At 35.9% G+C, this 72,089-nt stretch overlaps 1 protein-coding gene across 1 annotated transcript; it reads left to right on the plus strand.

Annotated features, from left to right (window-relative positions):
• The first annotated feature begins 37,350 nt into the window (after positions 1-37,350).
• LOC131156770 (bZIP transcription factor 53) lies at positions 37,351-38,721 on the plus strand. The gene has a single exon (XM_058110706.1). It carries the CDS (start codon positions 38,081-38,083, stop codon positions 38,507-38,509), a length of 429 nt encoding a protein of 142 aa, XP_057966689.1. The 5' UTR covers positions 37,351-38,080; the 3' UTR covers positions 38,510-38,721.
• Positions 38,722-72,089: the final 33,368 nt, after the last annotated feature.

Here is a 72,089-nt window from a genome sequence, read left to right on the forward strand (position 1 = left end):
TTTTTGGCTTACCACCAGACTGAAAGATTGAGTTTACTGTAGATATGTTGTCGGGGTCAGCACTGGTATCTAAAGCACCATATTGTATGACCCCAGTTGAATTAAACGAATTAAAAAATTAGTTACAGGATTTACTGGACAAAGGATTTATCAGACCCAGTGTGTTGCCCTAGGGTGCACCAGTTCTATTTGTGAAGAAGAAAGAAGGGACCATGAGGTTGTGTATCGATTATAGGGAGTTAAACAAACTAACAGTCAAGAATAAATATCCTCTCCCTAGGATTAATGATTTGTTTGATCAGCTCTAGGGGACCCAAGTTTATTCAAAAATTGACGTGCGGTCGGATTATCATCAGGTGAAAGTTAGAGTGGAAGATATTTCAAAAACAGCATTCCAAACCAAATATAGGCATTACGAGTTCTTGGTGATGCCATTTGGGTTCACTAACGCACCAGCAGTATTTATGGATTTAATGAATCAGGTGTTCCATCAGTATTTGGACCAGTTTGTGATTGTATTCATTGATGATATACTGGTCTACTCGAGAAGTTTTGATGAGCATGAGCATCATTTGAGGCTAGTGTTGCAGATATTGAGAGAAAGAAAATTGTATGCAAAATTCAAGAAATATGAGTTCTGGTTAAGGCAGGTTACTTTCCTCAACAATGTGATCTCTAAGGCAGGTATATAAGTTGATCTGAGTAAAATAAAGACAGTGGTGAGTTGGGAAAGGCCGGGAGGTGTCCAAGAGGTCGGGAGTTTTTTGGGATTGGAAGGCTATTACTAACTCTTCGTAGATGGTTTCTCCAGGTTATCGGGTCCATTAATACGACTTACAAGAAAAAATATGAAGTTTAATTGGACCAGTGATTGTGAGTAGAGCTTTCAGGAGTTAAAGTGGTGGTTGGTTTCAGCACTGGTTCTGGCTATTCCATCAGGAGGGGATGAATTTGTAATATACAGTGATACATCTTTAAAGGGTCTTGGATTTGTTTCAATGCAGCATGGTAGAGTCATTGACTATGCATCTAGACAGCTTAAAAAATATGAAAAGAACTATCCTATGCATGACTTAGAATTAGCTGCAGTGGTTTATGCTTTAAAGATCTAGAGGCATTATCTATATGGTGGGAAGTGCGAAATTTTCACAGATCACAAAAGCTTGAAATATTTCTTTACCTAGAAAGAACTGAATATGAGGCAAAGAAAGTGGTTGGAACTCATTAAATACTATGACTGCAATATTAGTTACCACCTAGGGAAAGCGAATGTGGTAGCAGATGCTCTAAGCAGGAATCAGTGGGACCAGCACTGGCAGTTGTGGAGGTCCAGCATCTGATCTTAATGGATCTGGAGAGACTTCGCATAGAATTGATAAAGGTTAATCCTCAGGTATTTATTGCCAGTTTAGTTGTGCAGCCTACACTATATGAAAAGATTAAAGCCGCTTAGGATGATGACACAAAATTAGTAGAGGTAATGGCTAAAGTGCGGGATGGTCAAGGAGAGGAGTTTAGTATCTTTGATGATGGAGCTCTAAGGTTTCGCACCAGATTGTGTGTACCTGCGGATGATGATATTAGAAGAACGATGTTTGAAGAAGCTCACATATCACTATATACTATCCATCCTGGCAGTAGTAAAATGTACAAGGATTTGCGAGAGTATTTCTGGTGGAGTGGATTAAAAAGGGAAATTGTTGAATTTGTACAGCAGTGTTTGACGTGCCAGCAGGTTAAGGCTAAGCACCAAAGACCAGCAAGGCAGTTGAAGCCACTGTTCATCCCAGAGTGGAAATGGGATCACGTCTCTATGGATTTCATTACTGGGTTACCACCAGTGTCACAGAGATTGAATGCAATTTGGGTGATTGTTGATCGTCTAACGAAGACCACCCATTTCATCCCTATTAAAGTCAGTTATTCCATGGACAGGTTGGCATAAATATATGTTCAGGAAATAGTTCGCGTCCATGGTGTACCGGTATCTATAGACTCAGACCGAGATCCTCAGTTTACCTCACGATTTTAGAAAAGCTTTCAGGAAGCTATGGGTACACAACTAGCATTCAAAACTACTTTTCACCCCTAGATGGATGGTCAGACTGAGAAGATGATCCAAACATTGGAAGATATGCTTCGTGCGTGCGTGCTAGATTTTGGGGGTAATTGGACCTAGTTTATGTCGTTGGTTGAATTTTCTTACAATAACAACTATCAAGCTAGTATCGGCATGGCACCATACGAGGCATTGTATGGTAGGAGATGTCGCTCTCCTTTTTTCTGGGGTGAAGTAGGCGAAAGGCGAGTTTTGGATCCAAAGATGGTACAGCAAGCGTATGATAAAGTTTGACTAATTAAAGAAAGAATCAGCATAGCTCAAAGTTGGCAAAAAAGCTACGCAGACACTCGTCGTTGGGAGTTAGAATTTGACGTGGGAGATCAAGTATTCCTAAGGGTAACTTCTCTGAGAGGGGTTATGAGGTTTGGAAATAAGGGCAAGTTGAGCCCTAGGTATATTGGCCTTTTTGAGATACTAGACAGAGTGGGGTCAGTTGCCTATAGGCTAGCTTTGCCGCCAGCTCTGTCTAGAATACATGACGTATTTCATGTTATTATGTTAAAGAAATACGTCCCAGACCCATCCCACATAATTAGCTATGCAGAGATAGAGCTTAAAGATTCACTAGCCTATGCGGAAGCACTAATACAGATCTTAGACCAGAAAACACAGGAACTGCGCACTAAGGAAATTCAGCTAGTGAAAGTTTTTTGGAGAAACCATGCTGTAAAAGAAGCTTCATAGGAGTTTGAAGATGAAATTAAACAGAAATACCCGCATTTGTTTAGTGGGATATAGTAGTAGTTTGTAAATTTTGAGAATAATAGTTTTACATTGTTTAGTATAGGATAATGAATCTATAGTTGAATTTTCTTTAGACTATAGGATAGGTAGTATTTTGGTTTTGGGGGAATTTTCTTTTATAGTTGTAATCTCCCAAAACTTTGAATGTAACCACGGTATTCCTCCGCCATAAGTGATGGTAAGTTATAAAATAAGTAGACAATTTTCTTCAGAGAATAGTGAATGGTACAAATATTAAATTTTGAGGACAAAATTTTAAAAGGAGGGGAGAATGTAGAGACCCGGATAATTTTCATAATTTAATAATAGGAGAAGGAGAGAAAATGAATTAAAATTGAAAAATTAAACAGAGTCTCGTCGACGAACACATGGGATTCATCGACGAGAATATATGAGGGTCTCGTTGACGAGGACGTGTCTCGTCAACGAGAAGATACCAAGAGGGGGGGTTAATAGCAGTATGAAATTCATTGACAATGGGTTCATGTTCATCGACAAACTTTCTTCAGGGACTCATCGACGAATTTGGGGTTATAAATAGCTAAAACCCAGATTTTCTACAGAATTTGGTGCAGGAACTCACCCTTTCTCTCTCTAAATGACCTTCTTCCCTTCTCTCTTCGATCCTGGATCCATTTCTCGCTGGATCAACAATCTGAGGCCACCACGACGCTCTTAGGAAAGTTCTCTGTAAATTTCCTGGAGTGGATCGTTGATGGAAGTGATTTGAACTCCATCCCAATTTCAGGGTAAGGCATTTTATTCAATATTTATCTTTCCCATAGTTATATAAAATGTTGTATATGGAGAAATAATGATATTTTATTTTGAGAGATGTTGTTTTCAGGGTGTTGAGTGGGGAATTCTGCGAGTGTAGGACCAGACACAATAGGGGGTTTTTTCAGAAATCAAGTAAGGGAAATATGTTATACTAGGAGTTTTAGCAAAGTTATCAGAAATTCTATGTATATTTATATATATACCAGTTTATTATCCAATTTTATAGAATATGAGTTTTAATATTTGTGTCACCTAAGTAGATATTTACCTGATATAGAAATTATATAATTCTTTCCAGCATATCATGATTTATAGTATGTACAGATATAGACAAATATAAACAGATATTTATCAGACAAGTATTACAAATTTTATTCAAATCAGTATATTATAGTAATTACAGAATGACATGTTTCCTAATGCCATAACACTTAGATTATACAAATTATATACTCAGATTATATAGTCAAATTATACAGACAGATTATACAGTCAGATATACAGTTATAGCAATCAGATGCTACAATTATGTTATTTAGATATTTCAAAATTTCCAGTACAGAATTATAGTGTTATGGTTATTTTGGAAACATGATGAAAATAGTAAGATAATTGTAGCAGTATATATATACAGTATCAGATCCCTAAGAAAATATTACAAACAGATACAATTATCAGAGCACGATACTGTTGTTATTTACAAAATAGAGTGCAACCACATATCTCAGATAGTATGTGGGTACCGTCAACCGCGCCCAGAGTGATTGCAATCTCCCCACTTCACTGGGTTGAGGGGGCCCGATTTGACGAGGTAGCAGTCCAGTTCCGTACTTAGGAGAGGATGCAGTTTGGCCAGACTGAGGAAGGGTAGAGTATAATGACTTACCTAGTAGGCCAACCAGAGTTATGTCCCACCTACGGGCAGCACAACCCTATCATGAGGGGTCAAATTATAACATACAGACGTTCTGGGAAAAGCACAGTTATGTATATGTATACAGTTTTACAGCATTTGATAAATATAGTATGATATTATAAGTATGAAAAGTAGAAAATTCGGATGATACAGTTATATTTTAAACTGTGATAAATGTAAGATATATTTTTACTGATTTACCAGCTTATATAGTTTTCGATGTTATTATAATAGTTATGCAACTTGGTCGCCACACACTAGTAATAGCATATTTCCACTTACTGAGTATCGACTCATCCCATTACTTTAATATTTTTCTGGTGAACCAGCTAAGCGAGCAGATCAGGTGAGCAGATAGAGTGACTGTGACGCCCCGACCCGCCAAGTGGGGCCCGAGTGCCACGTGTTCCAACCACCTGTATCTGATACCATAATTAACATACATGCAGCGGCACATGAATAAATAACCTCAAATAAATACCAAAGTTCTATATAACAACCAAAAATCAACACTATAACATCCAAATATCTGTATCCACAACCAGCATTTAAAACGTAATTCCGTACAAATATATCTATACATATATTAGTATCTCACAATACCCCAAAAAGAAACTATCACAAACAGTCCCAACCTAGGCCTTCAAACCCGGTCTCCAGAAGAACCTGAAAAATTGTTAATCCACTAGGGTGAGACACTTCTCAGTAAGGGTGGAATAAATTATAACAGTGTGTGACAAATGAGTTTTAATATTTATAACTCAAAATAAACTGCTTCTTATATAACATCAATAACAACTGAGAAAATGTACCATTAATAACATTCCCGACATCCAATATCACACACACATTCAATATGCACAAGTACATAATTTTTATGCAAGCGAAAGTCCACAAGGATAGGGAAGATTACCTGCCCATACAAGTAGCTTCCCTCTGCTCTGGTACTAAAAACTACCTATCAGAGCACTCACCTTACTCAGTAAGCCCTTAGGTGAAGTATTACCTCGCCGCTAGTCCACAGATAATTATTATTTTAAAGGTGAAGGTTTCCAAGGATCAGGATGTCTACCCGCCCATACAAGTAGCATCTCTTTGCACTGATACCAAGAAACTACCTAACAGAGCACTCGCCTTTCTCAGCAAGCCCCCGGTGGTATGTTTACCTCGCCGCATGCACACACATGCATTCACAATATGCTATACCATTATTTTTATGCTATAATTAAATTCACATGCACACAACACATCCACACAGGAATCATGCATCTCATACTTCATCTTCCAAACCGCACAGGGTACATAACATGGCCCACATAGGCGCCATTATCCACACAGGATATAACGTGGCCCACACAGGCACCACTACCCACACAGGGTATATAACATGGCCCACACAGGCGCCATTATTCACCAGTATCCAATCCCCATGACCTACCCGTCATACATCAGTAGAACAAGCTCCTCGACCTGCCAATGTCCTACCCCATATAAATAACGATATGACGAGCTCCTCGACCTGCCAACGTCACATCATCATTTATATATAGGCAATATAACAACCTCCTCATGCCAACGTTATATTGAGATGCATACGAATAACCACACAGTTAGTTCACACAAACGCATTAAATCATTTCCACACAGGAATCAAACATAACAACTCATTCATCTTACCATAATCATTTCAAACACCCCCACATGCAAACCCAAATACCACAGTAATTCATATCCAATTTATTAGGAAAATTACTCCCATGTCACACGAATTTAATATCATAAACAATTATCCCAAATATAACCGTAAACCAAATAATCATTTTTTTTTCCAGTAATCAAACTATTCTGAAAATCATATAAATAAATAATAAATTTCGTATGCTTGTAAATAATTGGTTCACTTTAATAAAATACTGATATAATTTTATTCCCCCTTACCTGATTCCCTGAATTACGCTTGCAGGGCTCCCAAACTTATACCCGCGACGCTCACCCGAACCCTGATTCAATCAAATCAACCCCAATAAAATATTATTTTAACATTTCCTAATTTATAATAATTAAATGATAATTAATTTCTAAATAACACATTTATCCTAATTTTGGACTATTTCTACAATAACCCCACGAGAATTTCACTCCGCTAGACTTGTAGAGAATCATCCCTACATTCTCGTGGTGGTGTCCGATCGCCCATTTGGCTTAAAATTTAGGAAAATTTGAGATAAGAATGAGAATTTGGCTTACCCCACGAGATATTCCCACGTTACTCCTACGACAAATCCACTTCGGTAGATATGTCGGTGGCGAAGAATGGAGTTCGGTGATATCTTCGGATTTCCAATTGGGCGAGAATCGGCCGTAAAATCGTAGAAGAAAGAGGAGTGGAGAGTGAGAGAATATATTTAATTTTTTTCTTTCTCTTTCTTTCTTTCCTTTCTTATCTGTTCTGTGCGCGTGAATTTTTTTTTTTTTCTCCTCTTTCCTTCTGTTTTGTTCCAGCAAGAAAACTTACACACTAAGTTTTCGTTTTTTTTTTTTTTTTCTTTTCTCTTTTTTTTTTTTTTTCTTCTTTCCTTTATCCTTTCTTTCTCCTTTATCCATTCTTTAATATATATATATATACTTATATATACTTACTTATATATACTTTTATATATATATACTTACATATATACTTTTATATATATATATATATATATATATATCCAAAATCCTTAAATTTATTAATTTAATTAATTTTCTTAATAATAATTAATTAATAATAATAATAAATTTTTTTTTAATTAATAATTTTTTTATTTTATTTTTTTATTTTTTTATTTTTTTGGGTCGTTACATTCTCCCATCCTTAAAAGAATTTCGTCCTCGAAATTCGCTAATCAATCCTTTTTACAAAATTCTAAAATTACCTAATCATCATTATACCACAAATTCAATATACTCCACAATTCCAAGTAAGCTTATGAATCTAAAATCAAATCAATCTTTAATATAAAATCATACCTGCTCCTGCACCACGAGCAATATCCCTATCAGCCGGAACCATGGTATAAACACGCGCTGGACCACCACGAGGCAGTGGCTCATTCCTCTGGTGCTGATCAGGAGCGGGTGCGCTGTTCGGCAGTCCTCGACAATCTCGGGCCATGTGGCCATATTTGCCGCACCGATAACACTTAATGTTCCTGGCTAAGCACTCTCCCCAATGCCTCAACTTACAACGAGCACAATAGGGAGGTGATGAATCACTCAGACGTCCCTGATTACCTTTATCAGATCTTTGTCCCCCAACATATTTGTCCCTCTTCCACGAGCCCTGTCTAGCATCATCAGAAAAACTGGGAGGCATAGGCCTCTTCCTCTGCTCTGTCATCTCTGCACTCCTCTGCAGACTCAATTCTGCCACGGTGGCTCTATCCACCAGTTCTGAAAAGTTTTGTACCTTCAAAACTGCCACTTGCTCGTGAATTCTCGGTTTCAATCCCCTCTCAAACCATCTCGCCTTCTGGAACTCATCTGGAACCATAAAAGGTGCAAAACGAGAGAGCTCCATGAACTTCGCAGCGTATTGCTGCACAGTAAGTTGCCCCTGATTCAGGTGAAAGAATTCCTCTGCCTTCGCAGCCCTGGTGGTGGCAGGGAAATATCGATCATAGAAAAGTTCCCTAAATCGACTCCAAGTCATATTTGTGGGTACTGCCCGCTGTTCCTCTAATAGTTTTACTGCTTGCCACCAGCGCTCGGCCTCCCCTATTAACTTAAAGGTAGCGAAGAGAACCTTCTGTGCCTCAGTGCAAGATAACACAGCCAACATTTTCTCCATCTCTTGCACCCAGCTCTCTGCTACGAGTGGGTCAACACTGCCCGCAAATGCAGAAGGTTTCAAGCGAGTAAATTGGTCAATCGAACAACCTTGGTTCACAGGTGGGCAGTTCTGTCCTTCAGAGTCTCGCCTAATTTCTTCCCGAACCTGCCGAGCTAAACCCCGCAGTAGAGTGGAGGTATCGATCTCTTGCACACTAGTGGCTCCTACATCATTCTCCTCTCTAGCATCAACGTCCTTTCCCCTGGAATCCATCCTGTAGACAGGATAGAAGCGAATTTAGAACCTTCATATCGCATTAGATACAGTTATAGAACAACGAATCAATTTGACATTTAAATCCAAAATTAAAACATCAAACAACCAGCTTATCCCCAAATCAACCTAACTCTCAAGTTCTGATTTGAGTTCCAGTCTCTCTGCTTAGAAACATCACCGTCAATGGATTTACCATGGTTTTCTGAAACTGGCCGGATTCAGAAACACACAGAAGTCCATCAAGGGATTTCTGCCTCTAAGCTACGAAACAAAACTCAAAATCTCCTATCAACATCCTAATCTACCCATTCCTATTCTTATCCTTATTCGTACCTATACTTTGGTATTAATCAATCTTAAAGTCTGCAGAATCTATAACCTAATGCTCTGATACCACAATGTGACGCCCCGACCCGTCAAGTGGGGCCCGAGTGCCACGTGTTCCAATCACCTGTATCTGATACCATAATTAACATACATGCAGCGGCACATGAATAAATAACCTCAAATAAATACCAAAGTTCTATATAACAACCAAAAATCAACACTATAACATCCAAATATCTGTATCCACAACCAGCATTTAAAACGTTATTCCGTACAAATATATCTATACATATATTAGTATCTCACAATACCCCAAAAAGAAACTATCACAAACAGTCCCAGCCTAGGCCTTCAAACCCGGTCTCCAGAAGAACCTGAAAAATTGTTAATCCACTAGGGTGAGACACTTCTCAGTAAGGGTGGAATAAATTATAACAGTGTGTGACAAATGAGTTTTAATATTTATAACTCAAAATAAACTGCTTCTTATATAACATCAATAACAACTGAGAAAATGTACCATTAATAACATTCCCGACATCCAATATCACACACACATTCAATATGCACAAGTACATAATTTTTATGCAAGCGGAAGTCCACAAGGATAGGGAAGATTACCTGCCCATACAAGTAGCTTCCCTCTGCTCTGGTACTAAAAACTACCTATCAGAGCACTCACCTTACTCAGTAAGCCCTTAGGTGAAGTATTACCTCGCCGCTAGTCCACAGATAATTATTATTTTAAAGGCGAAGGTTTCCAAGGATCAGGATGTCTACCCGCCCATACAAGTAGCATCTCTTTGCACTGATACCAAGAAACTACCTAACAGAGCACTCGCCTTTCTCAGCAAGCCCCCGGTGGTATGTTTACCTCGCCGCATGCACACACATGCATTCACAATATGCTATACCATTATTTTTATGCTATAATTAAATTCACATGCACACAACACATCCACACAGGAATCATGCATCTCATACTTCATCTTCCAATGTCCTCAGTACGTGGCCCACACAGAGCAACTGCGTACATGTCAGTACGTGGCCCACACAGGCACCTACGTACTTCTTATCTACACATGGCCCACACAGGTACCACTAACCGCACAGGGTACATAACATGGCCCACACAGGCGCCATTATCCACACAGGATATAACGTGGCCCACACAGGCACCACTACCCACACAGGGTATATAACATGGCCCACACAGGCGCCATTATTCACCAGTATCCAATCCCCATGACCTACCCGTCATACATCAGTAGAACAAGCTCCTCGACCTGCCAATGTCCTACCCCATATAAATAACGATATGACGAGCTCCTCGACCTGCCAATGTCACATCATCATTTATATATAGGCAATATAACAACCTCCACATGCCAACATTATATTGAGATGCATACGAATAACCACACAGTTAGTTCACACAAACGCATTAAATCATTTCCACACAGGAATCAAACATAACAACTCATTCATCTTACCATAATCATTTCAAACACCCCCACATACAAACCCAAATACCACATTAATTCATATCCAATTTATTAGGAAAATTACTCCCATGTCACACGAATTTAATATCATAAACAATTATCCCAAATATAACCGTAAACCAAATAATCATTTTTTTTTCCAGTAATCAAACTATTCTGAAAATCATATAAATAAATAATAAATTTCGTATGCTTGTAAATAATTGGTTCACTTTAATAAAATACTGATATAATTTTATTCCCCCTTACCTAATTCCCTAAATTACGCTTGCGGCCCTGACCCGCCAGTCTCTCAGGAGCTCCTGAAAAATTAATTAAGTTTGGGGGTGAGACACTTCTCAGTAAGGGAAAATAAACTAAATACAGCTGTGTGGCAACATGAATATTTAATGCATTTGTACGTATACAGTACATTTCATAATTCTATAAACATAATCATATCGTACTGGGTCAACATATATTTTCACATCTGTTAACAAATCATATCATACATAAAATCATCTGTTATAACTGTAGTACTGAAAACAAACCCAGGATGACTAGCTAGCTGGTGTCATGTATTACCCCCCATGACGGATTGTGCAGCCCGAAGGCGGGACCCGACAATGGCTGGCCGACCACTGCCGAATCAAATATGTCTGTAAGTACGATGAGCCCGCCACACCCTGGTCCAAACTGCCAGGTGGACGTCCACACTCTACTGAAAGCCACATCGACTATCCATCTCCTATCCCCTCGTGGGATGGTAGCACTAATAAGGCCTCGTGCCAAAATGAACCCATAGCTACGGTACCGAGCTCCTGGTCTGAATTAAACTAACATCCTGGTTGTGAAAACATATAATACATGATCATACGTAACATCATTACGGCCTCGTGCCGAAAACATAGATACGGCCTCGCGCCGAAATCATACATATGGCCTCGCACCAAAATCATAGTAAATATGGCCTCGTGCCAAAAACATAGATACGGTCTCGTGCCGATAACATAAATATATGGCCTCGCGCCAAAATCGTTTCAGGTATATATATACTGAAAATACAACATTTATCACATAATCGTCAAAACCATCACAACATAACTCATATTTTCATAATACCTGAAATCGTGCTTTGTTCGTAAAATCTTTCACATCATAATACATTTCACACAAAATAATATTCATGCCACACATATGCTATTAAAAGTCATACTTCATATTCTAAAATCGTATATTACTTACATCTCATACATACATATACATTTTAATCATCATAGCAGTATTTTCTCAATCGTACATTTTATTCGTAATACACAATATAACATATGCTTTTCTAAAAATAAATTTAGAAATAATCAATAATAATTTGTATGAAAAATTATTGCTTTAGTTTATTCTCTTACCTGACTATTGAGAAATTCCTTATGACCCAAAATTTCACGCCCTTGGCGCCCGAAATTTAATTCCTGCAATTTACATTTTCCCCAGATTAATTAATTTATTTCTCCAAAATAATACTCATCTAGCCTTCCCTAGGCTCCAAATACCTCAAATTAATATTTAAACTATTATTTAAGATCCCTACTTAATTTTTCAAATTTTGCCTGCGGGTCCCAAAATTATACCCGCGGCGCTCACCCGAACCCTAAATTTCAGAAATCTTACTTCAGTCTCAGATGCTTAATATTTTAACATTTTTAAATTAATGCTAATTAATTAAAAATAAGCCCCTTAATAATCGCCGCATCCCAAATTTGGAGTTTTGGCCCGACACCCCCACGAGAATTCCGTCCCACTAGACTTGTAAAGAATCATCCCTAGATTCTCGTGGTGGTGTCCGTTCGTCAATTGGGCTTATATTTTGCAAGAAATTAAAGAAAAATGGGGAAATGGCTTACCCCAGGGAATATGCCTACGCCGCTTGCTACCACCGATCCTCGCTCCGGTAGAAATGATGGGCAGCAACGAATGGAGTCTAGTGGTATTTTCGAATTTCAATCAGGCCGAAATCCTTCACGAAATCGAGGGAAGGGAGTGAGGGAGGAGCGAAACGTTGAGGATGGAGAGACGAGAGAGATTGCAGAGTAGTTATTAAGAGAAAAGGAAAAGAAAAGAACAGAAAAAGAAGGAGAAGATATAATTGCAGAGGGGGGGGGGGGCGTGACTTCAATTAGGAATCCCACCTGAAGGCTTCTTGAAGCTTCAGGTGTTTTCTGTTTTAACAATTATTATATATATTATATTACATATAATAATAATAATAATATATTTAGATTACTATTAATAATAATATAGTTATAGAATAAATAAAAATACAATGTTAATTCATTTTTTTCTTTTTTCTTTTTTTAAATTCGTTTAATTTAATTAATTAATTAATACTATATTTTTTAATTAATTTAATTTTTTTATTTGTTAATTTTTTATTTTTTTTTTTTATTTTTGGAATCAATCCAGTCCTAAATTTTATATCTCTATTTTTGCGGGTTTTTACATTCTCTCACTCTTATAAAGTTTCGGTCCTCGAAGTTGTGTCATTTCCATATTTTCCTTCCTTAGCGCGAAACACTTCGACAATTTTTATTGATTACACCTTCACTTATGGCGAGGAGGAAGGTAAAGGAATACCGTGGTTACAGCGAGGGCTCGAGAGATTACAAAATATTCAAACATTCTCTCTTAAAAACCATTCACGTTTCCCCCCCCTCCCCCCCCAAACTAAAACTCTATGATATCTCACGTACACTTACAAATAAAAAACTTACAATACTTATTTCATTCACTTGACTGGCTCAGCTCTACACTCCACCGAATAGTAGCGGATATCTTGGCGCATTTGATCTCTTAATCCAAGGGCCTCCCATGGCATGGTTGCGCCATAGAACTTGTACCAATGGAATTTTTGTGCGTGAGTTCCTTTAGCTCTTCCCACGGCAAGAATCTTGCCGACTGTAGTACTTCCTCCAAAGCTAACTTAAAAGTATGGAACCCACTACTCCAGTGCTTATATCTAATCACATGGGATGGGTCTGGGACGTAATTTCTCAAAACATAGAAATACGTGAGAATACGTCATGGATCCTAAGCTAGGACAGGTGGTTAATGCAAACGATAGCAATTAGAGACCATCTCTCTCAAGCAATCTCGAATGGTTCCGGAGTATACTAGGGCTCGCAGCTTCCCTTCTCCCTGAACCTCATAACAACCTTTAAGCGGGGTGACCTTCAGGAAACACGTGATCTCCTAGGTCAACATCCATTCTGCCGGACGGTATCAGCATAACTCTTCTGCCGGCTCTGCGGTTGTCCTGATACTATGTCTCTAACAGTCATGAGCTTTATCCTGGAGTCCTGCTGTATGTCAGCTCTGGGCCCCATACCTGTCTCTACTCCACCTCATTCCCAGTTACACGGGGGGGTAATCGGGCATCCTCCTGCCCCATAAAGGAGCCTCATACACTGGTGGCGTTACACAAATAGCTGGACCACACTGGTAGAACTTGTGTGTAGTATAAAGCAAAACCAACCAGATGGCAAATACTGCCAATCCACACGATCACTCCATGAAGCCAGCACACATGCTCGCAGCATATCCTCCCAAACTCTGTATTCCTCTCTGTCTGTCAATCTGTTCTGAGGATTGAAAAGCTTGTGTGCTGCACGACAAACTGAGAAACCCATTGGCCCCTTGCAGACTTATTCCAAAAACGAGATGTGTAATCGTGGGTCTTTAATATGAAAAACTATGGACCACTGTGGACGCCGTGGAGGAGTCTAACTATCTACTGGATGTATAAACTCAGGCCGATTTGTCCATGGAGTAGTGCTAAATCTGATCGGCAAAAAAGGGGCAGTCTCTTAAATCGATCCCACCCACTACCCAAATAGCGTCCTGGTTGCCATGCAACGCTTGGCGGGTAGATCCTGAGACAAATCCATGCTTATATCTCCATTCCAATCAGGATGTGGAGTGGACTTGTGGTGCAAACGTATCCCACGGTCTCTGAAATGCTCAGCCTTCACTGCTAGGATCAAGTCAAACATTGGACCCACCAAAAACACTGAGCTATCTCCCTATCTCATGTGCTCCACCAGAAGGACTCTCGGAGACTCCCATGTACCATTTAGTGCTACCCGGATGTACAGTATATAGGGTCGATGTGCTTCCTCCAGAATGGACTTTCTTGATATCAGGATCGGCCGGAAAAACACATAACCGAGTATGGAAACCTCAGGGCTCCATCGTCTGAAAATGCTGAACTCTGATTCGGAACATCCTTGATATGAACATTTCCCAATAAGCTCTACTAGTTCTGCCCCATCATTTACTCTGAGCTGCTTTAATCCTCTCCCTTGTAGAGTCGGACCTGCCAAACAAGTCAGCACTGAAATGCATGGTGATAAACTCTACCACGCGTCCAACCGCAGCCTACTCCAGATCCATCTGAATCGGATGCTGAATCTCCACTGCACTACAGATTGCTTCATTGATTTGCTCAAAGCATCAGAACCACATTAGCCTTTCCCGGGGTGGTAGCTAACCAGTGCGAAGTCGTAATCCACTTTATTAGCTTAAACCATCTCCTCTGCCTCATATTCAATTCCTTCTCGAGTGAAAAATACTTTAAATTCTTATGGTCAGAAATATCTCAAACTACCTCCATATAGACTAGTTGCTCCAAATCGTCAGCGCGTAAACACACAACGCCGCCAAACTCCAGATGCGTCAGGGTGAGGTAGTTCTTCTCATATTCTTTTTCAAATGTCGTGAGGCATAAGGCTATCAATTCCCTGCGTGCATCAACACGATCCAAGCCCCTTATTGGGACGCAATCGCTTTGTTGTTGTAAATACGAAACCCCCTTCTCCTGGAAGCGAAGCGTCAAACAGGCGCAGTGATGAGTCGCTGCTTCAACTCTTGGAAACTCTGCTCACATTCATCAGACCACTCAAACTTTGCTCCTTTCCTGGTCAATCTGGTCAACGGGCCTGACAATCGAGAAAAGCCCTCAACAAACCTGCGGTAGTGCCCAGCCAATCCCAGGAAACTCCTGATCTCATGCACGTTCTTTGGTTGTACCCAATCAACTACCGCCTCAATTTTACTCGGATCAACATAAATACCACCCTTGGATATAACGTGTCCAAGGAAGGTAACCTGTTCCAGCCAAAACTCACACTTCTTGAGCTTCGCATATAGCTTCTTCTCTCACAATACCTGCAACACTATACTCAGATGCTCCTCATGCTCCTCTGGACTCTTCGAATACACCAATATATCATCAATAAATACTACCACAAACCGATCCAAGTACTGGTGAAAAACCCTGTTCATAAGATCCATAAACACCGCAGGAGCATTCGTCAACCCAAACGGCATAACTAGAAATTCATAGTGACCATACCGTGTTCTAAATGCCGTCTTCAGAACATCTTCGGCCCTGACTTTCACCTGATGATACCCGGAGCGTAAATCTATCTTCGAAAAGATTTGTGTCCCCTGTAACTGATCAAACAAATCATCAATACGCGGGAGCGGGTATTTATTCTTGATAGTTACTTTATTGATTTCTCGATAGTCGATGCATAATCTCATCGAGCCATCCTTCTTCCTCACAAACAAAACTAGTGCTCCCCAGGGTGACATACTGGGCCGAATGAACCCCTTATCTAACAACTCCTACAACTGCTCTTTCAATTCTTTCAGCTCTGCCAGTGCCATTCTATACGGCGCCTTCGAAATCGGTGCTGTCCCCGGAACCAGATCAATAACGAACTCTACCCCACGATCAGGAGGTAGTCCCGGCAAATCCTCTAGAAATACATCAGGAAAATCTCTCACCACTGGGATATCCTCCACCCTCAGTTCCCTTTCTGATACAGCCTTCACATAGGCTAAATATCCCTGACAACCTTCTGATAGCAATCTACACGCCTGAATAGCAGATAATAACTGAGGTGGGGTGCGCACACGTGATCCCACAAATCTGTACTCCTGTCCCTCTGGAGGTCTAAACACTACCACTCTCTGATGGCAATCAATGCTAGCATAGTGGGCAGCTAGCCAATCCATGCCCAAGATTACCTCAAACCCATGCATGTCTAAAATCACCAGATTAGCTAACAAATACCTCCCTAGAATATCCACTGGACAGTCCCTGAGTACCTTCCTACATACCCTTATGGTCCCAGTTGGCGTAGCAACAGACAAACTAATTTCTAACTGCTGAGGCTCAAACCCACACAATTTAACATAATCCCAGGCGATAAATGAATGCGTCACCACAGAATCAAACAAAACAGTAGCTTTAAATGACAGTATTGAAACAGTACCTGTCACCACATCTCCTGCCGCCTCAGCATCGCCCGGTGTCAAAGCAAAAACTCTGGCTGGGGCCGTATTCCTCTGCTGGCCTCCTCGTGGTGCCTGGTAACCTCCTCGTGCAGATCTAGGAACAGTACCAATCTGTGTCGGACACTCCCTCATCATATGTCCTGGCTCCCCGCACCTGTAGCAGACACCTCGCCCAGCACGACACTCTCCCAGGTGTCTCTTCCGCAAGATGGGCAAACAGGAGATGGCTGTGCACCCTGGAAACCGCGATTCCCTGTCCTCTGTCTCCGGTCCCTATAATAGCCACCTTTCTTCCACGCGGCACGGTTGGCTCCCTGCTGGAAATCAGAAGGTATGGATCTCTTCTTCTACCTCTGCTCCTCAGCCTCCAATCGCTCACCAATCTCTGCTATAGTGGCTCGGTTGACCAACTCGGTGAAGTCCTGCAACTTCAATATTGATACCTGCTTGTAAATTTCTCTCCTCAAGCCTCTTTCAAACTGTCGTACCTTCTTCGTCTCATCTGGAATAATGTATGGGGCGAAGCGAGATAGCTCGATGAACCTCGCCGCGTACTGCTGTACTGACAGCTGTCCCTGCTTCAGATTCAGGAACTCCGTAATCTTAGCCTCCCTGGAAGAGGCTGGAAAATACCTGTTGAAGAATATCTCTCTAAATCGCTCCCAAGTCATCTCTACAGGTATAGTCCTCTGCTGCTCTAATACTCTCATCGCTGACCACCACCTCTCGGCCTCTCCAGTCAGTCTGTAGGTGGCAAACAGCACCTTCTGCTCCTCTGAACACTGCAGTACTGCAAATATTTTCCCCATCTCCTGTACCCAATTCTCAACAACTGCGGGGTCCGTTCCTCCTGAGAAAGCTAGAGGATTCATCTTTATGAACTTCTCAATCGTACAACCGTGGCTTACAGACGGACCACCCTGTTCTCTCGAACTCCTGGCAATTTCTGCTGCTGTGCTACGCTGCGTAAGACTGCATCTGAATCACTACCCGCAGCGCCTGAGGGTCCAGCACCCTCACTCCCACTGGCGTGGGCACTATTTCCACCGTGGTCCATCCTGAAAGAAGAAATAACTTAACTCAAAACCTCATTTTTTATACATATCACTCAGCTCATATGGTATATTTTCCTAATTAACTCGTCACTCTTGATCTTAATTCAAGGTTCAATCCTGAAATCTAGATACCCAACCCGACGATAGTTTACAATGAATTTCCTGAAATCATCACCCCAGGAAAATCATACAAACCACCACGGAAGTCCTGCATCTAGACTACAAAACCAAACCTCAAGTTCCCTTATCCTATACTCTGGTATTAATACTGCTGCACTCTAGAGTCTACAGAACCTAGTATCCTAGGCTCTGATACCAAATGTAACGTCCCTCAATTTCTTAACATAAAATATCACATAATAAATAAAAATGGTCAACCTGAACCCGTGGGTAGCGGGGACACCTGTCAAACACAGCGGAAAACCTAGCAGCAATAAACATAAAATCTCAAACATCCAATCATAAAACATAATACCAGAGCATTCTATACATCCTCACAAACATCCAAATATCTCTAGGGTCAAACACAAAATAACTCTAACACTATTACAAAATCTTACCCTTCTCACAGGGTAATCTCACTAGCTCAACGGCGGCCCTGACCCGCCAGTCTCTCAGGAGCTCCTGAAAAATTAATTAAGTTTGGGGGTGAGACACTTCTCAGTAAGGGAAAATAAACTAAATACAGCTGTGTGGCAACATGAATATTTAATGCATTTGTACGTATACAGTACATTTCATAATTCTATAAACATAATCATATCGTACTGGGTCAACATATATTTTCACATCTGTTAACAAATCATATCATACATAAAATCATCTGTTATAACTGTAGTACTGAAAACAAACCCAGGATGACTAGCTAGCTGGTGTCATGTATTACCCCCCATGACGGATTGTGCAGCCCGAAGGCGGGACCCGACAATGGCTGGCCGACCACTGCCGAATCAAATATGTCTGTAAGTACGATGAGCCCGCCACACCCTGGTCCAAACTGCCAGGTGGACGTCCACACTCTACTGAAAGCCACATCGACTATCCATCTCCTATCCCCTCGTGGGATGGTAGCACTAATAAGGCCTCGTGCCAAAATGAACCCATAGCTACGGTACCGAGCTCCTGGTCTGAATTAAACTAACATCCTGGTTGTGAAAACATATAATACATGATCATACGTAACATCATTACGGCCTCGTGCCGAAAACATAGATACGGCCTCGCGCCGAAATCATACATATGGCCTCGCACCAAAATCGTTTCAGGTATATATATACTGAAAATACAACATTTATCACATAATCGTCAAAACCATCACAACATAACTCATATTTTCATAATACCTGAAATCATGCTTTGTTCGTAAAATCTTTCACATCATAATACATTTCACACAAAATAATATTCATGCCACACATATGCTATTAAAAGTCATACTTCATATTCTAAAATCGTGAATTACTTACATCTCATACATACATATACATTTTAATCATCATAGCAGTATTTTCCCAATCGTACATTTTATTCGTAATACACAATATAACATATGCTTTTCTAAAAATAAATTTAGAAATAATCAATAATAATTTGTATGAAAAATTACTGCTTTAATTTATTCCCTTACCTGACTATTGAGAAATTCCTTATGACCCAAAATTTCACGCCCTTGGCGCCCGAAATTTAATTCCTGCAATTTACAATTTTCCCAGATTAATTAATTTATTTCTCCAAAATAATACTCATCTAGCCTTCCCTAGGCTCCAAATACCTCAAATTAATATTTAAACTATTATTTAAGATCCCTATTTAATTTTTCAAATTTTGCCTGCGGGTCCCAAAATTATACCCGCGGCGCTCACCCGAACCCTAAATTTCAGAAATCTTACTTCAGTCTCAGATGCTTAATATTTTAACATTTTTAAATTAATGCTAATTAATTAAAAATAAGCCCCTTAATAATCGCCGCATACCAAATTTGGAGTTTTGGCCCGACACCCCCACGAGAATTCCGTCCCACTAGACTTGTAGAGAATCATCCCTAGATTCTCGTGGTGGTGTCCGTTCGTCAATTGGGCTTATATTTTGCAAGAAATTAAAGAAAAATGGGGAAATGGCTTACCCCAGGGAATATGCCTACGCCGCTGCTACCACCGATCCGCTCCGGTAGAAATGACGGCAGCAACAAATGGAGTCTAGTGGTATTTTCGGATTTTCAATTGGACGAAAATCCGTCACGAAATCGAGGAGTGAGGGAGAGAGAACGTGAGGAGAGAGAGAGAGATTGCAGAGAGTTAAAAGAAAAGAAAAGAAAAGAACAGAAAAGAAGAAGGAGAAGATAATGCAGAGGGGGGGGGCGTGAATTCAAATAGGAATCCACCTGAAGCTTCAAAGAAGCTTCAGGTGGTTTAACAATATATATATATATATATATATATATATATATATTAATATAATAATAATAATAATATATTTAATTAATATTAATAATAATATATTTTATAAATAAAATAAAAATAAAATTTAATTAATTTTTTTTTTCTTTTTCTTTTTAAATTCGTTTAATTAATTAATTAATTAATTAATTAATATATATTTTTTAATTAATTTAATTTTTTTTAATTTTTTTTATTTTTTATTATTTTTTTATTTTATTTTATTTTATTTTATTTTATTATTTTTTTTTTGGAAATCAATCTACTAATTTTTTTATATCTCTATTTTTGGGGTTTTTACAGGAACTCCCCAGGGTGATACGCTCGGTCTAATGAACCCTTTATCAAGAAGTTCCTACAATTGCTCTTTCAGCTCCTTTAGTTCTGCTGGAACCATTATGTACGGCGCCTTAGAGATCGATGCCATCCCTGGTGCTAACTCGGTAGTAAACTCCACTTCACGATTTGGAGGAAATCCTAGCAAGTCCTTGGGAAACACATCTGGGAACTCCCGGATCACTGGAATATCCTCCAGCTTCAGGCCCTCCTTTGGTACAACTTTCACACATGCCAGCTACCCTTGGCAGCCGTCCAGGAATAACCTTCTCGCCTGTATCGCTGAGAGGATCTGTGGTGCAGAGCTGTAATGACCTGCCTATTTTACCATAAATTATTTTTTTTCATATAACATAATAATTCTGATAAAACATGATCAACTTGGACCCATGGATACTAGGGATAAACTAGTCATGTAACTCTGATTCCTAAGCAACAGGAAACGTAATTACGAACATGTCATCCAACCAATCACAATACTTGTAGAGACTCGATGAATTATACTAATTAAATAAATGGAGGAGAAGAGGAAAGGAAATTGAATTTGGAATTCAGTAGGGGTCTCGTTGATGAACGCAGCATGTTCGTTGACGAACACGCTTTATGGGATCGTCGATGGGGACATGTGTCTCATCAATGAGAAGTTACCGAGGGGCCATTTTTAGTTCTAAATTTCGCCGATGAGGATTAAGCATTAGTCTACGAACTTACTTTATATCCTCGTCAACGAAGTTACATGACTTGTCAACGAAGGCAGGAGTATAACTAGCCCTAAACTCAAATTCAGCGCAGAATTTTCAACCAAAATAGATTCTCTCTCTCTCTCTCCTGTTCATCTCCTCTCCCTTCTCTCTAAGATTTTGGGTCCATTCTTCGCCGGATTGACGATCCGAAGACACCACGGTACTCCTGAGGAAGTTCTCTTCAAGTATGCTAGAGTAGATCGTTGGTGGGGTTAATTTGGACTCCATCCCGAACTCAGGGTATGGCTTTTTATTTAGTATTTGATTTTCCTACTGTTGTAAAAAAATGTAGTACTCAAAAAAATACTGAAGTTTTGTTCGAGGCAATGTGGTTTTCAGGGTATTGAACGGGGGAACCCTACAGGTGTAAGACTAGTAATTTTAGGGGCTTTTTAGTCATCAAGTAAAGGAGTAAACTAAAGCAGACATTTTTCATGAAAATTATTATTATGCAATAGCATCTTAATTTTTAGAAAGCATGTATTATACATGAGTATATTTGAGAAAATGTATATTTGGAAAATACTGCTATTACACTAGAATGTATATTTTTGGTATGAAATGTCAGGAAATATGATTTCAAAACAGAATTCATGATTTTATTCAGTTTGTGTGGCATGAATATTATTTTACGCATTTTGTATTATATTAAGTCAATTTTACAAAAAAAGCATATTTCAGTTATTTTCAGGAATAACATAATAAAACAGGAAATTATAATTTCAGAATATATGATAAATAGTACATATGCTTAGTTTAGTATTTATGAAATGTTCAGCGCAAGGCCGTGATTGATAGTTGGCGCAAGGCTGCAATTATGTATGTTATTCGGCGCAATGCCGCAGTTATGTATAAATCCGGTGCAAGGCCATGATTATGTATGTTATTATAGAATTCAGAAAAATGTTATCAATCTATTTATGCTAAAGCAATATATTATCATGTACTATGTTATCAGAACCTGGATGATAGTTCAGATCAGTTTCAGGAGCACAGTGTCGTAGCTATACAGTTCGGTTCAATTCAGACTTGTGCTAACCGCCCGTTCCAGTAGAGGAGGTGGGAGATGGATAGTCGATGTGGCTTTAAGTGTAGAGTTTTAAACGTCCACCTAGCAGTCCAGACTAGGGTGTGGCGGGCCCATCGTAATTACAAACATTTTTGACTCGATAGTGATCGGCCAGCCATTGTCGGGTCCAACCTTCGGGCTACACAACCCGTCATAAGGGGTAATACATGACATCAGCTAGCTATTCATCCTGGGTAAATTTCAGAACTACTAGTTATATCAGATGTTTTTATGAACAGTAAGATACCATATGATTCAGTATAATTATGAAATTGTATGTTTAATCAGTTATTATATTATTAGTGTTTTCAAGCATGCAATATGTACTATATATTCATTATAGCATGTAAATATTCATGTTATCACAAAACTGTATTTAGTTTATTTATTTTACTGAGAGGTGTCTCACCCTATTTTAAACTATTTTAGGGAACCCGGAAAGACAGGCAGACCAAACCCTTCGAAATTAGGAATAGCGTCCCAAAAGGGGGGTGAATTGGCTTTTAAAATTTTCTTTTAATTCCTTTTTAGAATTCTTAAACTTATTTTATTTCTTTTAACCAATTTATGACTTATTGGTTTAATTTGTTAAGCACTCAAGAACTTAGTTTCTTTATTTAATCCTTAACCATACAAACATCCAATCATTCAACCAAACCAATCAACTATAATTAGAAAGTAAACAAACAAGCCAATACAAAGCACTTATGTAATATAAAAACTCAAAATGATTGTTTGTTTATATTACCCAAATTTGAACCAAGCCCTGTAGTGAATGAGAATTTATGCTTGCTGATGTAAAGCCCTGTATAGAAGAATCCAATCACTCTTTCCAAATATTTAGAACTCAAATAAACTCTTGGTAAATTTATCTTTGGGATGTTAACCAAGTAACGTACTCCCATATGATTTTGACAAAATATAGTGTAACCAACGTACTCCCTTTCGATTTCAGCAACCTAAATCAAAATTAAACCTTAAGTTTATTTTATTTCCAAATATACGTAGTTTATATAATTTTCAAATTTAAACCATCCACACAATTTAAATATGCATTGAAAATAAAGAATAGGGAAAGAGAGAGTGAGACGGGGATTTTTACGAGGTTCGACTTATACCCAGCCTACGTCCTCGCCCTTGGCAAACCACCAAAGGATTCACTAAACATGTTCCATTGACGGGTGGAACAAAACCTTTACAAGCGATACCCCACGCTCAAACACTCCTTCACTAGGCTAGAACCTGCCTCTCCAAACAATGTTCCCTCGTTCGGTTACTCCTTTAGGCTAGAGCCCGCCCCTCTAAGTAATGTCCCCTTGCTTAGCCAACGATCCAAACAATCCTTGGAACATCAAAGAACTACAAGAAAACAAGATATAATATGCATACAAGTATACTCGCTCAAAGAGCAAGTTAGTACAATTTCAGCACTATATACTTGAATGTAAAATATCAATATAAAATATAATGAAATTCAAGTGTAGAATTCACCAATATCCTTCTTCAGTATTTCTATGTGTACTACGCTTTCTACAACTGTCAAAAATCCAAATATTGAGTAGAAAGTCTTACCCTGGATTTGGGATGATTTCGAACTCAGCCCCACTGACGATCCGCTCCGACAGATTTGTAGAGAACTTTCCCACGAGCGTCGTGGTGGCTTCAAATCCTCGAACCGGCAGAAATTCGGCCCGAAATCAAATAGAGAAGGAGGAGAAACCGAAGGATGAGAGAGAGAAAGTTTCTACGCAGGAAAATGCACTGAAAATCACGTTTAACCTTATTTATACTACGAAATTCATCAACGAGCCACGCCACCTCGTTGACGAATCCTATAGAAAGTTCATCGATGAACTTCAACCCTCGTCGACGAATTTCAGGTTTCCACAAATCCTCTCTTGGTATCTTCTTGTCGACGAATCATATCCTCGTCCATGAGCTCCTCTTATACCCTCGTCGACAAGTCCCCTATGTTTGTCGACGAGGAGCTAAAAAATTCCTTAGGATTATCCCATCCAAAATGTAATATCATCGACTGCTTCCTTCTGTTCTTGTTTCCATTTCCCTTTCTTTTTATTATTTAAATACCATTATTCTTCGGTTCGTCACAAATTGGCTAGCAACTAACTTTTCCGATATAGATTGTCGTTCAAGAGAAGTGATATTCAAACCTCCAAGAAGACCAGAATTCAAGTTTATAGGATCGCGAGTGCAATCCCTACCTCAGTTAGTTTTATCTATTTAGGCAAGGAGACTGCTCCTGAGTGGTTGTCAGGGACTCGTGGTGTAACACCCCAACGTGGGTTTGCCATGGAGCACTGCGTTTCTCCTCCTCTAGACCAAACAATAGGGGGTGGGCCTTATTAACTAATGATTGGCCCCACAAACCAACACGTGTTCTTTTTAGTATGTTTTGTCCTCACTCACACACTTCCTGAGAAAACTTTCCAGATGGTCACCCATCCCAAGATTGCTCCAAGCCAAGCACACTTAACTATGGTGTTTTTATGGGAAAGCTCCTGAAAAGAAAGGTGCACCTTGTTGATATGAGTAGTAACATCTAATCCTTTTAAATCTTTCATCCATGGGGTATCACATTCCCCCCCACTTATAGAACACAACATCCTCGTTGCGAACCCACATTTCCAAACCCAGGCGATGTGAATCTCATCACACTTCCGACTGGGTGTTGGCTCTGATACCATTTGTAACGCCCCGAACCCTTAAATCCGAGTCTGACGCGTTATACCTGTAAAATCCCTGATAATCCATAATTAACATATACGCAGCGGAAAATATAAATATAATCTCCCAATTATAATACCAGAGTTTTCTAAAATCTATCTATAATCCATAATAAATTATCAATCACCTGCATTTCCATAAATACGTAACTTCCCAAACAATTCAGTATTTTCACAGTCATTCCTTACTTAATAGCCCTAAAATATAAAGGGATAAAACATAAATATTTACATTCCCCAAAATTAACATAGAAATATACCATTTTCTTTTTCTATTTCCCAATAATGCTATAAAAACTTCTAGCTCTCAAAGCTCGATCTCGAGGAAATCCTAAAAAAGAAATACATTTATATTCGGGTGAGACACATCTCAGTAAGGGAAGAAACAATATATTAAAGCAGTGTGTGGCCAACATGAGTTTATAATCAACATAATATTTAACATTTGCAAATTCTTAACATAATTTCCAAAATCATTTTCTGATCTTATTCAAACACATGCAAATGTTTAACCTATGAGATTACCTGAGGATAGGGGTGATTACCCACCCATACAAGTAGCACTCCTCTGCTCTGATACATTTGACAATCCAAAGGTCACAACTAAAGCATACCAGGACACTCACCTTACTCAGTAAGCCCTCAAGTGATAAATTGATCTCGTACTCACACAGTTCATACAAAAGTTTACCGACAAAGGCCCTAAGGATAGGGAAATCTACCCGCCCATACAAGCAGGTTCCCTCTACCCTAGTACGTTATGCGGCTACTACCACATCTGTAGCTACTAGTGTACTCACCGTACTCAGCAAGCCCTCAGGCGAAAGGTACGCCTTGCCCAATCGTAACATGTTCTACGTACATACATACTTCTAATATCATAATATATCATTCTTTTCTGTCATTATACATTCATGCATATTCATTCCTGTTCATAACTTAACTTTGCATTTTGTTTCACTTTAAGTGACTCTTTTCCATTTGTATCATTCACGTTTCACATTTCATTTCATTGCTTTGTCATTCTTTGTCATTTAATTTCATAACATTTTCATTTCATTCCTCTGTACTACAACTGCTCTTTAGCCATCATTTGTTAGTCCACATAGAAATGCGCTAGAATCTACTAACACAGCTCCTTTTAGCTGTCATCAGTTAGTCCACATAGAAATGAGCTAAATTTACTAACCCGGCTTTCAGCTGTTGTACCTTTACATGGTTATATTTAACATACACAGGCAACATTATCCATATCATATTTTATTCACAATGTCTTACTTACTTAGCCTGCATCTCATACATTTAACATATAATTTGCACAAATTCTCATGCCACACAATTTAGCAGTAAAATTTATACATATTTCTCATAAAATAAGTCAACCAACATTTAACATTTATATGCTCAAAATACATTTTATTTCTTATTTAATTCATCAAAAAATTCTTTCCACTTTCATTCATTCATTTTCACATATACATATCTAATAAACAGTCCTAAAATCGAAAAAAATACAATTTAAATAGTTGGCATTTTACCCATATCGAAACATATACACGTACATATAACACAATTTATTTTTCCATTAAATTCATAAAATTCGAATTTAATATATATTTTTCCCCTTACCTGGTTTCTTGAACTACCCCAACAGGGACTCCGAAAAATACCTGTGGCGCTCACCCGGACCTTGAATAAAAAATCCTAATTCCATTAAATTATTCATGAATAAAATATTATTTAAATATTTCCTATGGCCATAATGATTACGCATGAAAATTGCGTAATTTGGCATCTTAACCTGGGCTTTACGGTTTATATTTTTAATTAAATGTCCAAAATTGTCCAATATTTTAATAAAGTGTCAAAATCATCATTCTTGAACTTTATTGCACTATTTATGAAGTTTTGGTAATTTTTTGTTGTAGGAAAAATCTCGGAAACCAAAACCAACACCTGTTCGTATTTTATGCATAACTTTTTCGTCTGAGCTCTGATCGAGACGATTCAATTTTTTGGAGAAATAGAAAAGGATTATCTACAACTTTTGTGTTTTGATTTTTGTGAGAAAAGGGCTCCAAAAGAGTCAGATTTGTGATGAACAGAGAACGAAAAAAAATGAAAAAATATAATAATTCAAGTCCTTTCAAACGGGCCGGGTCAGATTCATCTTGGCTGGATCTAGGTCTAAGGCTTCCCCCCTTATCCTTTAAATTCCCTTCTCTTCCTCCCCCTGCACAGGCAACCCAAGGGCTCCCCATTCTCTCCTTCTCTTCCTCTTCTTCTTCTTCTTCTTCTTCTTCTTCTTCTTCTTCTTCTTCTTCTTCTTCTTCTTCTTCTTCTTTTTGCTATCTCTCTTCCCTCAACTTCTCTCCTTTCTCGCTTTCTCCTTCTCTGGTTTTTGTTTTTCTCTTATCACTCTCTCTTCCTCTCTATCCCAGTTACCTTCCCCTCTCTCCATTGAACTCTCCTCTGTTTTCTTGCAGCACGACACCAACCAACCGAGCCTCTTTTCCTCCCCCCTTACTCTATTTCTCTGCAGCCCGTAAGCCCTCTCCAGCAGCTCCTCCACTCTCGGCCAAGCACTTCTCCAGTAGCTCAGCCATAGCCGTCTCAGCCAGAACAGCAACTTCGTCCCAACTCCAGCAACAGACCCAAGCATCACAGCCTTCTCCGCCGGACTTCCTTGTTGCTGCCATACCAACACAGCCTGAGGCCTCTCCACCTTGCAGTCTCAACCACAGTACCAACCCCTGCCACTACTGCAACTTCCAGAAGTTCTACTCTGCTCTCTCTCTCTCTCTCTCTCTCTCTCTCTCTCTCTCTCTCTCTCTCTCTCTCTCTCTCTCTCATCTTCTCTTTATCATTACTTATTATTAATTAACTAGTGAAATTTTGGATTTTGAACATTAGTTAGGGTGTTTTATTATTGTTGAACTTTGATTGTTTATTTAATATTCTCTTAGTTGAATTTTGCCATAGATTTAATTAATATTTGAATTATTTAATTAGTTTGGTAAAGTTTTAATTATTTAATTTTTATCGTGTTTTGTCTTCATCGTTAATAGTTTAATTTTTGTTCGAAGTTTTATCTAGTTAAAGGTTTGGTTTTTATTGTGTGCGTGCGTGTTTGATTAAGTTTCCATTGCGTGTTTTAATTCCGTGTCCAAAGTTGCCATCTTTAATTAGTGCGTGCTCCAATGTTTCCTTGAGTAGGTTAGGGTTTCCATTTTTGCTCTTTAAATTGAAGCATGCTAGTTTTAGGACTTTAATTTAAGTTTTTGTTTAAGTCTCCAAAATTCTAAAAAACCTCGAATCTGAACTGAGTTCAGTACATTTTTATTTTCGATTGAGAGAACGTGAAATTGAGATTAAAACGCATTCCCTGAGGAGACGATCAAGCCCTTGGGCTTAATATTACACCACGTAACTCCTATACTTGGGATAACTTTCGAGCTGCTCATTTTTCGAGTAAGTCACATAATTCCTAAATAAATAATAATACCCTTAAATTTAGCCAAATTCCCAAATCCCACTCTCGCTTTGGAGTAGGGCCTAGAAAACTCCAATTGAAAAATTACCTACGCCAAAATGACGACATCGACGACTAGGATCCGGTGGTGGTGCCCGATCGTCGATTTAACCGCATATTAATAGCGAAATTGGGAAAATAGGAAAAAATTACCTTTTCCCAGGAGCAGTGCTTAAGCCGTTCCCATGAAAAATCTGCTCTAGTAGAAATGTCGGCAACGGAACCAGGATTCCAACGACACCTTCCGTTTTCCGATCCGTCGCAAACTCATCAAGAAATTGAGAGAAGAAGAGACGGAGATGGAGCGGAGCGCGCTGCACATAGGAAGCAAAAGGAAATTTGCAGAGAAGGGGGGGCATGAATCAGACTTTGAAATCCTTCTTCTTCTTCTTCTTCTTTCTTCTTTCTTCTTCTTTCTTCTTCTTCTTTCTTCTTTTAACTTTACTTTATCTATATATTATTCTAATTAGTTTTCTTTTTAAATCTAATGTAAAAATATTTAATTTAATAACTAATTATTTAATTATTTAATTCATCTTAATGTAATTTAATTTCTTTATTTTTATTTTTTTTTCTTTTTCCCATACCATTCCTTTTATTTATTTATCTGTTATTTTATTTATATATATTTTTAATTATTTTAATCCTTTTTAAATTTTCGGGTCTTTACATTCTCCCCTCCTTAAGAAATTTCGTCCTCGAAATTTGTTACCCGGTCTTTCATTCCATAATTCCACGATTTATAATATCCCACACCATAATCTCAACAACACTATTATATACTTTAAATCCAATACACATCTAAGTTCTTCATATAAGAACCCGTCTCACGGCTAAGAAACATCACCGTCGATGGATTTACCGTGGTTTTCAGAAACTTTCGAATGAATCAGAAAATTACAGAAGTCGGCCAAGGGATTTCTGCCTCCAAGCTATAAGACAAAATCCTATACTTCCCTACACCATACCTACTTCTCAACACCTAACCTAACTCATCCATTTAGCATCCTTATCCTAACTGTTTCCTATACTCTAGTATAATTCATCTCTAACCTAAAACATTTCCATATCCAAGTGATGTGAAATTAATCACACTTCCGGCTGGACATTACTCTGATATCATTTGTAACGCCTCAACGTGGGTCTGCCATGGAGCACTGCGTCTCTCCTCCTCCACCTGGACCAGACAACAGGGGGCGGGCCTTATCGGACTAATGACTGACCCCACAAACCAACACGTGTCCTTTTCAGTGTGTTTTGTCTTCACTCACACACTTCTTGAGAAAACTTATCAAGTGGTCACCCATCCCAAGATTGCTCCAAGCCAAGCACGCTTAACTATGGAGTTCTTATAGGAAAGCTCCCGAAAAGAAAGGTGCACCTTTTTGATATTAGTAGTAACATTTGATCCTTTTAAATCTTTCATCCATGGGGTATCACATATGGCCTTTGTAAAAGAAATGTCAGAAAATGAATTGAAGCTTAATAGTACGCCAGTGGTAAAAGAGTTTACAGATGTTTTCCCAGATGAGCTACCAGGCTTGCCACCTAATCGTGAGGTAAATTTTCCTATTGATCTACTTCCAGGTACAGCGCCAATCTCTAAAGCACCTTATTGAATGGCGCCAGTAGAATTGGGAGAGCATAAAGATCAGTTGCAAGATTTGTTGGATAAGGGTTTATACGACCTAGTGTATTTCTGTGGGGAGCTCCAGTGTTATTTGTGAAGAAGAAAGACGGGTCAATGAGAATGTGTATAGATTATAAGGAAATTAATAAGGTGACAATCAAGAACAAATATCATCTACCTTGTATAGATGAATTATTTGACCAGCTCTAGGGTACATGGTTATATACTAAGATCTCAGATCAAGTTATCATCAAGTAAAGGTAAGGGCAGAAGATGTATCGAAGACAGCCTTTTGGACCAGGTATGGACATTATGAGTTTCTTGTTATACCTTTTGGTTTAACGAATGCTCCTGCAATATTTAGACCATTTTGTTGTTATTTTTATTAATGATGTACTAGTCTATTTGAGGAACTATGAGGAGCATGAGACACATTTGAGGAAGGTCTTATAGATGCTCAGGTAAAAGAAGTTGTATACCAAGTTCATAAATGTGAATTCTGGCTCGAGAAGGTTGTGTTTTTAGGGCATGTCATTTCAAGGGATGGAAATTCCATGGATCCTAGTAAAATTGATGTGATAGTGAATTGGGCTAGACCGAAAAAATGTCCAAGAGATCAGGAGTTTCTTGGGGTTAGTTGGTTATTACTGTCATTTTTTTGAGGGATTCTCAGCATTATTAGGGCCTCTGACGTGACTGACTAGGAAGAACGTCAGATTTGAATAGGACGACAGCTGTGAGTAGAGCTTCCAAGAATTGAAGAAAGGCTTGTCACGGCACCAGTGTTGATCATCCCGTCAAGGGGTGAGGGTTATGTTATCTACAGTTATGCGTCCTTGAATGGACTTGGATATGTATTGATGCAGCATGGTAGGGAAGTAGCGTATGCTTCCACGCAGTTGAAAGAAAATGAAAAGAACTACCCTACCCATGATCTTGAATTGGCTGCAGTAGTACATACATTGAAAATTTGGAGGCATTACTTATACGGCAAGCAATGTGAAATTTTCTCCAACCATAAGAGTTTAAAATACTTTTTCACTCAGAAGGAACTGAACATGAGGCAGAGAAGGTGGTTGGAGCTTATTAAAGATTTTGACTGCACTATCAGTTACCACTCAGGAAAAGCAAACGTGGTAGCTGATGCATTGAGCAAGAAGTCTGTGGGGCCAACACTGGCAACTATGGAGATTCAGTATCCAATCATGATGGATCTAGAGTGACTCAACATAGAGTTAGTCGAGAGTGATCCTCAGGCATGTATTGCCAGTTTAGTGGTGCAACCTACTTTGTAGGAAAGGATTAAAGCTGCTCAGAAAGAGGATATAGAATTAGCGGAGGTAATGGTCAGAGTACGGAGTGGTTAGGGAGAAGAGTTTTGTATTACAGATGATAGATCTTTGCGGTTCCGTTCTAGATTATGTGTTCCTACTAATGCTGATATCAGGAAGACCATTCTAGAAGAGGCTCACAGATCTTTATACAAAGTTCATCCCGGCAGCACGAAAATGTATATGGATCTGCGGGAGTCTTATTGATGGAGTGGTATGAAGAAGGAGATTTACGCGTATATAGCACAGTGTTTGATGTGCCAGCAAGTAAAGACTGCCAGAGGTCGGCAGGCCAGTTGCAGCCACTTTTTATCCCGTAATGGAAATGGGACCACATATCCATGGAAAATACTGTTGTTACACTAAAATGTATATTTTTGGTATGAAATGTTAGGAAATGTGATTTCATAACAGAATTCATGATTTTATTCAGTTTGTGTGGTATGAATATTATTTTACGCATATTGTATTATGTTAAGTCAATTTTACAGAAAAAGCATGTTTCAGTTATTTTCAAGAATAATATGATAGAATAGGAAATTATGGTTTCAGAATATATGATAAATAGTACATATGCTCAGTTCAGTATTTATGAAATGTTTGGCCAAAACCGTGATTAATAGCCAGCGCAAAGCCGCAGCTATATATGTTATTCGGCGCAAGGCCAGAGTTATGTATCGATCTGGCGCAAGGTCGTGATTATGTATGTTATTACAGAATTAAGAAAATGCTATCAATCTATTTATGTTAAAGCAATATATTATCATGTACTATATGTTATCAGAACCCGGATGACAGTTCAGATCCATTCAGGAGCACGGTACCGTAGCTATACAGTTCAGTTCAGTTCAGACTTATGCTAACCGCCCCTGCCAATAGAGGGGGTGGGAGATGGATAGTCAATGTGGCTTTCAATGTAGAGTTGTAGACGTCCACCTAGAAGTTCAGGACCCAGGTATGGTGGACCCATCGTACTTACAGACATTTTTGACTCGACAGTGGTCGACCAGCCATTTTCGGATCCCGTCTTCGGACTGCACAACCCGTCATGTAATACATGACATCAGCTAGCTATTCATCCTGGGTAAATTTCAAAACTACTACTTATATCGGATGTTTTTATGAACAGCGAGATAGAGTATGATTCAATATAATTATTAAATTGTATGTTTAATCAGTTATGATATTATCAGTGTTTTCAAGCATGCAATATGTACTGTATATTCATTATAGCATGTAAATATTTATGTTGCCACATAATTGTATTTAGTTTATTTCTCTTACTGAAAGGTGTCTCACCCCAACTTAAACCATTTCAGGGAACCCGAAAAGACAGGTGGACCGAGCCCGCCGTTGAGGCAATTTTTACTACCCCGCTAGGAAAGTGAGTTTTAAGCTAGGATCAGCTCGTTTCTGGTGTTAGATCATAGTTTTATCTTTTGATGTTTTGAGGATTGTATATATATACAGTATATGGTGGAATATAGGTAACTCTGGTATATTGTATTCTATGGTTGGATGAATGAAATTTATGTTTACTGTTGTTTAGGTTTCCACAGTTTATGACAGGTGTGTCCATGTTACCACGGGTTCGGGTTGACTTTACTATGTTTTAAGCTAATGATATTTAATATGGTTGATTATGTAGCAAATCAAGCAGGTCGTTACAACACTAGAATCCTACTAAATCTATTATATGTAAAATCATCGTCCAAAAGACCAAAAAGTAACCTAAGGTCACTTCCCAAAAACATATCTAACCCTAGCTCAACAACTTACCCTTCAGATAGGGTTGCTTGATCCGACTAATACTGAAAATACCTAAAAATCTACTTACCCTAATTTTAGGATAGTTTCCAAACTGCTCAAATCGAATTTTCGCTCCAGTTAGGTTGTAGAGAATCTCCCCAAGATCATCATGGTAACTTCTGATCGTCAAACCAAGGAGAGATGGAGCCAAAATCTTAGAGAAAAGTTAGAGAAACCGTTTAGGAAGAGAGAGAAGAGTTATAAAATGAATTTTCCATCAAAAATTTGTTTTAAGGCTATATATAAAACGTTGTCCACGTGGCCTCGTCGACGAGTCCAAGTTGTAGTCTCGTTGATGGACGCCCACTCCTTGTTGATGAGATTCAGACCTTGAAAATGCCCTCTCGGTATCTTCTCATCGATGAGACACGCGTCCACGTCGGCGAGCCCATGAAGTCGAAGCGTTCCTCAACGAGGCGCTGCTGCAACTCCCTTTAAAATTCGTTTTCCCCTTTTTCTTTATTATTTAATTCCAATAATTATCCAGGTTATTACATACAAACTCTAGATAGAGATGACGTTGTTCATATTGCAGGGAGTTTCAACTCGGGAGACGAGCAAGATCACGGTAGGCCCATGTGCACTATCAAATCACCACTCAAGTATAAATTTGGTAGTATGGAGTTTTATGCATTCATTATTTCTAGCAATAAGGTTCCTACTATTTTCAAATTTTCGTGCACGGCAAAGGGAAAAATAAAAGGATAAGTGTTATGGTGAAGGAAATGGAGGTATTGCATATCTACCAGGTGTGTGAGTTGGTGAGACTTCCAGTGTGGAAGAGGGTGATAGGATGCAGTGGAGTGATGTATCTGTTTTGTGTGAATGACATGTTATTATTGGCTGGGAAAGCTTTAACTGAGACTGATCAGTTGGGAATTCTATTGAAAGTTTTTTACATAAATGTGTTGGGTACGACCAAAATGGGTCTTGGACTGCAAAGAGATTCGTGTTATTTCAGGGTGGCTTTATTGACAGAATTGCAGGGAGATTCCGTTTGTCATCTCAAGGGGGTTATGTGGAGAATCAATGTGAAATTTCTACCGCTCGGTACCTAAGGACGGGCTGTGGTATCCAGGATATGTCAAAGGTCTCTCATGATGATGTAATGGGATGTTTCAGTAGGTAACAGAGTGGACCATCAGTTGTGAGATATGTTTAGGACTATGCAGGGGGTTTTGGTGATAAAAGGCTTGCAGCAGCGTTTGTGTTTATTGTTCTGGGAAGACCTATTTGGAAGCCTAGGGTGAAATCCTTGGGTGTTACATTTACAACTGAATCGGGGTCGATGGTAGAAGCTAAAGTCATCATCAGCAAGTTCAAGCGGCGTTGCTTGGACTTGGTGTTTGTCTGTAGTTGCTAAACGGGAGATGGTCCTAACCTAACATCTCAAGTTTAAGGTGGAACAGCGGGTTCATGTTTTTGGTTTCTCCTAAGGAGTACATACTCGCCAAGATGGGGATTGTTGTGTTATTTTGGCTTATATACTTGATGGAGTGCTTAAACAATGACGAAAATATAATTGAAAGTCACTTGTGCTGAGGAGCAGCAACAAATCGTCAACTCAGACAATTACAGTCTATTTGAAACAGTCGACTGATTGACCCAATCAGTTGACTGTTTGGCTTGGGACCCCTAGCGCAGATTTTGAATATTGGATATTTGGATGTTCATATGGTTGGATTTCGTGGAGGAACCTCCGAGGAGGCTTATATATACAAAGAATATGTTGTATACGGTGTGCTTTTGTGCTTTTTGTGTGCCAAGGGTGTCAAGTGTGGTTGAGAGTGTTCTTGAGAGAATTCATGTATTGCTCATGTAACTTAGACAAGAATATAGTGAATCCTTACTGTTTATTCTCGTGAATGTTGGCATTGTCGAACCACATAATTTTTGGTGTTATTGTTCTTGTTATTGCTTTATTTACTTGTGGTTGTGAAATTATTTTGTATTTATCATTAGATTGCTACATTGTTTTATTTGATCCTTCTACACAATTACATATTCCGTTGTGCATATTTGGGGGTTTTTACACAACAAAAATATAATATTTTATTTAAGAAAAAGTTAGTTTTAACTTTTAAAAATTTCAAATTTGTAACTTTAAAAGCTCTCAAAAAAACTAAAAGTTGCCCTCTGAAAGTTAAAAAAAGTAATTACCAAACACATTGTACTCAATTTTTACTTTTAAAAAGGAAAAATTGAGCAAAAAGGCCACCCAAAAAATATTTTTAAAGGAAGAATTCTTTCATGTAAGATTTGAAACACATCAATCATAAGACTGCACGTCAGTAGTTAAACTCTACATAAGAAATTATTAAATAGGTCAAATTACATCACATCTTATACAATTAATCATATTTTTAAATTTTGGGTGATTTTGGATTTTAAAACACCGAATCAAATTAAATTCCAAATATGTGATTTGTTACCATAAATGCAACATGATCACACGACTTAACCTAATAATTTTCCTACACTACTAAGAAATATGTTTTGACACGCATTCCAATTATAGGAATCTCACACTATTTGGCTAGATCTAAATGGAGAAATGCTTAAATGGTCAAAATATTATTATATGGGAAATTATAATCAATGCTTGCCTCTTCATGCTACCCATATGTTTATGCCATAACATAAATAATAGTTTGAAACTTTTTATTAGTTCATAACTAACTAGGAATAGTTAAGGAGTAACTATTCTCAAATTTGACTATGAGAATGTTTGCTACTTTCTTATTACATATTAAATAAAATGATAAAAACAAAAACTCAAAAAAAAAAAAAAAACATACAAAAAATAGTTGTACTAGGGGTGTGCAATCAATCGGTTCGGCCAATTTCACCAAATAACCGAATTTTTTCATTTAACTCCACCTCATAATCAAACCGATCAAATTGAGCTCTTTAACCAAATCGTACCCAACTGAACCAAATTATTGGGTAATTCGGTTAACTGAATAAAATTAAAATCAATTATAGAAAAAAAATATATAAATATATAATTTGTATGCCAAAATGAGAATGGCCAAATGGGAATGAAATCTGGGAATGGTTGAATGGAACATTGGAAGTTTGGAATCCTAGCCTAAAATCATATAATTTAATAATTTACATTTAATTATTAATTAATTAATTAAAATTTGGATAATTTGACTAACTGAATTACATTTTTCCCATAATTGAACCAAAAAATAATACCCAAATTTCTTCCATTCTGAAACCGAACTAAACTACAAATTAACTGAAACGAACCGAACCAACTGAATTTGATTTATTCATTTGGTTAATTTATTTATAATCGAACTATACTCACCCCTAGTTATTACCGACAACTCTAAAATTTTAATTATATTTCATCTTATTTCAAAGAATATTTACTCCGCAAATCAAATGAGTTTAACGAGTCCTATATTTTAATATAAAAAGTATAATAAGTGAATCACATTCAAAATAAACATACTTTATATTTAAAGAGATTTTAAATTTTAAATTTATATTGAATGTGAAATCCACTTAAATCTAAATTCAAGCTCTCACTTAAATCCAAGTTATACCCTGTAACAACAATTTTTCCACCAGTTCTTGCCCACAGTTAATTGATGTGCGGTTCAGATTAAAAGAAAGCTTCTTCTGACCAACGGTTGAGATTTAAGGGGGAATGGTAATGGGGACCCACTTGTGTGAGGTCACTATGGTCTGTACGACCAATAGGCTCTTTCCACATTCATGGTGTTTGGTCAATTAGCTAGCTGTAATCACAGTGCACGCCAGCCGTTCCGCGGGCCCCACTTCCTTTTATTTTTTTTTTTTAAATCACATTATTCCATCTATAAAACCTCCGCTCGATCTCAATTGAAACCTTCCTTGGTTCTCTAGCCGATAAGGGTTCTCTCTGGGTTTAATCGGTCTCTTCCTTCGGGCGCCAGCTAAGTATTTTCTCTCATTTCTTTTTGGGTTTTTCTTTTCGTTTCTTAGTTTGTCTCTGCCCTTTTAATTTCTTTGCTAGATTTTTGCTTTATCCGTTGATTTTCCCTAGTTTTTTCCCTTGATTCAAACAAAACTCCTTGGGCAAAGCTAGGGTTTTGGCTTGACTCGGTATCTACTCCTGTGTTATCTTTGGTTGTATGCTTTCTTTGATCATTGAGTATTTTAGTTTAAGTTCGATTTGGGTGTTGGGGATTTGAGAGTCTTGGTCTGATTTGTGCGTTGGGGATTGAGGGTTTTAGTTTGTTCTGTGTGTTGGAGATTCAGGGTCTGTTGTGATTCGCGTCAATGATTTCAGATTCATCTATGTGGAAATCCCACATATTATGAGCTGCGCAATCCTCATGCGTCGAGTCCGTATTCTCCACTCATTCTCAGTTGTGTTTCTGTACTGGTTCTATGTGTTCTCATAATCTAGTTAATCACGTGTCTTAAATCTCTTTGTTCATATCGAATTAGTTTTTTTTTTTTTTCTGCATCCAATTCAGAAAAACCTAGTCATCTTTAATCCTTCATTTACACTAATCAATTCATTAAGAACCCATAACACAAATCTTTGGTGGAAGAAATCAACAAGACCAAAAGGGAAACAATGCAGCGACAAGCAAGTTCCGGGTCTGATGGGGATGTGCAATATGCAATGGTTGATGAGAGGAAGAAGAGAAGAATGATATCGAACCGTGAATCTGCAAGGCGGTCTCGAGTTAGGAAGCAGCAGCGTTTGGAGAGTCTGGTAAGCCAGGTGAACGAGCTGCAAAATGACAACAGCCAGATGATGCAGAAGATCAATGCTAACACCCAACTCTACATTGATGTTGCATCAGAGAACAATGTTCTGAGAGCTCAGGTTACAGAATTGACTGACCGGCTTCGATCCCTGAACGCAGTGCTGGAGATTGCCGCGGAGGTCAGTGGACTTGCAATGGACATTCCTGAAATACCCGAGATGCTACTGGAGCCATGGCAGCTCCCCTATCCAGGGCAGCCCATCATGGCTTCTCCACACACTTTCCAGTGTTGAAGAGTCTTGGATGAAGAAGTCATGCCTTTGTCACGCCCCCTTTCCATCTGCATTTTAGTTTGTTTGTCACTGTTCGTATTTGAGTCTGTGTTGTGTCCATAAAATGAATGGAGAACTGCTTGTTATCTGGGTTTGCTTCGTGTCCTGTGTTCTTTTGACATTATCAATCTGTAATAGTTAGTGATTTTCTAATATGAGCGTGGCTTTTACCAGTGACTTGTAGACATGTGATTGTTGATATGTTTATTCGTTTGTGTCTTATGGAAGTTTGAAATTTCTCAATTCTTGGATGCCATGGAAATTTTACATGAATCTGTACTGTTTATTCAAGGAAACCATTTTAGAACCAGAATGCCCACCAGCCTGATATTTGCTTTTGTTATGTGCTCATCCTTATCCCTGTTCTTTTAGGGGTCTCTCTCAGCCTTCTAGCTTTGTTTAGAAAGCAAAAAACAAAAACAAAAACAAAAATGAAGCAAAACGGCAGCAACAATTGTGCTTCTGTCATCGAGACATCTATGGATGAGATTTAGAACAGGCGGATGCTCTTTTTTTTCCCTTATTTTTTTTATGGCTTGCTTTTCGCTTTGAACCCAAGTTCTGAATTGGGAAGGCTTGCTTGGAATTTCCTTTTGTATTAGCCCTGGTGTTGAAGGTGGATTCAAATGCTTAAAAATCGTATTCTGGTGGTTCCCAGATGTTGATCGATGTGATTGAGAGTAGATCTATACCCTAGCTTCTGGATTTCTATGATTTTCAAGAAATCTGATTCCTATGATTTGTTCTGATTTTGTCCCGTGCAACTTAAGGATCAGAATAAATATGCCAATTTTTTAAAACAGATAGACCTCTTTTCTTTTTGTGTTTGGTTGTTGGAAACTGGAAAGCGAAAAAGTATACAAGATAATATAAAGAATAAAATCCACAAGCAAGAGAACAATTTTGTAATGATCAACTTTATGAGACGTAGATGGGAAAACTCTGTTTGGATAAATAAAGGAACTAAAAGTTATTTTTACACTTAATTTTAAATCATGGTAAAATAAAACTTCATGCTTAATAGTATTTAATAGAAAACATTTAATCAAAAATAATTTTCCTTTTTTTTTTTCTTTTTTTTTTAATTTTAATTTTATTTTTATTGGGGTTTGCTCCACATCGATTGTGGAAGAGACTTGGTAGTCAGTTATTAAGTATGAAGGAAAGTCTTACCCCATGAGCTAGCTTTTGGGGTTGAGAAAATTCAAGACCACCCAACACTAATATCAGAGCCCATGATTTCTTCCTCAGATCTTAGGCATGTAGTGCAGCAAATTTGGTGAACCTAATTCATGAGGAGTTTGGAGTTTGATCCCAATTCGTGAGGAGTTTGGAGCCTGATGTGTCAGGGGAAGATTGTTGGGATTTGTTCCACATCGGTTGTGGAAGATGCTTGGTGGTCAATTATTAAATGGAAGGAAAGTCTCACCCCATGAACTAGCTTTTGTGATTGAGAAAACCCAATACCATCCAACAATTTTTTCCTACAAAACCCTTATCCAAATCCTTTGAATTATAAATAGTGAACAATTGCGTGGTTTAGTTTAACAATCTTGCTTGTTGGGGTAGTGTTTCTAGAAAGCCATGACCATCTGCTCTTCTGGTATTATCTTCTCAATAGGAGCTAAGGGCAAGGATGAGACAGAATGACAAAACTTATCACCTAAACAATTCAATAAGTTAGATGAAAAAAACTTGACTTCACAGAATGGATTTTTGCTTTTTGTGGAATTCAACAATGGGATATGTGCAAGACTAGTAGACATATTCAACGTGCACGTGAGCAACATGAGAAATATGTTAGGAAGAAATTACCACGAAACTGTGGTTTGCGGTGGTGCTCAAATTGCTCCCTCTTTTTTAATATTGAAATTCTTAATCTTCCTATGAAAACTTCTTAATATAATGACATTAGTCAATCTTCCCAATCAAGAACCTTATTTTATTAATCAAATGTGATGGCTTTTCATATTATTCTCTCAATCAATTTTCTCTCGTAACCTAATTTTGGGGCCCGTTTGAGGTGAAGAACTAAAAAGTTCGGATCAATAATATTTTTACTTTTTTATTTCTTGAAGGTATAACTATGTACAAGTGTCTCGCATGAATAGACACAGAAGATCATACCTCTTTCCAAATCCTCACCTTCCTATCATACCCTAATTCTAAATCCTCTTTTTTTTTTCTTTAAAGTGAGGTCGTAGTCAACTCTTTCTCTTTGATTGTAATTAAGTTTTCTTAATATTTTTTATGATAATTCTCTCGTGAGTAGTCTTATCAAGCATTTAATTGTTGTTGCTTTTCAATATTGTGGGTTCCCACCATGCGACTAATTATTTTGCCTCCACATTGCATCTTTGGGCATCTTCCGATAAGGAATAGAGATTGCGCAAATATTAGTAAAAGATAGGAATTAAGAGAGGGTTTTGTAATTGGTGGGGTGTGCAAGCGGTCGGTTCGAATAAATTTGGTTTATTAACCAAATTAACTAAAATTTTCGGTTAACAATAATCTCAAACCAAACCGACTGAATTACTTATTGTAATTGAACCATACGCGATTGAACTAACTTTTTGTCTAATTCGGTTAACCAAATTTGACCGAAATAATTTAAAATTAATTATAAAAATAAAATATGATTACAAATTTTAAAATTAATTATAAAATTAATGTTTACCTTTTCTTTTAATTCTAAGAGTTAAATTAGGAGAATAACATTGATTTAATAAATAAATTAAGAAAATTGAACAATTATATAATATATAATATATCACTTATATTTAATATTACTAATTTATATTTAATTTTTAATTAATTAGTAATTCGGGTAATTCGGTTAATCGAATTAAATTTTCCCATGCCCAAACCGAAAATCAAATACCTAAAAGTATTCAAATTTGTAACCGAACCAAACTGAACTTCTATATTAACTAAACCGAACCGACCAAACTCAATCGATTAATTCGGTTAAGCCCAAATTATGCTCACCCCTAGCTATAAGTATGTTTGTATAGCTTATACTGAAAATGCTAAAATAGCCTCTACGCATATGCACACTAATATTGTGTGTGAATGTAAGCATTTATGCATGTATAATATTGTCAGTACGTGTGCAAATATGTGTGCATTTGAAAACATGAGCATCACAGTATTCTAACAACTCATTTGATTTGTGGATTAATTATTATTGAATGGTCTTGGACTTTCTCAACCCCAAAAGTTAGCTTATGGGACGAGACGTTCCCTCACACTTAATAACTGACCATACAACCCCCAACAATCTCCCCCTCACATATCGGGCTCTAAATCGGCAGCACCACATGCCCAACATCCCAAGGAAAAAGCATGGGCTCTAATTCAAATGTTGGGTGGTCTTAGGCCTTCTTAATCCCAAAAAGGTAGCTCATGGGGTGAGGCATTCTCTCACACCTAATAACCGACCACCAAGCTCCTTTCATAACTAATGTGAAACAACCCTAACAATTATTTCTTAAAATAAAATGAAATATAGAGAAAATTTTAGCAATATAGGGAATAGTTATTTCTCACATGTGATGACCCAAAAATATATGGACGATTAAAGTATAATAATGATAATAATAATAATAATAATAATAATGGTCATTAAGTTAATATCAATACAAAAGTGTTTTTCTATAAGATCCTTGATTCTATGTTTGATGCTTAAGAAAGACTTTATCTTAACGAGTGCTCAAAGACCATTGCGGTTCAGTCGTTCCCTGGAGATGAGTCTAGTCAAAATGAATTTTCATAAGATAAATAGAATAGATACTGTTTATACACATAAATAAGTATATATACATAAAATAGTATTTTGACAAACAAAATTTGTAGAAATACATGGTATAATAATAATAATAATAATAATAATAATAATAATATATGTAATGACCAAAAAAATTAATTTAAAAAAATTATTATTAATAATTAATTAATTAATTAATATTAAGAAATTTGAGGATTATGTGTATATATATATATATATATATATATATATATATATATAAACATGCTTGAATACATATATGAGGAATATATATATATAAATATATATATATATATAAGTATATAAAATAATTATATTATAATATAAGATATGTAAATATATTAAAAGTGATGTTCCTGAAGCTTGAACATGCTTCAGGAAGGTTTCTTTTCTTCTTTCCTGTGAAGATAACAGAGTGCCCTCCCTAGCTGCCTCCACTTCCTTCTTCCCACTCCGCTCACTTCATTTTCTCTTCTCAATTTTTTCGGCAAATATTCGGCCAATTGAAAATCCGAAAATACCACTGGACTCAATTCTTCGCTACCGACATTTCTACCAAAGTGGATTTTTCATAAGAGCAACGTAGGCATATCTTTTATGTTAGGCAAATTCTCATTCTTACCTTAATTTTTCTTAAATTTTAAGTCAAATGAGCAATCAAACACCACCACAAAAATCTAAGGATGATTCTCTACAAGTCTATCGGAGCGGTTACTCATGGGATCGTTGTAGGAATAGTCCCAAAACTAGGATAAATGAGTTATTTAGAAATTAATTGGTATTTAATTATTATAAATTAGGAAAAGTTAAAATAATATTTTATTGGGGTTGATTTGATTGAATCAGGATTGGGGTGAGTGCCGCGGGCATAATTTTGGGAGCCCTGCAGGCATGGTTCAGGGAATCAGGTAAGGGGAATAAAATTATATCAGTATTTTATTAAGGTGAACTGGTTATTTACATGCATATGAAATTTATTATTTATCTATATGATTTTTTTTGGAATAATTTGAGTATTGGAAAATGATGATTGTGGTTAAAGTTTATATTTGGGATAATTACGTATGATATTAAATTCGTGTGACATGGGAATAATTTTTCCTAATAAATTGAATATGAATTACTGTGATATTAAGGTTTGCATGTGGGAATGTTTAGAATGATTATGACATGATGAATAAATTGCTATGTTTAACTCCTGTGTGGAAATGTATTGATCTGTTGGGATACTATGTGGGAAATGAATTGATCTGTTAGATTCATGTGTGGAAATGCATTGATGCATCTGTGTGAATTAACCGGTGTGGTTAGTTGTATGCATCTCAATATAACGTTGGCATGAAGAGGTTGTTATATTACCTAGATACAAATCATGATATGACGTTGGCAAATCGAGCAGCTCGTCATATTGTCATTTATATGGGATAGGACATTGGTAGGTCAAGGAGCTTGTTCTACTGATGTACGACGGGTAGGTCATGGGGATTAGATACTGGTGAATAGTGGTGCCTGTGTGGGCCACGTGTCGTAGAAGCTGGAGTGGTACCTGTGTGGGCCACGTTATATCTTGTGTGGATAATGGCGCCTGTGTGGGCCATGTTATGTATCCTGTGTGGATGGTGGCGCCTATGTGGACCATGTTATCTATCTTGTGTGGGTAGTAGTGCCTGTGTGGGTCACGTGTAGATAAAAAGTGCGTAGGTGCCTATGTGGGCCACGTACTGATATGTACACAATTGCTCTATGTGAGCCACGTACTGAGGACATTGAAAGACAAAGTATGAGGTACATGATTCCTGTGTGGATGTGTTGTGCACACGTGAATTTAATCATAGCATAATAATAATGATATAGCATATTGTGAATGCATGTGTGTGCATGCGGCGAGGTAAACATACCATCGGGGGCTTGCTGAGAAAGGCGAGTGCTCTGCTAGGTAATTTCTTGGTATCACTGCAAAGGGATGCTACTTGTATGGGTGGGTAGACATCCCGATCCTAGGAAACCTTCGCCTTTAAAATAATAAAGATGTGTATACTGGCGGCGAGATAATTCTTCACCTGAAGGCTTACTGAGTAAAGTGAGTGCTCTGGTAGGTAGTTTTTAGTACCAGAGCATAGGGAAGCTACTTGTATGGGTGGGTAATCTTCCCTATTCTTGAGGACTTTCGCCTGCATAAAAATCATATACTTGTACATTTTGGATGTGTGTATGATATCATATGTTAGTGATGTTATCAGTGATACGTTTTCTCAATTGTTATTAATGTTATATGAGAAGCAGTTTATTTTGAAATATAAATATTAAAACTCAGTTGTCACACACTGTTATTGTAAAGATCTCAATTTCATAAGATGAAATCTAACATAATAAATGGAAAAGTCGACCCGAACTCGTGGGAAACGGGGACACTTGTTAATCACAGCTGAAACCTAAGCAGCAATAAAATAAAATCTCAATCATTTAACCATGAAACATAATACCATAGTTATTTACATTCCCAAAATACTATATTTATTTACAATCTTTCAAAAGTCAAAATAATACTAGGATCATATAACAAAAATTTCCTGATCCTAGTTCAACGCTTAGCCTTCTAGTAGGGAAGTTAAACCCACTCAACAGCGGCCCTGACCCGCCGGTCCCTCTAGGTTTCCTGAAAATCATTTAATATTCGAGGGTAAGACACTTCTCAGTAAGGGAAAATAAACTAAATACAGTTATGTGGCAACATGAATATTTAAGGCACTTTTACGTATACAGTACATTTCATAACTCTGTAAACATTCATTATATGATACTGGATAATCATATAATTTCATATTTATTAATAAATCATAACATACATGAAACATCTATTATAACTGTAATACTAGAAATATACCTAGGATGATTAGTTAGCTGGTATCATGTATTACCCCCCATTACGGGTTATGCAGCCCAAAGGCGGGACCCAATAATGGTTGGCTGACCACTGCCGAGTCAAGTATGTCTGTAAGTATGATGGGCCCGCCACACCCTGGTCTGAACTGTCAAGTGAACGTCCACGCTCTACTGAAAGCCATATCGACTATCCATCTCCCACTCCCTCGTGGGGTGGTTAGCACTAATCTGATCATAAACATCTGATCTATAAGCTACAGTACCGAGCCCCTAAACTGAACTAAACTAACATCCTGGTTGTGATAACATATAATACATGATCATACATAACATCATTAAGCCTCGTGCCGAATATATCGTAATTCCGGCCTCATGCCGAACATATCATAATTACAGCCTCGTGTCGAATACGTCATAATTACGGCCTGGTGCCGAATATATCATAAATACGGCCTCGTGCCGAATATATCATAATTACGGCCTCGTGCCGAAATCATCTCAAGTATATGCATTCTAAAAATAAATCGATTATCATACATTCGTCAAAATCATTGTAAGATAACATATCTTTTCATAATACCTAATAATGTACTTGGCTCATAAAATCTTTCATATCATAATAGGTTCACATAAAATAATATTCATGCCACACATGCGCTGTATAAAATCATACTTCTTATTCTAAAATCGTAATTCTCTGGAAAGTATTTCCCAAACGTACATTTCATCCATAATATACACTTATAACATATGCTTTTCTGAAAATAAATTTACTCATAATTAATAATAATTTGTATGGAAAGTAATTGCTTTAGTTTATTCCCTTACCTGACTACTGAGAAAACCCCTAAAATATCCTAGCCTAACCCCCGTAGGATTTCCTGATCAATACCCTAAAATTGAAAATTTCCAGTATTAAACTTCAGTATTTTCATACGTACATCATTTCCTATAACTATCACAAGACCAAATTTGGCTTAAAAAGCCTTACCTCAATTCAGGGATGATTTCCAACTTCATTTCCCTAACGATCCGCTCCGACAAACTCGTAGAGAACTTCGCCAAGAGCATCATAGTAGCCTCAAATCTTCGATCCGGCGACTGGCGGGGCCAAAATCGAAGAGAGAAGTGAGAGAGAGGCGTAGGAGAGAGAGAGAGAGAGAGAGAGAGAGAGAGAGAGAGAGAGAGAGAGAGAGAGAGAGGAGGGAGAGAGAGAGGAGCATTAAAAGTGAATAAAAATCAGATTTTTAGCTATTTATAGGGCCAAATTCGTCGACGAGACACGTCACCTCGTCGACAAGTCCTTCATTAGATTCGTCGACGAGACCCTAAATTTGTCGATGAAATTCAGAGCAGCCAAAAACTTCGCTCGGTATTTTCTCATCGACGAATCCCTATATTTATCGACAAATTTTTTTCTGCACTAGTTGACGAACCTCTGTATTCGTCGACGAATCCAGGCAATCTCTTTAAAATTATTTTATCCCCCAAATCCAATGTCGTCTACGACCTCTTTCTGTTTCCGTTTCTATTTCTCTCCCTCTTAATTATTCAAAGTTCATTTTTATTCGGGTTGTCACAATTATAATTTATTCCACCCTTACTGAGAAGTGTCTCACCCTAGTGGATTAATAATTTTTCAGGTTCTTCTGGAGATCGGGTTTGAAGGCCTAGGCTGGGATTGTATTTGGTGGTTTCTTTTTGGGGTATTGTGAGATACTGGTATATATATACAGATGTATTTGTACTGGGTTATGTTTTAAATGCTGGATGTGGATATGGATATTTGGATGTTGTAGTGTTCGTTTTTAGGTTGTTATATAAAACTCTGGCATTTATTTGAGGTTATTTATTTATGTTCCGTTGCGTGCATATTATTTATGGTATCAGATACAGGTGATTGGAACACGTGGCACCCAGGTCCCACTTGGTGGTTCGGGAAGTCACAATATAAGCATCCTATGTGGGGCCCACATGAGTCCCAAAGTCGTGTGGGATCCACATGAGTCCCGAACTATGTAGGGCTCATAAAATCATGTGAAAACTATTGGAGTTACGTATGACCCACTTAAGTCTCGAAGTTGTGTGGGACCCATATGAGTTTTCAAAATTCAAACTTAAATCTTTAAAAAAAAAAAAAAAAACTAAAACATTACTTAAAAATAATAACAATGATAATGTAACGACTGCTTAATTTTCATATAAATTATTTGTTTTTTATAATTCAAAATTAATGTAATAAATCCAACAGATTATAATCAACCTAAACCCGTGGGTACCAGGGATATAACATGAAAAACAGCACGGAAGCTTAAGCAGCAGGAAACATAAAATCATAAATAACTCATAATACCATATACAATACCATCCATCACAATACCAGAGTTACTATATCCATTGTAATTACATGTGTAAACCACCCAAAAGAGTCCTAGGGTCACTTCCCACAAAAATCCATCTGACCCTATCACAAAACAAATACCCTTCAGAGAGGGTAGATTAGTTGTAACTATCTCAGCGGAGCTTTATTCGCTCTCCTATCTGGGGCTCCTGAAATGTTTATAAAATTTTGAGGTGAGACATCTCTTAGTAAGGGGAATAAACTAATAATAGTGTGTGGTAATATGAGTATTTCCGTGTTATACATATAATCATATACATAAACATATCCAGTAAAATTGTATGTATCATTTCTGGGAAAAACATGTATAATCATAACATAACAGAACATAATGGATTTCTTTAAGCATAACCATCTCATATAATAATAATACGAAAACAACCTTGGTAGGTTAGCTGGCTGTTGTCATGTATTGCCCCCACATGACTGAGTTGTGTGGCCCAAAGGGCGAACCTGACAATGGTTGGCCAACCACTGCTAAGTCAAAAGTACAGACTGTAAGTCCGATGGGTCTGTCAGATTTGGTCCGTACACTAGGGGTGTCCACACTTCTTAAAACTACATCGACTATTCGTCCTCATACTACTCCGTACAATAGCATTAACACAATATCATGATGATCATGAACACATAGCAGCGGTACTGTACAAGTGCTAACCTAAACCAAGTCAACTAGGTTCTGATAACATGTAGCATATAATCAAATTGTGATACACGGATATTTCATACTATTAATTGTCAAGTCAATATCATCACATCATTTTGCATATATATATATACATCATTAAAATCATCGGCCTGTATGCCGACATTTCATATTTTACCATAACTCAGCTCGTACGCCAGCAAACCATATCTATAACTTGACCCGTACGCCGACAAATCATATCCATAGTTCGGCCCGTACGCCGGCAAATCATATTCATAGCTCGGCCCGTACGCCAGCAGATCATATCCATAACTCAACCCGTATACCGGCAAATCATTTATATAAAATTCTCGGTCCGTACGCCGATTTTTCATTATAAAAATCCATATCATTATCATATTCCCAAAAAACAATAATTCATCATAAATTCTACTCATGCCACACAAAATGAGTATTATGTATATTCAAAACATATCATCATTTTCAACAATATTTCCCAACATAATATATACATATATATAGCTTAATTTATTCTCTTACCTGATTTCTGAGAAACCCCAAAAATAAATAATCCCGCACCCGCAGGGTTCCTCGTTCAACACCCTGAAAATAATATTTTTCAGAACTAAATTTCAGTATTTTTACGCGTACTACGCTTTCTACAACTTTCGTAAAGTCAAAAACTAAGTAGAAAGTCTTACTTTGGATTTGGAATGAATTTCAAACTTGTCCCACATACGATCCACTCCAGTAAATTTGTAGAGAACTCCCAAGGAGTGTCATGGTGGCTTCAAATCATCGATCTGATGACAAATAGACCTAGAAATTGAGAAATAAGGGTGAAGAACTGAAATGGGAGAGAGAGAGAGAGGAAATCTCCGCAGGAAATTTGGCCAAAAATGGAGGTTAGGTCTATTAATACCCTGGCCTTCATCAACGAGCCACGTCACCTCGTCGATGAGGTCTAGAAGGCAACTCATCGACAAACTCTCCCCCTCGTCAACGAAATTCAAAGCTGCCCAAACATCCTTTCGGTCTTTTTGTCGACGAAGCACACCCTCGTCGACGAGCCCAAAGTGCCACGTCGTCAACGAATGCGAAGTTGTTGCCCTCTTTTACTATTTCCATTTTTCCTTTCTTGTTATTATTTAAATACTATTATTGTTCAGGTCATTACATAAAATAATAATAATGATTTAAAAATAATATTAATAAATTAATTAATTAAATGGGAGTGTCGGCAAACATTCCCATTTCTCCCACATGACCTTCATCCCCATCACATACTTAATCCATCCATGCCCATTTCTTAATTTTAAAAAATTATAATTTTACTCCTCTCCCCACACTTTTATAAATTCAATTTTTTTTCCCAAAATTTTCCTATAAATAGGAAACTCTCAACATTCATTTTTTACAAAAAATTTTCAAAGGAAGAGAAGGATTAATAGTGAAAGAATTAGTGGTGAAGGGAGAATTTTTGTTAGAATTAAAATTATCACTCATCCACTCTTTCCGATCTCATTTTTTAAAAGATATTCGTTGTGATCGTAACACAAGGTTAAGTAATAGGAAAGTAAATTTAATTATGTTAGATTTTTATTAAATTTCATACCCGAATTTATTTGTAAGTAAATTTAATTATGTTATACTTTTATTAAAATTCATACTCGAGTTTATTTGTAGGTAAATATAATTATGTTAAGATTTTTATTAAAATTCATACCTGAGTTTCTTTGTAAATAAATTCTATTATGTTAAATTTTTATTTAAAATTTATACCCAAGTTTATTTATAAGTAAATTTTGATTATGTTAGTTATATTCATAAAATTCTTTCGAGTTTATTTTTACGCATATTTAATTATGCCAATTGTATCTTTAATATACTCACATTTATTTTTGAGTCAAGAAATGTTCTAAACCTTCAGGTATTTTACAGTATTAACTTTTATTCAAAAAAAAATATTTTTAACACAAAAATTGTGTGGCATGAGTTTATTTTTACATTACATATTTCACGAAAATATGAGTAAAAATTACATGAGTTGATTTTTACATTGCGTATTTCACGAAAATATGAGTAAAAATGAGATTTTCATGATATTATTGTAATTTTATAAATTTAATAATAAGATGTTTTCAAAACCCCTTATGGTATAGACGATATAGAAAATTACAAATGTTCGGTACTGCAACTTAAAATTTAAACAGATCAGAGTGCATCCATGCTATTTAAAGAATGGTTTTATATGGTAATGGATTTCTCCTGAGTGCACACCTAGATCGGATCAGGTTTTAATACGGAAAATCTCACTTAATGATGAAGTACGTTAATTTAATTTGATCGGCCAGGCAATTAAATCCAGTTTTCGGACCGCACAACCCAGTCATTGGGGTAAACATGACTTACAATTAACAAGCCTAAGGGTGAATTTTTTTTTATAGTACGTGTATATACATATTTAATTACGTATACAAAACTATTGATGAATTGAAGAAAAAGTATATATTCATGTGAACGGTGACATTTTTGTACCTAGATAATGATTTAATAATGAAAAGTATATATACATGATTGAGTGTTATAGTTATAATTTTACAAGTTAAAAAGTTCAGTTAAATAGTTATAATATACGATTATAAATGTAGACACCTCAATTTTAACCAGGCCTTTCCGAGGAGACCTCATGTCAAAACCTTCCCACACGGTTGTGGACCCGACACATCTTTGTAGGTCCCACACTGGTTGTGGACCCCACACATTCTTGTAGGTCCCATGGTGTTCGTGGACCCTGTACATCATTGTAGGTCCCACACTGCTTGTGACCCCCGCACATCCTTGTAGGTCCCACACTGCTTGTGGACCCCACACATCCTTGTAGGTCCCACATAGCTTATGGGCCCCACATATCTCCATTGGGCCCCACATGTGTTCTACGCCTCACATCTCCTGGTACGCTAGTTCAGATTCCTACATTCGGTGCACGTTACCTCATCTGATACGCTAGCTCGGATTCCTATATCCGATGCACGCTACCCCCTAGTACGCTAGCTCAGATTCCTACATCCGATGCACGTTACCCCATTTTGTATGCTAGCTCGGATTCCTACATCTGATGCACGTTACCCCCTGGTACGCTAGCTCGGATTCCTACATCCGATGCACGTTACCCCCTTTAGTACGCTAACTCGGATTCTTACATCCGGTGCACGTTACCCGCTCTGGTACGCTAGCTCGGATTCCTACATCTGATGCACGTTACCTCCTTTGGCATGCTTGTGCCTGCTTGTTCGGGTTCCTATAACCCTTAAATATCTCAATTGGGCCCCATATAGTTTATAGGCCCCACTTCTAGCTCGGATTCCTACATCCAGTGCACGTTACCCCATCTGGTATGCTAGCTCGAATTCCTACATCCGATGCACGTTACCCCCTAGTACGCTAGCTCGGATTCCTACATCCGATGCACGTTACCCCCTGGTACTCTAGCTCGGATTCCTACATCCGATGCATGTTACCCCCTTTGGTACGCTAGCTCGGATTCCTACATCCGGTGCACGTTACCCGCTCTAGTACGCTAACTCAGATTCCTACATCCGATGCACGTTACCTCCTTTAGCATGCTTATGCCTGCTGGCTCGGGTTCCTATAACCTTTAAATGGCTCGTGGACCCCACATTGCTTGTGGGCCCCATATATCTCAATTGGGCCCCATATGGTTTGTGGGCCCCACTTCTTGTGGTACACTAGCTCGGATTCCTACATCCAGTGCACGTTACCCCCTCTGGTACGCTAGCTCGGATCCACATATCCGGTGCCTTGTTAGCTCGAGTTCCTATAACCCTCAAACGGCTTGTGGACCCCACATGGCGCATGGGCCCCACACATCTCCGATGGGCTCCGCACAGCTTTTAGGACCTTCATATGTATATTATTATTATTATTTTTATTTATTTTAATTTGTCAAATGCAAGTATACTTTGTTCCCCCCATCATCACTCACCACATGTCATGTTTTCTCCCTTTATCATTCTTCTCATGCTATATTCCCTTCATCATTCTTCATCCCATACTTTGTTCCCATATCATCACTCACCACATGTCATGTTTCCTCCCTTTATCCTTCTTCCCATACTATATTCTGTTCATCATTCTTCAACACATACTTTGTCCCCCCATCATCACTCACCATATGTCATGTTTTCTCCCTTTATCAGTCTTCCCATACTATATTCCCTTCATCATTCTTCATCCCATACTTTGTTTCCCCCATCATCACTCACCACATGTCATGTTTCCTCCCTTTATCATTCTTCCCATACTATATTCTCTTCATCATTCTTCATCCCATACTTTGTTTCCTCCATTATCACTCACCACATGTCATGTTTCCTCCCTTTATCATTCTTCCCATGCTATATTCCCTTAATCATTCTTTTCCCCATACTTGGTTCCCATCATCATCACTCCCCTATGTCTTCTTTCCCATGCTTGCCCCAAGCTAAGTCTATAAATAGCCCTCTCATTCCAAGCACAAAGGAGGAGAGCTCTTAGTGGTGGTAAGGAGAAGATTTCAAATATTGAAGTTTTCTATTATAAGTTTGTGAAGCTAGTTTTTTTTTAGTGAGGATCAAGAGGTCGACTAATCTCATTTCCTATCGGTGTTGAGTCACCCCATTGGAAGAAGGCACCCCATAGTGCCTCGAATCAGAGCTCAAGAACAACTATCGGGAAGATGTTGTAGAGCGGCCCTAGTAGGCTCACCAATAAGAAAAGAAGACTGGAGTAGAGGAAAACGAAAGAAGATCAAGCGATCGATTGATCCCTTTTCCTACCGGTGCCGAGTCACCCCATCGAAAGAAGGTACTCCGTAGTGCCTCGAGTAAGAGCTCAAGAACAACCCTCGGGAAGATGCTGTAGACCAACCCCTGTAGATTCACAGACAGGGAAGGAAGACCGGAGGAGAAAAATACGATAGGTAAAACCAATGAACTTTCTCTTCCTATGTTACATCTCCGCCCCCCTTTCCCCAACCGGCCTCTGGTGGTTTATTTGATTCTATTTCATTTCTTATTTTATTTTAAATAGCTTCTTTTTAACCCATAAAAAATAAAAAAATGAATTTCATAAAAGACACAAAAATTCAGGAAAATTGTCAAAGAAAATTCAAAAATTTTTAAGGCTTTGAAACTTATTTACATTTGAAAATTTTTGAAGAAAATCCAAGAAAGTTTCCAACATGTTTGGCAAAGGTTAGATCTGTTTCCTTACATTCAAAATTTTCAAAAATACATTCTAAAGTCATGTCTTTAAAACTATGACTTTCATGATTGTTGTCTAAAATTCTGTTGTATTCGGAAGAACATTGAAAAACCCCGAAAAATCAATGGTCTCGACCAAAGACCTTAAACTAGTTTTTCCCCAAACCAGTCAACATTTGACCGGCTCACCATTCCCGAACTGGTTCACCCCGATTTTCTCTCTTTCGCTTGTATATTATTGTTGTGTCCATAAAATTCACAAAAATCATGAAATTTTCAAAAATTCCAAAAATATTTTCACATTTTGATTTCAATTGATTTCATTTGCGTTATTTTGAAAGTTCGGGAAAAATCACAAAAATCATTTTCACACTTAGGAAAAATCACAAAAATATCTTTTTTAGCACAAGAAAAAATCATTCCAATCCCAAACAAATTTCAAAAACCTCCCGAAATAGTATTTTTAATACTTTAAAAAAAACCTATAGATTTCAAAATCCCCGAAAGCCTATTTTGTATCCTATTTTCGATTTTCCTTCCCTATGATTGCGACCAAGAGCATTGGCTCTTTAGGGTATTGGATTGCCCTAGTTTTGAGGGAATACCTATATAGTATTTTCATTTTTTTTGACTTTTGAAAGGGAGTAATCTTTAAAGACTTATTACATTTATTTCAGGAAAACTCTTTATTAATTTGGTACCGTTCGTAAGAACGGCGTGTAGGGGGTGCTAATACCTTCCCCTTGCGTAACCATACTCCCGAGCCCGACTTTGGTGACGCAGACCGATTCTACCCCTAACAGGGTAGCAATCAAGTGTTCTAACCACACTTCAAAAGGTTAGTGGCGACTCCACCACACATCGTTTTCCACAAAAATTCACATTTTCAAAATACGCATTCATTTTTCCCAGTTTGCAAGCCGAACCCATTTTTAACCAGAGATTGGTTCTCTGGGCCAGGTCCAGGACGTCGCGACAATAAAATTTTTATTGCTATAGATGATAGCAAAAGTTTTATATATAAATTTTTAAATTCATATTTAAAAAAAAAAAGAAGTTTTGAAGTTATAGTTGTTGAATCAGGTGTAATCCTAAGAGATAGTGAATTGGGTATTTAAAAAATTCTTTGACACTTATTTATCACTTAAACCTTTATTATATATTTATCAATGAATTCTTGTTACTCAATTACTTATGTGTAAGGCTATCCAACTTATACATGCAATATACACAATTTAAATACAGTGCTGAAAATAAAGAGTAAAGGGAAGAGAGAAGACAAACACGGTTTTTACGAGGTTCAGCCGACTTGGCATACGTCCTCGCCTTGAGCAACCACTCAAGGATTTCACTAAATCCCTGTTCCTTAAATTGGGACGGAGCTTCCCTTACAATCTGCTGCTTATAAAAGGCACAACTCCCTCTTACTCCTCTGCTTACAAGAGATACAATTCTCTCCTCACACACCGAACCGTGTATATAATAGAATCTGAAAAATAACACTCAAAAATGTTTCTAACAAAAGCGTGTGAGTACAAATCAAATTCCTAACACATTAGCATATGATTAAACTTGAAGCTCATGAATGTATGAAAACGATACAATCGTTTTATGTATGATACGCTTCAACACACAAACCCTCTTTAACCAAAACTCCCACGTAATGATATATTTAAAATGCTTTAGAGTATATTAGAATTCTAGTTCACTTTGTAAAGAAGCACAAATATGTCTAATGTGAACTTGTTGAAAAACTTATGTTGAATATTTTATCAATATATATCAAAAGGCTTTCTTTCAAAATATTTAATCACAACCCAATCTTTGTAATATGCTAATATATATATATGATATGTAATTCAAATATCAAAATATTGAGTATAAGATTTTCCAAACAAGATATCCCTTAATAAAATAGATATTTATGAATACCAAGGATATATTCTCAAGTGTTTTAATATATATAAAATATGAATCCTATAACTGAATGCACACTTGAATCAAACCATTAAATCAATAACACAACCTTAATCAAGTAACGATCTTGTTTCAAATAAATGTGTATATGTATAAACAATTTCAAGATCAACATTTTAATACCTAATCAAAAATAGATTTTTCAATAATATGCTCTATGAAAACTACATATATATACTCTTGAATAAAAAACAATCAATTAATAGCTAAACAACATTCTCAAGTAATGATCTTTTCAAAAACAATTTTTTATACGTATGAACACACAAGATCAAACTTTTCTAAAGATAATCAAGAACAAGTAATGAGATGAGAAGTTCTTGAAGATAATAACTTGAATGATCAAACCTCAATACTAGAATGAGAATTCAGATGAGTAAACAAGTTCCCTTTAAGATTTTGAGTTGATTTGCCCAAGCTTGATGGTTAGAGATTGAAGTGTAGGCAATCGTATAGCAATAGTAGCAAGTTTTCAATGTGCTTTCAACAAGATGTGTTCTTCTCTTTCTTGAATGTCTTAGCTTGGTTCTAGGGTTTAGATATTTAGTATTTATAGTGTCTTACCCTTAGGATTGATCTCAACCATTGGATCAAAGAAATAGCTCACAAGTTCGTTTAATAAAAATCTAATTTTTAAACTTTCCCGTGACTTCATGCTACTAAAGTTGAAGTTCAGGCTCCTAAAGTGACTTCAGGCGACTGAAGTTCCAATTCGGGCAACCAAAGTATCTCGGCCTTCTTACTGTGTTTTCCCATTAATTCTTCAAGCTACCGAACTTAATCTTCAGACTCCTAAAGAAATTCTTCAGGCTGCTTAAGGTGAGTTCAGGCTACTGAAGTCCCCTTTTTCTCAACTTTCCTTTTTTTAAAAAAAAATTTAAAAATATATTTTACTTTCTTTCTTAGCTATTTTATAAAGGTACTTTCCAAGGTTTTAATAATATTTCTAAGTCCATGAAAGTCCCCTAATGATATACATGAAATGCATGAATCCTAAAATCATTCTAAGTTATGTTGAGCCTCAAATTAAATCATATGAAAATGTAAGTACATGAGTTCTAAATACCCATTCCAAGGATGTTCTTGAACTTTGGCTTTTGCATCTTGATTCTCGTACTCTTTGAGTTCCATGGATCTTGTCAAGATGTGTCAGCTTTATTTTATGACTTCTATGACTCGTTATCTTTCCGTGCATGCTTAATATGGTTCCTATTCACAAACTCAATGTACAGATCAAATACAAGTGATTTGTCATTATCAAAACCGGATTGGACTCATATAGTCAACAATCTCCCCCTTTTTAATGATGACAAATGCATGAGCAAAAATATATAATGGGTTATGCCTAACAAGGCTCCCCCTCAATGAATGCATCAAATATTCAATGAATAACAATATGCTCATGTTCATACACAAAGTTCCTGAATATGCTTATAATGAATATGCTCATGATGTTTCAATTCATGACATCAACAACTGTTTCTCTCCCTTTACATATCTCCCTCTTTGCATAATTCAATTCTATTACATAATTCCATTCTATTATTTTTGCTTCCAATTTTGTCTCCCTTTTGACATCAACAAAAAAGTGTAAACTAAGAAAGCATGAGTAGACATACCCTTATGTTCTTCTCCCTATAGAAATCTTAAGGTTTTAAACGTGTCCATTTTTTGATTAATGCAATACCAAGTGATTATATCGTATGTGACGTTGCTCCCCCTGAATTATATCATCTAATATAATTCTAAGCAACCTCTCGACTATGCATGAGACCTAATTCACTCCTAATTTGGATAAACCTATCCTCCACAATTGGTTTCATGAATATATCTTCCCATTGTTCATCCCTGCATACAAACTCTAGTGTTACATCCCCTTTTTGCACATGGTCATAAAGAAAGTGATGTCGTATTTCTATGTGCTTAGTTCATGAATGTAATATAGGATTCTTTGAGATATTTATTGCACTCGTACTATCGCATCTTATAGGGATTGTTTCATAACTTAATCCAAAATCCTTCAGTTGTTGTTTTATGTAAAGCATTTGAGCACAACAACTACCTGCCGCTATATATTCAGCCTCAGCTGTGGAAAGAGCAACTGAATTTTGTTTCTTGGAAAACCAAGAGACCAAGGAGTGTCCTAAGAAATGACAAGTACCACTAGTGCTCTTCCTATCCACTTTGCTACCCACAAAATCAGCATCTAAATAACTAAGAACCTCAAAGGATGTGTACTTAGGATACCATAACCCAATATCCACAGTTCCTATCAGATATCTAAGTATCTGTTTAATAGCTAGCAAATGAGACTTTTTAGTGCAGATTGAAATCTTGCGCACAAACATACGTTAAACATTATATCAGGTCTACTGGCAGTTAGGTATAATAAGCTACCTATCATTCCACGATATAACTTGACGTCTATTGGTATACCTTGTTCATTTTTGTCTAATTTCAATGAAGCGCTCATAGGTGTACCTAGTATTTTTCAATCTTCCATATTAAACTTTTTGAGTAAGTCTCTAATATACTTTGATTGATTTATAAATATTCTATGATTTTCTTGTTTGATCTGAAGTCCTAGGAAGAAATTTAGTTCACCCATCATGCTCATCTCAAATTCATTTTGCATGGTATTGACAAATTCATTACACAATTCTTTATCTGTAGCGCTAAATATGATGTCATCTACATATACTTGCATTAGGAGAATATCATCATTCTTAGATTTTATGAACAGGGTTGTATCTATCTTTCCTCTTATAAATCCATTTTCTAATAGAAAACCACTTAGCTTTTCATACCAAGCTCTAAGAGCTTGCTTTAAACTGTACAAGGCTTTCGTCAGTCTATACACGTGATCTGGATTCTTATGGTTTTCAAAGTCTGGGGGTTGTTCTACATACACTTCTTCATTTATGTAACCATTTAAAAATGCAATTTTGACGTCCATTTGATATAGCTTGAAATCCTTAAAAGCTGCATATGCTAAAAGCATTCGTATGGCTTCCATCCTAGCTACAGGGGCAAATGTTTCTTCAAAATATATACCTTCTTCTTGATTATATCCCTAAGCTACTAATCTAGCCTTATTTCTCACAACTACTCCATGTTCATCTTTCTTATTCTTATATATCCATTTGGTCCCTATGATTGACTTATCCTCAGGCCTGGGAACTATTGTTCATACTTTGTTTCTCTCAAATTGATTTAATTTTTCTTGCATGGACAACACCCAAGATTCATCCTCTATAGCTTCACTCACATTCTAAGGTTCTTCTTGAGATAGAAATGCAAAATGACTAACCATGTTCCTAAAAGAGGAGTGAGTGACTACTCCACGTAATGGTTCACCTATTATTTGATCTATGGGATGATTCTTTATGTATTTCCATTCTCTATGTGGTTCATTAACCTCATTTTTAGTTTGATCAATTTCAATGGATGGTTCCTTAAGTTCATTTTTCTTTTCTGAATCATTCTCAATTGATAGTTCTTCAAATTCCTTGTTTAATTCAATTTCATCTTCATAAGTTCTTTTGGAGAAGGGATTTGACACATTGAACACTACGTGGATAGATTCTATAACCGTCAATGTTTGTTTGTTATATACTCTATAGGCTTTACTATCTAAGGCATACCCTAGGAAGATACCTTCATCTGATTTCACATCAAACTTTTCCTAGATGCTCATTGTTTCTAAGCACAAAACATTTACAGCCAAAGACATGAAAATATGATATGTTTGGTCTATGGTCATTCCATAATTCGTAAGGAGTCTTATTAAGTGATGGTCTAATCAGAACTTTATTTAGCACGTAGCAGGCGGTATTCACTGCCTCAGCCCAGAAGTATTTCGGTAATTTATGTTTGTTAAGCATAGTTCTGGTCATTTCTTGTATAGACCTATTCTTCCTTTCAACTACACCATTTTGTTGCGGTGTTCTAGGAGCTGAAAAATTATGGGCAATTCTTATGCCTTGATTTTTAAATTCTCTACCCCTATCACTTTGAATTTTAGTAATTGTGTATCCCTTTTCATTTTGAACTTTCTTGCACAGGTTTATAAATTGTTCACATGCTTCATCTTTGTGACCTACGAATAATACCCATGTGTATCTTGAAAAATCATCAACTATGAAAAAGGCGTATGATTTTCCTCCTAAACTCCAAATTGGGTTTGGTCCCAATAAGTCTAAACGTAGCATTTGGAGTGGCCTAGTAGTGGAGATCTCTTTTTTCTTCTTAAGGCTTGTTCTTGTTTATTTTCCTAGTTGGCATGCATCATAGATTTTATCTTTCACAAATTTAGTCTTAGGTAGTCCCTTAACTAATTCTTTCTTAACTAGTTTTGAGATTAAATCCATGTTTGCGTGTCCTAGTCTCCTATGTCAAATCCAACTTATTTCATTTATAGTAGATAAGCATGTCACACTCTGTGAAGTTAAGTTATCAAAGTTTATGGTATATACGTTTTCATGACGCTTAGCAATGAAAAGTGTCTTATTATCAGTTTTGTGTTCAACTATGCACTTGTCATGTTCAAATGATACTTTGTAGCCTTTATCACATAGTTGACTTATGCTCAATAAATTGTGCTTTAAACCTTCAATTAATAAAACATCATCTATAATGAGTGAGGAATCATTACCGACTTTACCTACACCTGTGATCCTTCCCTTAGCATTATCTCCAAAAGTAACAAACCCTTTATCCTTGGGTATGATGGATGTGAACTTTGCTTTATCCCTGGTCATGTGATGTGAGCATCCATTATCCATATACCATCTATCTTTTGAGGATACTGATCTTAAGCAAATCTGCAAGACACAGTCAAACAACTAGCTTTGGTACCCAGATTGTCTTGGGTCCAAGGGGGTTAGTGCTAGATTGACCTTTGACCTTCCATACTTTTTTTATTTTTACATCTTTATTTTTGAAAGGACGGTCGAATTGTACGTGACCCAACCTTCTACATTTAAAGCATGTAGTATTTCTATAATAATTCTTAATTGGAACATATGACTTTGATTCTTTTGTAAAATAACCCACGTAAAGATGTCTTTTCTTTAGATTTTCCTTACCATTAAAACCGAGCCTTTCCTTTTCTAGAGAATTTCTTTGAGATCCTAGGAGTTTTTCAAAATTGTTTTGTCCTTCAGTAAATTTACAAATAATTTCATATTAATCTTTCAAATCCTTTTCTAACTCCTCAATTTTCAAATCTTTATTTCTTATGAAAGATGCATGAGATTCATTTTGACGTTCAAGTAAGTTTGAAAGATCTTTGACTTTACTTCTCAACTCAGAAATTTTCTTTGTTTTCTGCTCAAGCATTTTAATAGTGTACATGTATTCTTGTTTCAGTTCATCATATGAAATCATATTATTTTCATTTTCAAAATCACTAGAATAATATGACAATGATGGAAAATGATGATTGTACCTCAAGGTCATCATGTGCCATTAGACATAGATTGGCCACCTTGTCGTCACTGGATTCAGATTCTGAGCAGCTAGTGCTGTGTGTATCCCAGCCGACTTTCAACGCCTTCTTTTTTTTTCTTTGAGGTTTTTACGAGCTTGGGGCACTCAGGCTTGATGTGTCCAACTTCTCAGCATTTGTAGCATGTTGGTGGATCCTCCTTCTTTTTCTTCATGCTTTACTCTCCTCTTTCCGGTTTAGAGTTCTAGAATTTTCTATTAAATTTCTTGTTCTTCTTCAAAAACTTCCCAAACTTCTTTGTTAGCAAGGCCATGTCATCATCCATTTTGGAATCACTTCCTTCACTTGAATAGCTTGATGATGCCTTAAATGCAGTGACCTTCTTTGCTTTACTTTGCTCATTTTTCCTCTCGTTTATTTCTAGCTCATAGGTGATGAGCGATCCAATGAGTTCGTCCACCGATATCTCCTTGAGATTTCTCCCTTCTGCTATTGTCGTAGCTTTCGCTTCCCACACTAAAGGTAATCCCCTAAGTATTTTCCTAATCAACTCATAAGTAGCGTAAGTTTTTCCAAGAGCATTTAAAGAATTAATGATGTGTGTGAATCTAGTGTACATGGATTGTATGGGTTCATCAGTCGTCATTTTAAATGCTTCATATTCACTAGTGAGCATGTCTATCCTACTATCCTTGACTTCTTTAGTGCCTTCGTATGTAACTTCTAATTTTTCTCAAATTTTTTTAACTAAGTTACATGTCATTACCCTATTAAATTCATTGACATCTAATGCACAGAAAAGTAAGTTCATGACAGTGGCAATGATTTGTACTGACTTCCAATCCTCTTCAGTATATTCATCTTCAGTTTTAGGTACATGAATCTTATCAATTACTTTCATGGGAATGTGATTTCCTTTAGTCACTATTTTCCAAACCTTCCAATCTACGTTCAGTAGATATATGCTCATCCTACGTTTTCAATAGGTGTAATTTATACCACAAAAAATGGGTGGTCTAGTGGATGAGTGTCCCTTACCGAATGGAGTTACACCAATGTGTGTCATGTGATCTTTTTACAAATTAACTATCAAGTATATGTAAACCCACTCTGATACCAAATGTTGAATCAGGTGTAATCCCAAAAGGGGGGGTGAATTGGATATTTAAAAAATTCTTTGACACTTATTTACCACTTAAACCTTTATTATATATTTACCAATGAATTCTTGTTACTCAATTACTTATGTGTAAGACTATCCAACCTATACATGTAATGTACACAATTTAAATACAGTGCTGAAAATAAAGACTAAAGGGAAGAGAGAAGACAAACACGATTTTTACGAGATTCACCCGACTTGGCCTACATTCTCGCCTTGAGCAACCACTCAAGGATTTCACTAAATCTCTGCTCCTTAAATTGGGATGGAGCTTCCCTTACAATCCGCTGCTTACAAGAGGCACGTCTCCCTCCTACTCCACTGCTTACAAGAAATACAACTCTCTCCTCACACACCGATTCACACACCGAACCGTGTATACAATAGAATCTGAAAAATAACACTCAAAAATGCTTCTAACAAAAGCGTGTGAGTACAAATCAAATTCCTAACACATTAGCATATGATTAAACTTGAAGCTCATGAATGTATGAAAACGATACAATCGTTTTATGTATGATATACTTCAACATACAAACCCTCTTTAACCAAAACTCCCACGTAAGATATATTTAAAATGCTTTGGAGTATATTAGGGTTCTAGTTCACTTTGTAAAGAAGCACAAATATATCTAATGTGAACTTGTTAAAAAACTTATCTTGAATATTTTATCAATATATATCAAAAGGCTTTCTTTCAAAATATTTAATCACAACCCGATCTTGTAAAATGTTAATATATATATGATATGTAATTCAAATATCAAAATACTGAGTATAAGATTTTCCAAACAAGATATCCCTTAATAAAATAGATATTTATGAATACCAAGGATATATTCTCAAGTGTTTTAATATATATAAAATATGAATCCTATAACTGAATGCACACTTGAATCAAACCATTAAATCAATAACACAACCTTAATCAAGTAACGATCTTGTTTCAAATAAATATGTATATGTATAAGCAATTTCAAGATCAACCTTTTAATACCTAATCAAAAATAGATTTTTTAATAAAATGCTCTATGAAAACTACATATATATACTCTTGAATAAAAAACAATCAATTAATAGCTAAACAACTTTCTCAAGTAATGATCTTTTCAAAAACAATTTTTTATATGTATGAACACACACAAGATCAAACTTTTCTAAAGATAATCAAGAACAAGTAATGAGATGAGAAGTTTTTGAAGATAATAAATTGAATGATCAAACCTCAATACTAGAATGAGAATTCAGATGAGAAAACAAGTTCCCTTTGAGATTTTGAGTTGATTTGCCCAAGCTTGATGGTTAGAGATTGAAGTGTAGGTAATCGTATAGCAATAGTAGCAAGTTTTCAATGTTCTTTTAACAAGATGTGTTCTTCTCTTTCTTGAGTGTCTTAACTTGATTCTAGGGTTTAGATATTTAGTATTTATAGTGTCTTACCCTTAGGATTGATCTCAACCGTTGGATCAAATAAATAGCTCGTGAGTTCGTTTAATAAAAATATGATTTTTAAACTTTCTTGCGACTTCAGGCAACTAAAGTTGAAGTTCAGGCTCCTAAAGTGACTTCAAGTGACTGAAGTTCCAGTTCAAGCAACTGAAGTACGTCGGCCTTCTTGCTATGTTTCCCGATTAATTCTTCAGACTACCGAACTTAATTTTCAGACTCCTAAAGAAATTCTTCAGACTACTGAAGGTGAGTTCAGGCAACTAAAGTAGCCTTTTTCTCAATTTTCCTTTCTTTTTTTTTTTTAATTTAAAATCTATTTTACTTTCTTTTTTGGCTCTTTTATAAGGATACTTTCCAAGGTTTTAAAAATATTTCTAAATCCATGAAAGTTCCCTAATGATATACATGAAATGCATGAATCCTAAAATCATTTTAAGTTATGTTGAGCCTCAAATTAAATCATATAAAAATGTAAGTACATGAGTTCTAAATACCCATTCCCAAGATGTTCTTAAACTTTGCCGCTTGCATCTTGATTCTCGTACTCTTTGAGCTCCATAGATCTTGGCAAGATGTGTTAGATTTACTTTATGGCTTCCATGACTCGTTATCTTTCCATGCATGCTTAATATAGTTCCTGTTCACAAACTCAATGCACAGATCAAATACAGAGTGATTTGTCATTATCAATATCGGATTGGACTCATAGAGTCAACAATAGTATTAAATATTATTTTACGAAATTAAAATATTATGAAATCTCATTTTGGCCCCACACTAATAATAATCTTATTTACTTACTAAGCGTCGTATCACCCCATTCATTATTTTACATTTCAGATCATTTTGAAGAGTGTAACAGAAATCTACCATAACAAGTGCATGAGCGGGAATAGAAAGAGTGGAGTAGAATAAAAAAAAAATTAGCATAATACAATTTAGAATATATTTGTATATTTTAAAATTTTAGAAATTTACATTTTAATAGTTGAAACATATATTTGTAATAAAGCTAATTAGTACTCTAGTAATAAAAATAATTTAGATTTATTTGCATCCGCTGAAAAATTTATATGTAGAAACTCACTCGGGTTTGGGTCCTTACAATTGTATCAGAGAATAGGATATAAGTTCTGCATACTCTAGTATATAGATTTTACCAGAGTTTAGGCATAAAACATGATTTTGGTAGGATTTGATAGTTTAGAATATTTATTTTAGTCTGTTCTACGTTAATAATAGATTTATGATTTTAAAATAAAATTTGATCATTATTTAATAATAGATCCTAAAGATAGTAATATTTGAGAAAATGAGATAAACGCGAAGGCTCCCAATGATAAGTAACAATCTTATATTCTCTAAGAAAAATGGTAGTATTATTGAAGACACGTTAATTAAGTTAAATATGTTATTTATGTTTGTAAAAACACGTACCCATATTAATTACTCAAAATTAATTTTAGATCATATGCATTAATAATTAAAATTTTCATATATATAAATATAATAACATAATAATATCCAAGATTTATTTATTTTCGCTATTATTATTTTCACTAAAAATATAAGAAGTAACACATTAAACCCTATTAGGTTTGGAGGTACTACACATTCAAATAGATAAGAATAAACGGTTTATTCTGAAATCTGAATTTACCCAAAATTTCTTTGCATGTGTAAGTTGGATATGAATATGTATTTTAACATTGTATATTCAGTTTTTATCGAAACATTTAAGTTTAATTTAGGAATATATATTTTGACGAAATATTTAATTTTAATTTTGTATTAGTTTATAAGTAATTAAATACAATTAAAATGTTACTATATTATATTTAAATTCCAAAAAAAAAAATCTCTTAACATGTGCAAGTTAATTATGAATATATATATACACTACATATTAAATTTCCATCAAGTATCCAAGTTTGATTTAGGAGTACAAATTTTGACTGAATCTTTAATTTTTATTTTGTATAAATTTATAAAAATTAATACAACTTAAATTTTACTATATTATAAAATTATAAAAAAAAAAAAAAAAGCTTTATATAGTAAAAAAAAAATTTCATTAATGAAAGTAATATAAAAATTAATTAATCTTCTTCAATTAACTAACCAATGCCAAATCATTGATTGGTCAAACATACCCAACATATATTTGGTCTAATAATAATAATAATAATAATAATAATAATAATAATAATAATATTGGAATATATATATATATAAGGGGTACTCTCGCAGTAAAATATATATATATATATATCCTCATAGGTGGAAATCATCGGCTATAGCTCACTTACCCCCGAAGCAAGGTCAGGGCATGAGACCACTTGGGCATAGTGGGAACTCAAATCTACGATCACATGGATGTACGATCGGTTCCTTACTACTAGGCCATCCACCCAAGTCGTGACTTGAGTATGAAATTAATTATAGTTGAAGTATTAATAAAGATGCAGAAACATGAATAGAACCTTAAGTCCGCAAATTTTACAATACACGTCGCTCGCTCAATTTCTGTAGCACGCTTCACTCTCTCTCGATTTTCGCAACACATATTGTTCTCCCTCGATTTTTGCAAAACGCATCGTTCGATATTGGTGACACACGTCGCTCTCTCTCGATTCACGCGGCACATGTCGCTCTCCCTCGATTTTTACAAAACGTGTCGCTCGATATCCATAACACGTGTCGCTCTCTCTCGATTTCCGTAACACGCGGCCATCCCCTATAAAAATGATCTGCCTTCCTCGAACTCTAAGCATCATAGTTTTCTACCATCTTGAACAACCACATTTCAGTTTGTAGAGATTAGTTCTTCCCAACTTTTCTCTTGGTTGTCTCATTACTCGAAAATGTTGTCAAATCACCCAACTCCCCAAGTTACTGAGAGCAGCACTAGATCGTCAATCCAAAGATGGAAACCCAGTAAGGCACAGCTGGAGATTTTAGAGAAGGTCTTCCGCAGCAATCAAAGGGAACTCCCTTCTGTGGAGCAAGTTATCTTACTTGCAGCACGAATCTGACAGTATGGTCAACTCGAGCCGAGAAATGTAAACTTTTAGTTTGTGAACCATAGGCATAAGCGGGGATCAGTTGAAGAAGCTACTATTTTAATTACTGCCCCACCAATTATCCATCATACCTCCTCCGCCACTACAGCCCCAAGCAGTGCCCTTGCCATTTTCCCAACCACTTATACCCTCATCCCTATCGACAATATTCCGTCTATGAAACTTACAACTAATGTCACACCAATGAACCATAACCCTTACAATGGCAGCGTTGCAGTCACCACACTAAGGGTTTGTGATAATGCTGGCTTACTCCACCATTGTCAAGAGATCCAAAACGCATTGAGACTCATGCACGGGCCACCGATGGCTCGTTATGAGCATCCCCACCAAAGGCCACAAGGGGAAAAGGGCAGCTCTTCCTCCATTACCAAACAAATAGGCGTTCTCTTCCTTTTTTCAATCCAAGCCAGCGACATTACAGGAGATCAACTCTGCCAAGAAAGAACCCAGGCAGTTAGCAGTGACACTGCTAGCACTTCGAAAGATGTTGACGTTGAGCTAAGGCTCTAAAGGTCAGATTTCATTTAATTTGTTTTATATTTTTTTTTATTTATAGGACATGTATAAATATATATATAATTATTTTTTTCCACATATTTTGAATTTTTTTTCAACTTCAACCCCTATTAGATCGACAATTCACACTTCAATTCCTAAAATAAAATATTTCGCCAAATTGACTCTCAATCAGTTCTAAGAGTTAGTTAAATCATTCATCCATTTACAGATCAAATAATGCAACCAATTATACAATACTTATTTTAAATTAACAAATTTCGAGAATGAAATTTTTATAAGGAGGAGAGAATGTGATAACCCAAAAATATATATATGATTCAGGTATAATAATAATAATAATAATAATAATAATAATTGTCATTAAATTAATATCAATACAGAAGTATTTTTCTGTAGGATTTTTGATTTCATGTTTAATGGTTAAGAAAGACTTTATCTTAGCGAGTGCTCAGAGACCATTGCGGCTAAATCGCTCCTCGGAGGTCGGCATGTTCAAAATGGAATTTTATTAGATAAACAGGATAAATACTCTTTGTACACGTAAATAAGTATATATATACATAAAATATTATTTTGACAGACATAATTTATAGAAATATATGGTAAAATAATAATAATAATAATATAGGTATCCTATGTGGGGCTCACATGAGTCTCGAAGTTGACTCATGTGGGGATCATGAAATCGTGTGAGAAATATTGGAGTTACGTAGGATTTACTTGAGTCTCGAAATTGTGTAAGGCCCACATGAGTTTTCAAAATTCGAACTTAAATCTTTTTCAAAAAAAAAAACTAAAACATAACTTAAAAATAATAACAATGATAATAATAATAATGATTTTAAAAAAATAAAAGATTAATTAATTGATTAAGTAGTTAATTAAAAATTAATTAAATAGGAGTGTCGGCAAGCACTTCCATTTCTCCCACATGACCTTCATACCCATCACATACCTAATTCATCCATGTCCATTCTTTAATTTTAAAAAATTATAATTTTACTCCTCTCCCCACACTTTTATAAATTTAATTTTCTTTCCCAAAATTTTCATATAAATAAGAAACTCTCAACATTTATTTTTTACAAAAAATTTACAAATGAAGAGAATGATTAGTTAGTAAAAGAATTAGTGGTGGAGGATGAATTTTTGATATAATTAAAATTCTCACTCATCCACTCTTTTCGATCTCATTTTTTAAAAGATATTCGTTATAATCATAGCACAAGGTTAAGTAAGAGATAAGTAATTTGATTATGTTAGACTTTTATTAAAATTCATGCCCAAACTTATTTGTAAGTAAATTTGATTATGTTAAACTTTTAGTAAGATTCATAATTAAACTTATTTGTAAATAAATATGATTATGTTAGACTTTTATTAAAATTCATCCCCGATTTTATTTGTAAGTAAATTCAATTATGTTAGATTTTTATTTAAAATTTATAACCAAATTTATCTGTAAGTAAATTTTAATTATGTTATTTATTTTCATAAAAAAATTTTGAATTTATTTTTATGCATATTTAATCATACCAATTGTATCTTAAATATTCTTGTATTTATTTTTTAGTTAAGAAATATTATAAACCCTCGGGTATTTTACAGTATTAATTTTTATTCAAAAATTATTTTTAACACGAAAATTATGTGGCATGAATTTATTTTTATATTACATATTTCATGAAAATATGAGTAAAAATGACATGAGTTGATTTTTACGTTATGTATTTCACTAAAATAAGAAAAAAAAAAAGATTTTCATGATATTACTGTAATTTTATAAATTTTATAATAAAATGGTTTCAAAACCCCTTATGGTACAGACGATACAGAAAATTACAAATATTCAGTACCACAATTTAAAATTTAAACAGATTACAGTGCACCCATGCTTTTTAAAGAGTGGTTTTATATGGTAGTGGATTTCTCCTGAGTGCACACCTAGGTCGGATCAGAGTTTAATAGAGAAAATCTCACTTCATGATGATATACGTTGATTTAATTTGATCTGCGAGGCAACTAAGTTCAATTTTCGGACCACACAATCCAATCATTGGGGTAAACATGACTTACGATTAACAAACTTTAGGGTGATTTTTTTTTATACAGTACATATATATACATATTTAATTACGTATAGAGAACTATTAATGAATTGAAGAAAAAGTATATATTTATGTGAATAGGGACATTTTTGTACCTAAATAATGATTTAATAATGAAAAGTATATATACATGATTGAGCGTTATAGTTATAATTTTAAAAGTTAAAAAGTCTAGTTTAACAATTATAATATATGATTATAAAATTTTACTGTTATAGATGATAATAAAAGTTTTATATAGAAATTTTAAAATTTATATTTATTTATTAAAACAGTTTTGAAGTTATAGAATTAAATATTATTTTATGAAATTAAATATTATGAAAACTAATTTTGATCACACACTAATAATAATCGTATATACTTACTGAGCGTCATCTCACCTCAATCATTATTTTACGTTTCAGATCATTCTGAAGAGTGTCTCAAAAATCTGACATAACAAGTGCATTGGCGGGAATAGAAAGAATATAATAGAATAAAAAAAATTAGCATAATACAATTTAAAATATGTTTGTATATTTTAAAATTTTAAAAATTTGCATTTTAATAGTTGAAACATATATTTGTAATAAAACTAATTAGTGCCCTGATAATAAAAATAATTTATATTTATTTGCATCCACTGAAAAATTTATACATAAGAATTTACTCAAGTTTGGGTCCTTACAATTGGTATCAGATAATAGGATATAAGTTTTATATACTCTAGCATATAGATTTTATCAGAACTTAAGCATAAAATATGATTTTGGTAGGATTGGGTAGTTTAGAATATTTATTTTGGCTTGTTCTACGTTAATAAAAGATTTATGATTTTAAAATAACATTTGTTCATTATTTAACAATGAATCCTAAAGATAGCTACATTTGAGGAAATGAGATTAACGCAAAGGCTCCCAAGGACAGGTAACAATCTTATATTCTCTAAGAAAAATGATAGTATTAATGAAGACACGTTAATTCAGTTAAATATGTTATTTATATTTATAAAAACACGTACCCATATTTATGACTCATAATTAATTATTAGATCTATGCATTAATAATAAAAATTTTTCACATATATAAATATAATAATATAATAATATTCAAGATTTATTTATTTTCGTTGTTATTGTTTTACTAAAAATATAAGAAGTAACACATTAGTTCGTACTAAGTTTTGAGGTATTACACATACAAATAGATATGAATAAACGGTTTATTCTAAAATCTGGATTTACCCAAAATTTATTTGCATGTGCAAATTGGATATGAATATGTATTTTTACATTGTATATTCAGTTCTTATAAAAACATTCAAGTTTAATTTAGAAATATATATTTTAACAAAATCTTTAATTTTAATTTTGTATTAGTTTATAAGGGACTAAATACAATTTAAATGTTACTATATTTTATTTAAATTCAAAAAAAAATCTCTTAACATGTGCAAGTTAAATATATATATATATATATATATATATATATACATTACATATTTAATTACCATCAAGTATCTAAGTTTGATTTAGGAGTACGAATTTTGATCGAATCTTTAATTTTTATTTTGTATAAATTTATAAAAGTTAATACAACTTAAATTTTACTATATTATAAAAATAAAAATAAAACTTTATATATTAAAAAAATTCATTAATGAAAGTAATATAAAAATTAACTAATCTTTTTCAAATAACTAACCAATGTTAAATTATCGATCAGTCAAACATACCCAACATATATTTGACCTAATGTAATAATAATAATATTAGAATATAAATAAATAAATAAATAAATAAATAAATATATATATATATATATATATATAATGGATACTCTCACAGTAAAAAAAAAAAAAAAGTCTCTTGGATGGAAATCATCGACTATAACTCACTTACCCCCAAAGTAAGATCAAGATATGAGACCACTTAGGTATAGTGGGAACTCGAACCCGCGATCACATGGATGCACGGTCGGTTCTTTACTACTAGTCCACCCACCCAAGTGGTAACTTGAGTATGAAATTAATTATAGTTAAAGTATTAATAAAGATATAGAAACATAAACAGAACCTTGAGTTTGCAAATTTTACAATACACGTCGCTCGCTCGATTTCTGCAGCACGCGTCACTCTCTTTCGATTTTTGCGACACATATCGTTCTCTCTTAATTTTTACAAAATGCGTCACTTGATATCGGTGACAAGCGTCGCTCTCTCTTGATTCTCGCGACACACGTCGCTCTCCCTCGATTTTTACAAAACGTGTCATTCGATATCTGATTACGCACTTAAATTGCATAATTAAGTGTTTTAATTCATGCATTAGGAATTATATTTTTAATTAAATGCCTTATTAATCTCAATAAATTAACATTGTGTCATGTTTATAATATTTGGATTTTATTGAGTAAATTATTATTTTTTGGTATTTTTTATCGCAAGACTATTATTAGAAGTTAAAAACCGATAGTACTTCGTAATCTGTGCGTAACTCTCTCATCCGACCTTCAATTTTAATGATTCAAGATGTTGTAAAAAGATAAGAAAACGGTCTACAATTTTCATGTTTTGCATTTTGAGAAATACTAACTGCATCAAGGTCAAAATCGGACGTGAATTTACCACACGCTGTTTTGTGGACTGTTTCGGAATTACTTCGTATTCTGGGAGTAACTTTCTCGTTTGAGCTCCGATTTAGATGATTCAAAATTCTGGGGAAAGTTGAGAAAGAGCTCTACAACTTTCATGTTTTGAGTTTTGAAAGATACGGACTTTAATATGGTCAAAATAGGGCTTGTGCGCGGTGGAACAAAGAAAAAGG

Source organism: Malania oleifera, chromosome 5 (genome assembly GCF_029873635.1).
Source record: "Malania oleifera isolate guangnan ecotype guangnan chromosome 5, ASM2987363v1, whole genome shotgun sequence".
In the NCBI taxonomy this organism is placed as follows: Eukaryota; Viridiplantae; Streptophyta; class Magnoliopsida; order Santalales; family Ximeniaceae; genus Malania; species Malania oleifera.

Bases quoted from the DNA above. Each gene is read 5' to 3' on its own strand.
- LOC131156770 (XM_058110706.1), top strand. From the start codon at position 38,081: ATGCAGCGACAAGCAAGTTCCGGGTCTGATGGGGATGTGCAATATGCA.